The following is a 65,511-nucleotide window of genomic DNA, read 5'->3' as shown; positions in this document are numbered from 1 at the left end:
TCTCTCTACCCCTCAGAGACCCAGACTTTCCCCCAGATAATCAGCAATCCGGAGGCAGCAGAAGACAGGAGCTGGGACTTGAGTATTGGTCCCTCTGGCAGCCTAAAGATAACATCTTGTTTCCGGAGCCTTAAGGTGGAACAACCCCCTGGCTACTTTCTCATGAGACCAGACAGAGGGACCCTGGAAAGGTCCTCAGTGATGTCCTCAAGACCCGAAGAAATGATTCATCACCCCTCCTTCACCTCCCACCAATCATCTCCTAACATGACCCCAAATCCCTAGCTCACAGTGTCTTGTGATTTCGCCCTACAGCCCTCAAGAGTGGCTTTGAGCATTAGCTTCCCGCCTCCGTATGGGTCAATTCAATATTAAACTGTATTTTCTTTTTATACTGCAAACTCCTGCTCGTGCATTTCTTTGGGCCAGTGTGTGCAGGCAGGCAGGCTCAAAGAAAAAACCACTGAAGTTCTGGTAACAAAGACACTAATTCCACAAGCAAGTCCACGTCTGGGGATATGGACCGGAATCTGCGTCTGTTTCCCAGAGGGCCCTGGAGCCCACCGCTGGGGGCAGAATTGGAAAATTCGCCGGAGAAAGTAGAAAGTAGGAGACGGAAGGGAACGTCTTCCGGTCCCAGATGAGTCCGATGGTCCAGGAGTCCCGGGTCAGGGATGACCCGGATGTCGGAGTACACGGGGCGGGGCGAGCCAGGGGGGCGGGGCGCCGGGCGGACCGGAAGTTGCCTCTGCCCGGCCCAAAGATGGCGGCCGCAGCCACGCTTGCCCTTGTCGCCTAACCTCTTGTAACCAATGGCGCCGCGATGCTCGGGTGACTCATTGGGGCGACCTAGGCACGACGTTATATGATGCAACGTTGGAGTCGAGGAAGCCGCCGGTGCACGTTGCGGTGACAAGGCGGCGGCGGGTTGGGAGCTGATGTCCTTGGAGGTGACCCGGGCGACCGCAGGGATGGTGCTAGGTGAGTGCGGCTCTGGGACCCCCGGGTGTGTAAGGTGGCGCGTTGCCTCTGCCCGGGGCAGGAGCCTCGCTCAGACCGGTTACCAGCCCTTGCCGGTGGCCTGGCGCTGAGGGGGCGTGCCCCCACTCTTCAGACGTGAACGATGGCAGGGAGGGTGTGCAGGCCCTGGGCCCGCCGGGCCGGGCTGCTGGGCTCGCCCCGGCCTCCCTCCAGCCCTCTAGGCCCCGGGCCTGGTGTGGCGGCCGCTCCCGCCCTGCCCCCCGAAAATCCCGGGATGCGGCTGAGGTAGGCACTGTCGGACCTCAGGGTACCCTTCATCGACGTCACTCTTCCAAGTGATCGTCAGGAAAGGCCTTTAGAATTGGAACCCTCTTTCTCAGTCCTCACTGGTGCTGAGGTTCCCCGGCCCTCCATACGGAGCAATGGAAACGGGAAAAGCAGACCTGGTTCCCTAGCAGACTTCCTAGTCGCGAGGCCTTCTGCAACGTGTTTCACCTCCGAGCTTCGGTGTCCTGTAGAGACCAGAAGGAACCGGTATTTATTTGACATCTGGGCACTGACACCGGGGTACCTGATTTGTATGTGTGACTTTATTTCGTCCTCAGTGCAGCCTACAAGGTGGGCGTTGTTTCCCCTATTTTATAGTCAAGGAAATACCCTTGGGAAGTTAAGTGAATTCCCCAGGACCACCCTTGCTGTGAAGGCGCAACATCCCAGGATTCCAGGCTGGTCTAGCCAACCTCAAAGCCCGTCTTTATTCCTGGGAACTCGAGGAGATGGAAGCAGGGTCACAGATTATTCAAGTGACCAAAGTTCATGAGATGGATGTCATTGAAATAGGGGCCTGGGAAAATCATTGCGGTACATTTTCTTTTGGGCTGTGGCAGTTTTTTACTATCGTAAATCAGCTGCTTGTTCTGTTCACAGAAATAAAGAATGGATGAAGTAGTTGCAGTATGAGATGACGGATGATTATTGTCCAAATATGTAACTTATTCTCACTTTGTAAAACAGCAGAGCTCTACGTCTCGGATCGAGAGGGAAATGATGCGACAGGTGATGGAACCAAGGAGAAACCTTTTAAAACCGGTCTAAAGGTAGTGTCTCCTCTCACAGCAGAACAGCTCTGCATTTATGAATGACTTACGTCAATTATTACGTGTCTTGTCAATAATTTATTTCAAGCACTAGGTTTTGAAGAGAGTTTTCAGAAAAAGGAAAAAGATTGTGTATAGAAATGTAGCTTTAACAGTATTAGATCTAAGTCTAAACTTATTTGAACATTTTAAAAATGTCTTCTTTTTTCCTTATGTGGTATTGCATCTTGGAATGTGTCTCTCCAATGAGTCAGATGGCCAGTTTTTTTAGTTCTTGTTGAAATAATATTCAGCTTCAGGTTAAGGTGTGGGTCAAGACATCCCTCCTTAAGTAGCCGTGGGTTTGCCTGTTGAACTGAAATGTTTGCACCTGACAGGTAATGAAATGTTAAAGCTCCCTCCTTGGACGTGCTAGGAAAAAAGCTCTGCCCTGACACTTTTTCTGTGTCCATACCTGGCCAATCCCCCTTTGTGTTACCTATGTTAGTTACAACACTTGTTTAGGTTATTATCAAGTGTTCCTCTCCTGGGAGCATTCTCTCGAGTATGCTTTGGTGTGTCGTACATAGTTCTTACTTTTTAACTCTTAGGGGGAAATATTTCTCTCATTTCTGGGCTGTTGGGGTGACTTGAGTTCCCCAAACTAACAACACTGTTTAGGTGAATGTTTGCAGAATGTCGCTGTTAGCAAAAGCATGCCATTCTGATTTGGGGAATTACAGTTTGGCTCCTTCAATTTCAGTGATACAAAAGGAGTGATGAGTAGAGAGTGTCAGGTATTAAGTGAATTCCTAATGATTTGCAAACATCCCTACGAAGTCTGATGGTTAAAAACATGAGTTCTTGGGTGTTTTTTAAAAGGGCCAGGTTTCCCCCTCCTCTGTACCAGTCATTGAGTTGGAACTGCTGTTAAAACCAGAGGAAAGGTGTTTTTTAGGTTTGGAAACTGGAAAAGTAACCACAGGGAGACTGAAAGATGGCGACTGGCAGGAAGGTAGGGAGAGAGAGAGTGTGAGTGAGGAACCCATAGAGGAGAGTGTAGACGTGTGTGTGTGTGTGTGTGTGTGTATGAGCTAGGGTCAGTTAGATTCTGCAGGTCTTCCAAGGTTTGGAAACTATACTTTTAGAAAGCTTTTTGTAAGATTTAGATCTTATGATTGGAGAGAGTAATTCCTTACAATTATTTCTTGATTGACTTAACAACTTGGGAGAAAATTTGAAGTAGTTAATAAAACATTTATCTTTTACATACTTTAAACTACTTTTTAAAAAAAGAATATATGAATTATAAAATCCTATATAATAAAAGGCTAATATGCAAATTGTCAACCCAGAGTTTGACCAGGGAGCTAAGCCGGCTGGCCAACTGCCCACGGCCCCTCCACCTGGCCGGCCCCCACCCATGCATGAATTCGTGCACTGGGCCTCTAATATTCAATAACAGCAAAGCTGATGTGTTCTAGTATTAGTGAAAGAGGTATTCTACATAAGAGTAATTTTTAAAATTAAATGAAACTTAGCCCTTTGTGTTCTTAGCCATTATTTTGTTGCTAGAGTTTCAGAATTGTCTTATCTGTTCCTTAGCCAGGATTAATCACTTAGTTGTGAGTTGTAACTGGCTTTTGCTATCATCTGTCTCCTCTGTTGTCAGCGTGACTCCCTCTGGCCTCTATGCCACTTAAAATCTGTTGCTTCTAGTCTACTTGTGGCTGGGAAACTATACTATGTAACTGAACTTGCTAGAATTTTGCAAAAGGACCCAAAAGGTAAAAAAAAAAAAAAAAAAAAATGTACTTAGTACTTCAACCAGTCAATATATATCAATATTGACTTTCAACTCTTGGGATCTCTTCTTGGCTCTTGATTATGTCCTAGACGGTTGAAGTTGCCTCATAATTAAGGTGTTATTTTGATCTTAAATATTGTACAATGTTAAGCTATTTTCTTTTTCTCTCTCTCCATCCAAGGCTTTGATGACAGTGGGAAAAGAACCATTTCCTACCATTTACGTAGATTCACAAAAAGAAAATGAGGTAGGGTGAACGAAAACCTGTACAGAATTTTATTTTCTGAATATTCATCAGAACATAGAGGTCTTAAAAAACTAAATGTCTGTTCTTCTCTCTAGCGGTGGGATGTTATTTCTAAATCACAGATGAAGAACATTAGGAAAATGTGGCATAGGGAACAAATGAAGAGTGAATCCCGGGAAAAGAAAGAGGTGAGCAATGAATTCTCGACGGAGAACATTTGAAAAGTTAGAACACTAGGAACCGTGTTAACAAACTGCTTTATCATTAAAATTAGGCAGAAGACAATTTGAGAAGAGAAAAGAACCTGGAAGAAGCAAAGAAGATTACCATTGAAAACGATCCAAGTCTTCCAGAGCCGAAATGTGTAAGTGTGACATATATTGTCACAAACACGGCAAACTGTTATTTCTGTGTCTGAGGGCCTGCCGCGAGGTTTGTTCCTTTGCATTGTCGGTCTTTCCTTTCCTTTATTTAGAAGAAGGGATAGAGAGAAGTAATGTTTTAGAGTTTTGTGGCTGGTGGTTCTTTTGGGGTTCATTTTCTTTTTATTTTTAAATATTTTTATTGATTTCAGAGAGGAAAGGAGAGGGAGAGAGAGAGAAAACTTCAATGATGAGAGAGAATTATTGATCGGCTGACTCCTGCAAGCCCCACACTAGGAATCGAGCCCACAACCTGGGCATGTGCCCTGACCAGGAATGGAACTGTGACCTGGTTCATAGGTTGATGCTCAACGATTAAGCCATGCCAGTCGGACAGGATTTTTTAAATACAAAGTTTTGTGATTTTATGAAATTGGATTCCTTCTCTATTCTTTCTAGAACAGAATGCTGGCCTGTGAGTGGGCATGTGTAGATTTCAGATAGTTCCGATTGCTGATGAACTGCCGTATTTTCCTTGTTTTTTTAGTGAGGAAGCTGTTTTCTTGGTTGTATTCACCATCCCCTTTACTCATCTTCTCTATTCTCCTTCATCCCCCAAACAAAAAGCTAGCTAGCCTTTGTTAACTTCTACCTCCCAGAATGTCTGGAGGGACCGTGAGGTCAGGAAAAGGGCTCTGTGTGAATTTGGGTTTTTGCTATTGTGAGTTCATTTACTCACTGATTTTCTGTAGCCATAGCTGAAATTCTGGATGTTTCTTACAGTTGGTTTTGCACTAAGAGAAAGAAGACTCGGATTTTTTTTAGCCACTCAGTATGGTGAAATTTTCTGGTTCTAACCTTGCAGTAGAGTTACTAATCTGTAGTTTTGCACCATTTTTGAAATTTTAACGCTTTACTGTCATCCATCTAATATTAGTGAAAAATTGATATGTGATAAATGACACAGTTAGTGAAATGTTATTTATTTTAATTTGACAGGTGAAGATTCATGCATTAGAAGGATATAGAGGCCAAAGAGTTAAAGTGTTTGGCTGGGTCCATCGGCTGCGAAGGCAAGGTAAATGGCATAGCTTTCCTTTTCTCTCTTTTATTTTTAATTATACCTGGTCTTAGATGAAGATTAATGTAAAAACATTACTTGGAAATATTTTGATTTTTGGATGCTAGCTTTTTAAAGGAGATAGTTACTTATATCCTAAATTTGTTCTTATTCAATATGACTATTAAAAGTTAAAAAAAAATTTTAAATGCTATTTAACTGTAAGCAATCACAGTGGTCAGAAGATGTCCAATAAATATTTGTGTAGTTGAACTTAGTTTTTAATAAAAAGCAGGAAGTAGCCAAATCTGACACTTACTGATGGTAGTACTCATGACACTTATAATTAGTATATTTGCATTCTGCTTCTCCTGATATTTTGCTTTCTCTTTCTCTCTTTTTTTAAAATATATTTTATTTTTTCCCCCCAATATATTTTATTGATTTTTTTTTTACAGAGAGGAAGGGAGAGGGAGAGAGAGCCAGAAACATCAATGAGAGAGAAACATCAATCAGCTGCCTCCTGCACGCCCCCTACTGGGGATGTGCCTGCAACCAAGGTACATGCCCTTGACTGGAATCGAACCTGGGACCATGAGTCCGCAGACCGACGCTCCATCCACTGAGCCAAACTGGCCAGGGCTCTCTTTCTCTTTTTATTACTTTATTACATGTGTTTTATTGTAAGTGGTTATCAAATCCTTCGTAAAAAGAAATGGGACATTTGCCCTGGCCGGGTGGCTCAATTGGTTGAGCGTCTCCTGAAAACCAAAAGGTTGCGGGTCGATTCCTGATCGGCACATACCTGGGTTGCAAGTTCAATCCCTAGTCCGAGCACATAGGGGAGGCAACTGATCAAAGTTCTCACATCGATGCTTTTCTCTCTTTTTCTCTCTCTAAAAACATATCCTCGGGTGAAGATTCATTTAAAAAGGGAGAGACATAAATAAGAAAAAATGATTCTCTACCACAGTCTTTCTGCACCTCGCACCGAGTGCAGAGTCCGTTAGGCATTGGTGGGGCGTCAGCGGCTAATAGGACTAATCCCTCATCTCATGCTGCTTACTGTCTGCTTTCCCATGGTCGCGTGGGTCATGAGGATCACATCGGATTTGAAAGTACAATTAAGAAGATAACGTGCTTTACAAACACTGAGTAGTGATAGAACCAGTGACACTTCAGAGGAAGGGCAGCCCCTGGGAGGTCTGAACTTTCAATACATTTCTCTTTCTCACTTTCAGGAAAGAACTTAATGTTTCTGGTGTTGCGGGATGGTACAGGGTATCTTCAGTGTGTCTTGTCAGATGATTTGGTAAATATTTTCTCTTGTGGCTAAAATTTCAATTTTTTCAGTAGCTTCCTTTATTGTTAGTTTTTGGAATTTTAACTATTATTATGGAAAACATTTATTTGTTGGGGAAAAACTGGTTGGTTGTCCTGTGGAATTTCTCTGAATTTGGTCAATTGTATAAGCTGGATGTTAAGTCTACTCATATATCTACATATATAATTTATATATATGTTGTGTATATAGATATATAGATATTTGGCACCACTATTTCATGGGCAGAGCTCTTCCAATTGCATATTGTGAAACACATAATGTCTGGTTGGTGTGTTGTGTGTGTGTGTGTGTGTGTGTGTGTGTGGTTTTTTTTTTTTTTTTTTTTGAATTGTGGACTCAGGTGTTGATAGCCTGGTCCCTCCCTCCATTATAAAGTTCCCTATCACTTTTCTTCTAATGATTTTAACAAGTATTGGTGATCATAGCTCATATTGACTCTGTATTATTTTAACAGTCTGAATTCAAATAAAAAGGAATTTTTCAATTATTTTTAAGAGATGTGGGTTAGTGTCATTTATGCCTATGTATGTATATAAAGTATCTATTTACATAAATGTGTATATTTATATAGAGATAAATATTTTATAAAAATAGCTATTCTTTATTAATATTAAAAATTGATGGCCATCTTATTTTACTAGTTTTGGACCAGATAATTTGTTTGTAAATAATCCCCTTTGCTTTCTATACGTTAGAATATTTTAATGTAAATGTGAATAACTAAGTTTGAACTTGATCTTTTTATAGTGTCAATGTTACAATGGAGTAGTCTTGTCCACTGAGAGTAGTGTTGCAGTGTACGGAATGCTAAATCTTACCCCAAAGGGCAAGCAGGTGAGTGGATTGACTTTCTCACTGGGTGAATAGCTGTTTGCTTGTTTTCCAATTTGTACTTTTGGTACTTGGCATATAAATACACAAATATGATGCAGTTGCTAAATTTAGTATCTTTTCCTTTTCCAGTGAAATCCTACTGTACAGCTCATAAGATGTGACAAACTCAGGGATTTCCAACCTTATAGAATTCCTGAATAATCTTCATAGACCATAATGTGGCCACTTTGCTGTGGGTGTGTGAATAACTTTTCAGCTAGGTGGAAAAAAACTTAATCCAAGAAATTTCAGGAAAGAACAGTAATCTAAATCTGAAATTTTCTGAATAGAATTTGAAAACCTCTTAAAAAAGTTAAATATAACTGATATGCAAAAAGATGTTTGTTTCCTAGCCAACAGGCACATAACCTGTACCAGTTACAGTTATTTGTTAGTAATTGTTGCTCAAATAACTACCACTGCAGTTATATTCCTTGGCTGGGAAAGAAAACAAAGGTGACATACTAACCACCAGAGTCTACCTAATGGACTAGAAATGCTGATAAAAAAGAGTCAGAGCACATGTAAAAGAAGAACCTGTATTGAGAGTGAATATCTGATCCAAGTTCCCTGGATTTTCCTTGGAATTAATGTGATTGGGAAATGGAGTGATTGTTGTGATGTTACTTGCTGTCCAGTGTTTGGCATGAAGAAAGTTATGTATTCCATAATTGGTGGCTTCTAAAATGAATTGTTTTTAATGGAATTGTCAGGGAGAATTTGAACTTTTACTATATATATGTTCCAAGGAGAAACAGCTTGTTGTAAAATCTTTGCATTTAAGGAGTTTTTCAATGTGAGTATTGTGTTACTTTCAATTATTGGTAAAGGCTAGAAAGATATACCAAAATATTAATAGTAGTTAGTAGTTACTCCAAGTTGTGGGATTGTAGTTTTATTTTTTACTTTGTGCTTTCTAATTTTTTAAAAACTTGTATGTGAATTAACTCTGAAAGGAATATTAAATATATCAATATAAAATTGAATTATTGGATCTGATAGAAGGGTAGGCTAATAATGATGAGATTTTTAGAAATATCAGCTTACCAAAAATTTTTGTAATCAAGTAAAAACTCAAAGTGTTCGCTGCACAACAGCCAGTAAGTTGAGTGAGAAGGAATTGGGGTAAGGAAAGCAACTTTATTCAGAAGCCAGCAAGCAGAGGAGAAGGCAGACTAGCGTCCTAAAGAACCATCTTGAGAAAGTACAGAATTCAGTTGTCTTTTATGTCAGGGGACAGGGGAAAACAGGAGGGGTTTAAAGTCAAGAGGTTATTAATGACCACAGACGTCTGGTCCAAGGGGGTGGTGAAAATTCTTTGCTTTTGTTCAACAAACTCCAGTTGTCTTGGTCCCAGTTACAAGATTCCTATAAAATTTTTAAAAATATTTTTGTGTGGGTTTTTTAAAAATATATTTTTATTGATTTCAGAGAGGAAGTAAGAGGGAGAGAGAGACAGAAACATCCTTGTTGAGAGAGAATCATTGATCAGCTGCCTCCTGCAAGTCCCCCACTGTGATCGAGCCCACAACCTGGGCATGTGCCTTTGACCGCAATCAAACCTGGGACCTTTCAGTTCGCAGGCCAACACTCTATCCACTAAGCCAAACCGGCTAGGGCACCTATAAATTTTTTTTTTTTTTTACATATCTTCCTTATCTCTTTGGGGAAGTCGTGGTGAGCGGGGAGGTTGTTTCAGTAATTTCTAGACTACAGGTTAGATCCTTGAATGACTAGCATATCTGTGTGCAGGACTAAGCAGAAGATTCTAATCTACATGTCATAGGACCTGGCAGGTTGGAGCAATGTGGAGTCAGAAAGATTATTTGAATCTATTACATTTTGACATAAAATCTTTACTACTACTGTAAATTTTTTGTTTCATTCTCCTTCCCTTTCATCCCTCCCCTCCTTTTTTAAAAATGTAGGCTCCTGGGGGCCATGAGCTGAGTTGTGACTTCTGGGAACTGATCGGCTTGGCCCCTGCTGGAGGAGCCGATAACTTGATCAACGAAGAGTCTGACGTTGATGTCCAGCTCAACAACAGACACATGATGATCCGAGGAGAAAACATGTCCAAAATCTTGAAAGCGCGCTCCATGGTCACCAGGTGCTTTAGAGATCACTTCTTTGATAGGGGGTACTGTGAAGTAAGTGTGCACTCATCTCTTGCAAATGATACCTTTGGCCATTCTTCAGCTTGAATAGAGGTGCTCACAGTAGGCTTTCTTTACTCCTTTCCATTTGAACAGGTTACTCCTCCAACATTAGTGCAAACTCAAGTAGAAGGTGGTGCTACACTCTTCAAACTTGACTATTTTGGAGAAGAGGCATTTTTGACTCAGTCCTCTCAGTTGTACCTGGAGACCTGCATTCCAGCTCTGGGAGATGTTTTTTGTATTGCACAGTCATACAGGGCAGAACAATCCAGAACAAGAAGGCACCTGGCTGAGTATGAATTGTCTTTTTATTTTTATTTTAAAAAATGTAAAAATAATTGTTTAGAAAAGCAATTTTTATGTAGTCAAACGATGCCTATGTAAATGTGTTGGTATATTAAGAGTATATATGAAGAGCAGTTGAATAAATTAATTGAAACCATGTAAGAAGTTTTGCCTCTTAGACCATAGCTAGCTAAGGCCTTCCTTTTACTTAGCCTTGATCCTTTATGTGTTAAGGAATAAACAAAAATTCATTATTTAAAGGAGCAAGGTAGGTGTGTGCTAAGACTAATTTGCAGAGTTAGCAAGGTTGGAATTTTATTTTTCTGGACAATTTCCCAGTGTTAAAATCCTTGTATGAGAGAAACTTAGTAGAAACGAAGAGCAGCTCTGAGCTAGTGTCTCGTTCTTCAGATACACTCACGTGGAGGCAGAGTGTCCTTTCCTGACCTTTGAGGAGCTCCTGAACCGGTTGGAGGACTTGGTTTGTGACGTGGTAGATAGAGTCTTGAAATCACCCGCAGCAAGCATAGTGTATGACCTCAATCCGGTAGGTCTAGTGTTCTATGGAAATACAAAATTATGATTTCTGGAAGGCAATGTTGTTTTCACCCTCAGTATTTATAGATTAAATGGGTTGGCAAGCTTTGAAATAAGTGACTAATAGTTGCCATTTCTCCATGCTACTTCAAAAGGCAACTAACCAAGAATGTGCAAACAGCTTCAAACATACATGTACATACACAAAGAAGAGATAAGATCATCTGTGGCTTTGTTTTTGTTAGGGACACATTAACTGGACTATGTAATAAGCAAGATAGTTGGTGCTCAGTGACTGCTGCATTTCAGTAAAAGTGGAATCGCCTTTGGAAATAACAACAATATATAATTTCACATCAATGGTTCAGGGAATAATGAGTTTGCTGGAGTTAGTTTATACTCTCACATGTATTACCACAAAGATTCCAGTTATGTAATCACCAGTAGTCAGTTCCACTCACCTCCCCCTCAATCAGAGCCCTGCAGAACGTTTGAAACCTCTTTTATCTAATGCTTTTTTGACATCCCTTTCAGGGGAGTACTTTAAAAGTGGAAGCATTTAAAATTAAAGTATTTTTATATTCATGCATTAAAAAAATAATTGTCAGTAATTTCATAACATTTTAACTTAGGAGGAAGTTCATATGTTTTTGTTTTTAGGAATATCCACATTGATTTTTAGTCTGAAATAATATTTTACAATGGTACTAAGTAGTTTTTCTTAAAATGGAAATTTTAGTGTTAATGGTTTCTTTATATACACTGTATTTTTCCTTCTGTAGAATTTCAAGCCCCCCAAACGGCCTTTCAAACGGATGAACTATTCAGATGCTATTGTGTGGCTCAAAGAACACAATATAAAGAAAGAAGATGGAACTTTCTATGAATTTGGAGAGGTATGTATTCCTTTCTAATCATTGTTTCAAAGGCGGGCATTGTGCTTAAGTGGATTGCTACTTCTGCTTAATTAACCAGAGATGCAGGAGGCATCTGCTTGCCATCAAATCAATGGTAACTGAACCTTCTAGGATGGCTGAGGGTTCATTGACTTAAGAGATGTAGAGTAAAAAAAAAAAAGAGAGAGAGAGAGATGTAGAGTAAGCCTTAGAACAGTGCCTTACTGTAGCGTTCAACAAATATTAGCAAGTTTTTCGCTTTCACACCTCATCCGTTGCCTCTTTTCTCTTCTTCCATGGTCAGTCATAAGCTTGGTTGTAATTATCTAGGCTGCCAGGATGCCTCAGAAAGCTGAAAACTGTAAAATTAGGTGCAGAATGTTAGCATGTGTATATATTTGTTTTGTTTGTCTGGAGAAAGTATCTGGCTTTGCAAAAAGGATCCCTCCCCTCAAAACAGTAAATCAAAACTCCTTCGTGTGGAGGAGATTCAAAGAAGAAAATAGCTGCTGGTTAAAATGCAAAACCAAGAGAAGCCTTGATAAGGAAGGTGGCCTGGGGCCCCAGGTAAACTGAGTGGGTATCTGTTTGGGGTGTAGATTATTTGCTAAATTTTTTATTTATTGATTTGAGAGAGAGAGAGAGACATCAATTTGTTGTTCCATTTGTTTATGAATTCATTGTTTGATTCTTGTATGTGCCCTGATTGGGATTGAACCCACAACTTTGGCATATCAGGATAGCGCTCTAACCAACTGAGCTGCCAGGATGGGGGTATAAATTGTTAACACAATTCTCAGCCCTCTTCCCTGTGCATTTAACCATTCCTTGCATAATATTTGCAAATCCAACTATTCTACAGACGAAATGTAATTACTGCTAGCTAGAGGTTTATTTTATTTTTAGAAGGAATTTACAGAGAGGACAAACAGTAGACTTGACCTATGTAAGTTACTCTTAATGTTTCATGAATTCAATTGATGATGTATAATAGAATTTTGTACTGAAGATGAGTGGAAAGAATACAAGTTTTGGAATAAGAAGCCTTCCCAGGTGGGCTTAGCTCCCACCTCTGTCCTCACTGCTGTATAACTGAAGGCCAGTGACCCTGCTCTCTGGTTCTTTATCTCTGATGTCGAGGTAACATCCACTTTGCAAAGTCGTGAGGACTCAGTGAGCAAAATGCCTATAGGGTCCCTGGCACAGGAAGTGATAAGGGCGTGTCAGTCCTTATTCTACACCCATACACAAGAGTATGCTACAGTAGGTAAACAGTCTTCAGACTTTTGGAAAAGACCCCTTTTCCTTCAATTCAATCTTATTCAACCTCAGGATAACTCTAGGGTGCAAAATAGATAAAAGCTGAGAGACCAGAGCTCTCCCACTCACCTCCCATCTCTCTGTACTTTAGAGGGCACAGGGCTCCAGGGACTAGAGCTTGGAAACAGGTGGGCCAGGTGATTGCTAAGCTCCATTTCAGTTCCTACACTAAACAAATCAGTGAGTCTTGTCCAGTTCTTTCTTCAATTTTTACTGGGACAGGAGTTTTCACTGGAATTTATCTGTGGTTTACTGAAGGATGTTTGAGAGAAAACGGACTCATCATCATCTAACAAATCTTGGCTAACTATTCCAGGTGTGGTTACACTTAAAATTTGACATTGGCTATTTGTCTTATGACAGTGTCATACTATCATTGAAGGTACACAGATTTATTATTATAGGAAAGAAGTGCAGATACTAGGAGATTTTAAAGATTATTGTTTTTTGTTTGTTTGTTTTTATTGACTTCAGAGAGGAAGGGAGAGGGAGAAAGAGGATAAGAATATCAATGATGAGAGAGAATCATTGATTGGCTGCCTCCTGCACACCCCACACTGGGGATCAAGCCCACAATCTGGGCAGGTGCCCTGACCAGGAATCAAATGTGACCTCCGATTCATATGTTGACGCTTAACCACTGGGTTCCTCCAGCCAGGCAAAAGATTGTTGTTATTAGTAACATACACTGTGTGTATATCTGTGATGCTCTGGAGCATTCACTGATTATTATATGTCTTATGATATGAAATGGACCATGTCTGCTTCAGAGCTAGATAAAACTAGCCATTGACAAAAATGACTGAGCAATATCTAGTCACAGTGATAATGACTTGGGTGGGGCTTTTTTGTTTGTTTGGGGGGTTTCATTCCTCAAGCAGCATGGCATGTGAGATATATTGTAGAAGGATGCAGATCATTTTATAGTTTATTTAATAACTGGGTTTTTAAAATATATATATATTTTTTTAAAGAAATTGTCCCTTACCCTATGTGTCTGGGTGATAGTGGGTATGTTGCATTAAGAAGAGGAAGGGTAGCTACTGGGTGAAAGAGCTGCTTCTGTCTTGTTGCATTTAGAGCTGTAAATGTTAATAAAGTCTTGTTGAACCTCAGGATATCCCTGAAGCTCCTGAGAGACTGATGACGGACACCATTAATGAGCCCATCTTGCTGTGTCGATTTCCTGTGGAGATCAAGTCCTTCTATATGCAGCGCTGTCCTGAGGATTCCCGCCTCACCGAATCTGTCAGTTGTGATTCTAATAGTATTAATGATTTTGCTTTTTAAGGGGGTGGAGACTGTTATTGGGATAATATACAGCTCATGGCAAATACTTCATTATAAATCTAGAATGACATTATTTTAAGAATTTTTTTTGTTCTCTAATTTACTTTGTTAACTTACAGAATTTGAATATTTGCATTTTGCATGATCATAGTACTCCTTTAGCTATAGGAGCTTAATTGTGATTTTCTTTTTTTATAATATATTTTATTGATTTTAGAGAGGAATGGAGAGGAAGAGAGAGATAGAAACATCAATGATGAGAGAGAATCATTGATCGGCTGCCTCCTGCATGCCCCCTACTGGGGATCGAGCCCACAACCCGGGCATGTGCCCTTGACCAGAATTGAACCCAGGACCCTTCAGTCCACAGGCCAACACTCTATTCACTGAGCCAAACCGGCTAGGGCTTAATTGTGATTTTCATTTCAACTATAGAGCAATGTCATGACTGGTAGCCTGTCGTAACTTCATTTGATTTACTTGTTGTTAAAGGTCGACGTGTTGATGCCCAATGTTGGCGAGATTGTGGGAGGCTCAATGCGTATCTGGGATAGTGAAGAAATGCTGGCAGGTTATAAAAGGGAAGGAATTGACCCCACACCCTATTACTGGTACACAGATCAGGTAGGAACAATTTTTTAAATACTCTTTACATTTTTTTATTGTAATAGTTTTGTATAAATTGAAATTTAAAAGGTGATGATTCAGGATGGGACTTTGGTATTTAAAGAGCTGTATTCAGTTTCATGATTATAATAATGTGTCATGTGAATATTGCTAGTTTTGGCTTTGGCTAATAATATGTTAACTTCATTTAAAACCCTATTGAACTGCTGGCCTTGCTCATCGCTGCTGAATTTTTAAACATTTGTCATTGGATCCAACCAAATATCTAGTGCTATCTTTCATTTTCCTCTTATAACCAATGACATTGACTTGGTTTTAAAGTTTGAAATCTCTTCTTTCCAAGGTAGCACTTAATTCCTGGTTGTTGTTTTTTCATACCAAATTATTTCTTCACATTTGTTCCATGAAGGTATTTAGATTAAGGGTTGAATTCTTAACCACAATAAGCTAACTCATTTCACAGTAGAAAATTTTAAGTATGTTAGGAAAAACTGTAAACTAAGCATATTCCTCTCTCTTTTTTTTAAACAGAGAAAATATGGCACCTGTCCTCATGGAGGCTATGGCTTGGGCTTGGAACGATTCTTGACCTGGATTCTGAATAGGTATCACATCCGAGATGTATGCTTATACCCTCGCTTTGTCCAGCGCTGCAAGCCATAACCGGTGCCTCCTGAAGCACGAAGGCCAGCACACGGTTCCTGAGAGCAACAGACTGCCTCGTCCAAAAGAACAAAAAGCCAAGATCTTCCCTTTTGTATTCTATGGGGATGTGTCTGGTTCTGTTTTCTCCTTTTGTTTTTTGTTTTCTATTCTTGCTACCACAGAAACCAATCCCAAACACTGGAACATAAAGTGACATTGATGTTGCCATTTTAAGAAAAAATATCCATTACAAAATTTGGGAGAAATACGTGGCATGTAACTGCTATTATGAATATATTTCAGCAGTTTATGTAATTATAGGTTATAATCTTTGCACATATATACCATATATATAATTAAATAGGTTTTAATTGTGGTCTAAGACATTCCAATTACTTAAACTTTCTGTCCTTTTAATTATAACTGAAATTCTTAATTTGTATCATTTTATTGTATCAATGGGTTAAACATCTTGGGAAGATTGACACTATGATGTAAAAATTTGCTAGTATTACAACAGAGTACAATTTAACATTAGATGCTGGGATCAAATGAATAGTCTCTTGTATCATTATTAATCTTTTCTAAATCCGTGTAGTTGCTTGTAATTCTGAGGTATACGGATGGATATGGAAGAACTTGTAAAAATGGAACTGTCTTAATTTGAAGAGCAAAAATTTTTTTTCAATGCTTCAGTGCACGGCATCCTTCCTAGCATTGATTTAAATTAAAGGCAGACTGGTCTTCCCTCTTTCCTGGTAGTTCCTACATAACTAAGAAGTTCCCAAAGAATTTGCACATAGAATCTTACTAACAGCTGTTAAGTGACTGAGTCATCCCCAGATCTCATCTGTACTCCCTTACTAACTCTCAGCAGGCTTTTTGAATGGCTTTGTTTCAGATTTGGTTAATTTCTCCCCCAAAATGCATGTCATGTATTCTCAGGTTGTATTCTCAGCAATCAATAAATGGACACATATAAAAACTCTTTGCTGGCTTCATTTTTTTTTAAGCTGAACATTTCTGTCTCACATTAGTTAATATGTTTGCATTTTTTATCTTTTAGTTTTCGTGTGTGTATAATTTTATGATATCAAGTTAGATATTACTAAATTTAGTAGGTATTACTAACATTTGCAGTAATGAAAAGGAATGATTTTTAAAAATTAGATGTAGATCCTAGCTACATCTTTTTGTAATTTTTTTGTGCATTATTTTTGAACACATTAAATTATAACCAATTCTGCAATAAGTGAAATGACAAGGAAATGGGGCATTTGTAGTGTATTTGGCCTATATTGTTAAATAAAAGATACTTGTAAGAATGTGAATGATTGGATTCAAGTAGGCAATTCATTTGATCACAATTTAGGTGGAGGGGTTAGATTCAATTGTCCTAAATTTTAATTGTGTAAATTAATTGATAATTATAAATACTGAGGGAGAGGTGTGGGGTTAGATAGGGTAGGAAGTCAAGGTCATGGTGACATCAGATCCAGTGAGCAGCAAATCTCACAGAGGTGGGCTTTCTTTTTTTTTATATATATATATTTTATTGATTTTTCACAGAGAGGAAGGGAGAGGGATAGAGAGCTAGAAACATCGATGAGAGAGAGACATCGACCAGCTGCCTCCTGCACACCCCCCACCGGGAGATGTGCCCGCAACCAAGGTACATGCCCTTGACCGGAATTGATCCTGGGACCCTCCAGTCCGCAGACCGACGCTCTATCCACTGAGCCAAACCGGTTTCGGCGAGGTGGGCTTTCTTTACCTTCACTGTGTAGTTGTGGTCCAAGTGTCACGACTCCCACATCCCTGCTGAGTGTCCAGCAAACAAGACACCCTGGTTCTGAGCCCCTGCTCTCGTGGCACTCTCCTCTCATTGGGCTTTTATTTCTCCACTAGAGGCCTGGTGCATGAAATTCGTGCATGGGGGGGGGGGGGGGGAGGGAGGGTGTCCCTCAGCCCAGCCTGCACCCTCTCCAATCTGGGACATCCCACTCACAATCCAGGACTGCTGGCTCCCAACTGCTCACCTGCCTGCCTTCCTGATTATCCCTAACCACTTCTGCCTGCCAGCCTGATCACCCCCTAACCACTCCCCTGCCAGCCTGATTGATGTCTAACTGCTCCCCTACCAGCCTGTTTGCCCCCAACTTCCCTCCTCTGCCGGCCTGGTCACCCCTAACTGCCCTCTCCTGCAGGCTTGATCGCCCCCAACTGCCCTCCCTTGCAGGCGTGGTCCCTCCCAACTGCCCTCCCCTGCTGGCCATCTTGTGGTGGCCATCTTGTGTCCGTCCACATGGGGGCAGCCATCTTGTGTATTGGAGTGATGGTCAATCTGCATATTACTCTTTTATTAGATAAGATAGAGGCCTGGTGCATGGGTGGGGGCCAGCTGGTTTGCCCTGAAGGGTGTCCCGGATCAGGGTGGGGGTTCCCTTGGGGCATAGGGCGGCCTGGGCGAGGGGCCTGTGGTGGTTTGCAGGCCAGCCACGCCCCCTGGTGACCCAAGCGGAGGCCCTGGTATCTGGGAAATATTTACCTTCTACAATTGAAACTTTGTAGCCTGAAGCGGAGCCAAGCCTTCTGCTCACTCCGTGGCGGCAGCCATTTCTGTTGGGGTTTATTCACCTTCTGTAATTGAAACTTTGTAGCCTGGAGTGGAGGCCTAGGCTGGCCAGGGCAGGTGGAAAGCTTGGCTTTCTCCGTCACCAGGGACAACCCTAGCCTGCTCTCTCCAGCTCCGTGGCTACCACCATTTTTCTTGGGATTTATCTTCTATAACTGAAACTTTGTAGCCTTAAGCGGAGGCCTGGGCCAGCCAGGGTGTGCGGAAAGCTTGGCTTCCTCCATCACCAGGGAAACCCAAGCCTCCCTCTTACTCTCTCCATGGCCGCAGCTATCTTGGTTGGGTTAATTTGCATAATTGTTCCTGATTGGCTGGTGGGAGTAGCTGGTGGGCGTGGCTTGTGGGTGTAGTGGAGTGATGGTTAATTTGCTTATTGCTCTTTTATTAGATAGTATTAGAGGCCTGGTGCACGAATTCATGCAGGGGTGAGGCCCTCAGCCTGGCCAGCCTGGCCAGGTTTGGGGTCGATTGGGGCCGACAGAGAGGGGGAGAGGGGAGGAGGGACTGCAGGAGGTTGGCTGTGGAGTGCACTGACCACCAGGGGGCAGCTTCTGCATTGACCATCCCTGGTAGTCAGTGCATGACATAGCGACCGGTCATTCAGTCGGCTTTTATATATACTAGTATAAATTCTGCTCCCTGAAGCCTGATATGGCCCTTTAAGTTGTCACACAAAACCCTCTCCACCTTCGGTGCTTATGTAGCAGACTTGCTCCAAGTTTCAGAGACAGACAGGAGGCTAATACTGTAGCAATTCAAGTGACAAGTATTCACTTTCCCTCTGCAGTGTCCTGCAGCCATGGCCACATCCCAGTTTTCTCCATGTTGGTTTTTTCTGTTTGTTTGGGTCTCTGTTCTTGTTAGAGGATTTCTTCTGGTGTCAGGTGGTGCTTGGTTATTTGCTGAGAATTCCAAATAGGAGATTAAAGTGCTCAAAATGTGTGGGTAAGAGATGTGTACCTCTTTCCAGCGAGCTGCCTGGGCCATTTAGTCAGGGAGGCCCCACCCAATATCAAAGTCCTTAGGTCTCCTTGGGCTGGTCGGGTTCCAGACTCATCCCAGTTTCTGTGGGGAAAAGGAGAAGAGGGCTGGGTCCCTGCACCTTCGGGAAGTCTAGTTCTTTTCAGTGGTTCTCTGCTGTAAACTGTGCCTGGTATCTTCAGTCCAGAGCCCTCTGTTTCCTCTCCAGGAAGCAAACCTCCAGGCTGCTGCTGGATAGGTCGGCAAACTGCGGCTCGCGAGCCACATGCGGCTCTTTGGCCCCTTGAGTGTGGTTCTTCCACAAAATACCACGGCCTGGGCGAGTCTACTTTGAAGAAGTGGCGTTAGAAGAAGTTTAAGTTTAAAAAATGTTGGCTCTCAAAAGAAATTTCAATCGTTGTACTGTTGAATTTGGCTCTGTTGACTAATGAGTTTGCCGACCACTGAGTGAGGGCAGTCGCCCACTGCAGTGGGGAAACCTAGGCAATCTGACTACTTCTTTAACAGGTTTTCTATTCATCTCATTCTAGCATCTCCTCTTTCATCCCCACTTCCAGAGGTGCCTGGTGCTGCCAACCATGAACCACGTATCGATTCTATCATGTAAATCTGGATGGTTCTTGTCTTAGGATGGCCAGCTTAGCACTCAGTTTTCTTGTGTCTGCTAAATCATGAACTATTTAACCATCTCCCAGCTTCCAAAATTATGTTGCTATGGTTCCCTTTTCTCTCCCCCTGCCCCAATCCTTTTAAGTTTGAGGTTGAAAACACCAATAACAACAACAAACCTCTGTTTACATTTATGTCGGGTCTGGGGGAGGGAGTGAAGTTATATCCATGTTTTGGAATCCCTGTCTTTACCCAAAGGTCTTTACTCTGTATTTGAAGAAAAATCAAAAGGGAGTGGACATAAGCAAAAAGGGGGGAAAAGGCAATTATTAGCAAGTGGGAAGGACAAATTAGTGAGGGGAGTGATAACGTCTCTGGAAATTGTTTTGTAAAAGAATGAATGCATGCTCCGTTTTCTATAGATGACCCCTCAGACTTCCTGTTGGATAGCTTACCTGTTCTTCCTACAACATAAAACACTTGGGTAAAGCTCTAGCTGGGTTGGCTCAGTGGATAGAGCATTGGCCTGTGGACTGAAGGGTCTCAGGTTAAATTCAGGTGCACATGCCCGGGTTGCAGGCTTGATTCTGGGTTGGGGGCTTGCAGGGGACAGCTAATCGATTATTCTCTCTCATTAATTCTATCTCTCCCTCTCTGAAATCAATAAAAATATATTTATAAATAAATTAAAAAAAATAATACAGGTAAAAACAAAACAGTATAAAAACAACAGACTTTAGAGGGGCATGGCCCTGTTGATACCTTGATTTCGGACTTCAAAACTAGAAGACAATAATTTCTGTTGTTTTAAGCCCCCTGGTTGTTTGCGGTACGTTATTCCAGCAGCTTTAGGAAACTAATTCAAGTCACAAATGCGTACCCACACTTGGTTCCTTCGCTTACAGAGCCCTTCCACAGAGAGTGCACCTCACTCCCCACAGGTCCTGCTCAAATCCCACCTTTGCAGAGGCCACATCCTGCTATGCCACTGAAACTAGTAGTTCCTGCCTCTCTCCACTCCTTGGCCTGTTTTATTTTTATTTGTGGTTCCTTAGCCATACCTGATATTATATTGTACTAGAGGCCCAGCACGCGAAATTGTGCGAGACCTAGACCCGCTGCGCCGGTGGGACCCCAGACCCGCCCTGCACGAGCCGCGGGCCCTGCCTCCACCACACAAGCCGCGGACCCCACGTGAGCCCCACTGGCCCTGCGCAAGGGCTGCCAGCCCTGCCTCACTGCACGAGCCGCAAGCCCCGGCCCCCGAGAGGTGCTCCATGCATCTCTTGGTGACTGGTTGTTTGGTCGTTCCACCATTTCGGAGTTCTGCCACAGGCCTTTTATGATACAGATAGCTTTTGTTTATTGTCTGCCTGGCCTTCTAGAATGTAAGTGTCATGAAAGGCTAATTCAGCCCAGCCAGTGTGGTTCAGTGGTTGATTGTTGACCTATAAACTAGGAGGTCACAGTTCAATTCCTGGTCAAAGGCACATGCCCGGGTTTCAGGCTAGATCTCCAGTGTAGGGTGTGCAAGAGGCAGCCGATCAATGATTCTCTCTCATCATTGATGTTTCTATCTCTCTCCCTCTCCTTACTCTCTGAAATGAATAAAAATAAAAAAAGAAAGAAAGTCTAATTCATGGCTGTAGGCTCAGTGCCTACCATGTGCCTGATATAGGTAGGCTCTCCACACACATTATATTTGTTTCATAAATGAATGAAATACTTGACAGTCTGGTTTACTTTTTGCTTTTTTTAATAGCCTTTACATTGCTCTGCTCATAGTAGACTCTCAGTAGAAGTGTGCAGATGCACCAAAAAGCCCATCACCATGAGTGGGCATAAGGCTCTGTAGGGTTAAGGGAGGAGTAAAAATGTGTAACACATTGGCCTGGTCAGGTGGCCTCTTTGCTATAAAACAACTGTGGGGACAATCGATCAGAATTCCCCGGGTAATCATTTGTTTGCCGCACACAGCCACTGCTTCTCTTGCATTGAACATCACCCCCACTTGCTCTATTTTTCTGATTAAGGAAACAGAATTGAGTAATCTAAATTTAGTTTGTGTAGCTCAGAGGTGCCAATCATGGCACATAATGAATTAGGTGATTCCTCTCACCCCCCTTCCCTGAAGCATTGAGCTGAAACCAACAAATTCATTTCATTTAGGCCCACGGGCTGAACTGGGAGTGCTGTCTGTGACAGGACAGTGCTTTCTTCACTGATTAAGTCACCAGCTCAGACAGCCTCCACAAGGCGGGGTGCCGCTTATCTGAGTTTTCCCAGTGACTGCTTTGGGCCCTCTGTTTGCGAAGGGAAGTGGTGTATAATTTTGTTACAAATACGTAAGCCAGAAAAAAAAATGCACTTATGTAACATAAATATGTAAATAAAATGTACACACACACACACACACACACACACATAAATCTCATATAATTTTGTAAATGTCTTTAGTCTTTCAAGGGCCTTCCTTTCTAGTTTTCTTAGTAAACCCATATTTAGAATTCACAATTTCTGGGTAAAGGGCTGTTTTCTAATCAGTTTTGAAAAGAGCTGATATAAAGCACATTCTATGTGCTTTCATTTCATAAAAACATAAAAAAGTATTCGTTGGAAAGCTGTTATATTTGGTATTTGTAAGAAATAAGTCATAGGTTAGAAATACCAATTGTTATGATACTTTCAATAGGGGAAAAATAATGAAGTTCTGTTTCCATTTATAACCTCTGAGTCTTTATATGCACACCAGGTTTTATTTACTTATTTGGAATTTCTCAATGTGTACTCTTTGTGTAGAACTTCTCTCTCTGCATAATGATTTCGCTTGTATCAGTACTTTCTTAAAACATTTATTTCCAATTACAGTTTACATTCAATATGATTTTGTATTGGTTTCAGGTGTACAGCATAGTGGTCAGGTCAGACAATCATATACTTTACAAAGTGTTCCCACCAATATTTCCACTACCCACTTGGTACCCTACATAGTTATTACAATATTATTATTTATATATTTTTTAATATATTTTTATTGACTTCAGAGAGGAAGGGAGAGGGAGAGAGAGAGATAGAAACATCAATGATGAGAGGGAATCATTGATTGGCTGCCTCATGCATGCCCTGCACTGGGGATCGAGCCCACAACCTGGCATGTGCCCTGACCAGGAATCAAACTGTGACCTCCCAATTCATAGGTCGACTCTCAACCACTGGGCCACACTGTCAGGAACCAAGAGTTGGTCAAAGGATTAACTCTGACCTTCAGTAAGTTACTGTAACTAGGCCCACTTCCTCTTGCCTGAGGACAAAGCATTTCTTCTGTAGCCGCCCTTCAACTGCCACACCCTTTATCTATAGTTACGACTTTAGCCGATTATCTAGGTCAGCCCCCACCCCTCGTAGGCATCCACCCTTCTAGAAATCACATATAAAGAACGCTGTAAAAAGTAAAATTTTGAGGCTTGATCAGAAGCCCCTTTGTCTTGCCTCCATTCTTTTCGTCCCTTGTCTGTCTCTCATTCTCTTAGGTGCGCTGCCTCGGTACCCCCGTTAGAAGACCCCACAGGTCGGGGAAATAATGGCGCCCAGACGTGGGGCACGAGAGTCGGCTCTCCGGGGAACATCTGCACATCGGTCCGGCCGGACACCCTTGAGTCGCCGCGGAATGCCCGTGAGTGAAGACTCGCCTCTTGAGTCGCCGCGGAACTCCCGTGAGTGAAGACTCGCCTCTTGAGTCACCGCGGAACGCCGCGAGTGAAGACTCACCTCTTGAGTCGCCGCGGAACGCCGTGAGTGAAGACTCTGTCCCTTGATCGCCGCGGAGCTGCCCGTCCGTGAGTATGATCGCAGTTGAGTTTTGCAGATGATTTTTTCAGACAAGATTTAAGAGTGAATTCCTTGTGAGAATGAGTTTTTGTGCCCTTTGATGGATTTCCTACACTTTGAGCTTCTCGATTCAACCTCCAGTCCGCTAATAATCACTCGTCTCGCCGATCCGGGAAGGGTTAAAGGTACCGAGATCTGGCCGAGCGAGAACTCTGAATCACCCTGAGGAGTAATTTGTCTCTGGTCGGTTCCTAGTCACGTCTCTCGCAAACCCTGAGCTCATTTTGTCTTAGTGGTCGCTAACCTGGCATGGGGCTTATACATCCCGACCTATGATACGTGAGCAGGGGCCTTTGGGCAAACAGAGATTGTTGACGAGACAACTGTCCTAGGCAACGGAAACTCAGGGCTGACCTGGCACGGGGTTTATACGTCCCAGAGGCTTACGCGGAGGAGGCAAAAAATTGAGGAGCTCCCACATCAACATGGGCACCTCTCTGTTCTCACAAGGTATTCCTCGGTGGGCTCAAGGAGTCCCTCAGGACGCAAGGAGTAAGGGTAAAAAGAAAGGCATGTCCCTGGTTTCCACTAGTGGGCACCATCGATTCAAAGTGATGGAAAAGAGTAGACTTTTGATAAACTCTCCCCGGAAGATCAGCAACTGCCAATCTTTTTCTTTCCTTAATAATAAATAAAGAAATAAAAATTGAAAAATAAATAAAATAAAAAAAGATGCCAGACCATTACTGAATCTTCCCCCTAAGAAGGAGGTGGGGGAAGGGAGACACGTGGCGATCCAATATGGACGCCACTCCCCAAGAAAGCCACTTTGAAAGGCCTCATCTTCGCCATCTTTATTTTCCAGCTAATGACTTAAAGCTTTTACGAATTCATAAATGCATCCAGGATTTCTGTGCACATGTAAGGGGAAAAGGCCAGTTTAAAAACGAGTGCGCATAGTTTTGAGCTGAACTTAACTCTTTGCTGTGTACAGAATAAAAACCCGAGACTGTTTTGGCCTTAAAAATGGCGGAGATGAACCGGGGAAAGAGATGAACCTGGGAAAGAGATATAGGCAGGCTTCCCAAGGCTCTCTTGAAATTTCCCGCCCAGAGGCAGGTAACCACCAGGAAGTAGAAAGCAAGTTTACATGTGAATAGCTATGGGTTTGTTTCTTGACTTCCTCAGCAGGAAAAATTCTTTAAAAAATTTAGTGGCTGTGCCAAGCCTATTGGCTGGAAATTTAAAACTTTTAAGTTCAAATGATCTAAATGTATTGAAATTTAAAATAATGAAATGTTGATCTGAGTATGCCTAGTATGAAGTCTAGATGATATAAGTTAATTAATTGAATATGCCTTATATTTTATTTGAAATGTATCCTTAAAAATGTAAAAGTATTACTGATTTGAGAAATGCTAAGTATTTGATTTGCTACCTGAAAAATTGAAGCTCTGAAAGTTTAAGTCTTTCTAACCATGAAAAGGCTACAAAAATGAAAAACCCAGAACCTTTTTTCCTAAGAAAAATGGCTGATTTGACCAAAAGGAAAAAACAGGCTAGTTCCAGCAGCAGATTGGCATTTCCATAAAAATTTAACCTTAAGGTCTTCAAGACGAAATTTATTCAAAGTAAATGCCTTAAAACAATTGTAATTGGATTTGAAACTCAAAATTGTTGAAAAATATAAAAATAAAGTAGCCCAGATAAAGACTGGCTATGCCCTTGTTAATGCAGGAAGGTGTAGTCGCCCTTCCCCCAGCATTCTGGGAGGCAAGTTCCCGCCAATAGCCATTTTTAAGAATGTAAAGTACTCGTAGCCGCCTGCATTCTTAATTAAGCTAGAGGAGGAGCAACATTTGCAGCTTGTGAGACAGCCGCCATCTTGCCTGCCCCTCTGGCCACGTGGTTACTGCCCGCCATCTTGAAATAACAAAGGCCAACCTCTTTCTTTAAATAAGCCAATGTCTTTGTAAGCAATTTAAATAAATCTTCTAAGAAAGTTACTGAAGCCTTCCCATGATCCCTCTGTATATGCAAATAAGCTTAAGAGGATACCTTAAAATATATAAATTATAAATTTATAAAAAGGAGAAATTTTAAAATTTTAAATTCTCTTTCACTAGTATTTACAGTGTAAACTAAGATTATTGTTAAAATGTTAAATCTGAAAGTAAATTAGTAGTCAGCCTTACTGTAAGAGTACTTGTAATGTAGCTAGCTAGTCGCCTGAGGCTTGTCTTTCAAACTGTAACCATACTGATTGCTTGTTATAAAAAGAAAGACAAAGAATCTTAAATGAAACTCTGTAACCTGAAAATTATTTTGGAAGAAAATAAAGAGAGGCTTCCTTCAAATATCTTACAGATTGTAATTGATAACCAATGCATTAGGCCTCAGAAGGTGTAGATAAGAAAAGATTAAATGGCTTTTAGAAATTATTAGGAGACTTTAACTGGTTAAAACCTTTTTTATACAAAAAGAAATTGATAGCCAGTTTGAGATTGAATTGCCATGGCCTAGAACAAAGAATATTCTTACATGGTATTTTACAATTTCATTATAATTTTTGATATTTTACAACAGCATATTGTACAGTTATCCCAAACTTACAAATTAATTCTTTGAATGTTTGGCAGCAATTTATAAGTACATGAAAGGATTTAATCCCTTCCACTGTGTGGAAGGCCCCCAAGGAAAGCATTTGAGGGTTAGATTTGCTCACGGCAGAACAGGGAGGGATATGTTTGGCTCTACAGGAACGATGCTGCTTCTACGCCAACAAGTCTGGCATCGTCCGAGACAAGATCAAGAAGCTACAAGAACCTGCTCTGGAGTGGACTTAATGGACTCCTCCCCTACCTCCTTCCCATTCTTGGTCCCCTTGTTGGTTTTCTCCTTATTCTTACATTTGACCCTTGGGCATTTAGAAAAATAACCGACCTCGTAAAACAGCAAATAGATTCAGCTTTAGCAAAACCCATTCAGATTCATTATCAACGCCTGGAAGTGGCCGATAGGTGGCACTCGGTTTACCAAGAGCACGAGCACCTCTGGACCCAGACTCGCTCCTTCCCTACGGGGACAGCATCTTAACCAGAGGGATGCTTACCTACGCTCTAGCCAGAGCCAGAGGTATGGGTATCGAACCGGGTGCAGAGCAAAGCATTGCAAGGGAAGGTTGGGATATTTTCCCAACCTCCTCTGGATTTCCCTGAGAGTATACCTGGTTTGCATAGAGGTTGACATCGATAAAAATAATGGCTCTGCCTCTCCTCCCCAAAAGATGTCAAGAGCCACACATGGTGGGTATGCAAAGCCCACGGGAGGAACCAGGTCAATGTCTCCTCGGTCGATTAATGCCCACTCCCGTTTCTTAAACAGAGAGGGAGGAGATGTCAGGAACCAAGAGTCGGTCAAAGGATTAACTCTGACCTTCAGTAAGTTACTGAAACTAGGCCCACTTCCTCTTGCCTGAGGACAAAGCATTTCTTCTGTAGCCGCCCTTCAACTGCCACACCCTTTATCTATAGTTACGACTTTAGCCGATTATCTAGGTCAGCCCCCACCCCTCGTAGGCATCCACCCTTCTAGAAATCACATATATAGAACGCTGTAAAAAATAAAATTTTGAGGCTTGATCAGAAACCCCTTTGTCTTGCCTCCATTCTTTGCGTCCCTTGTCTGTCTCTCATTCTCTTAGGTGCGCCGCCTCGGTACCCCCGTTAGAAGACCCCGCAGGTCGGGGAAACCACACCGGCTGGGTTATTACAATATTATTGATTATATTTCCTATGTTGTACTTTACATGGCCATCAACCAGGAGGTTTTACACATGAGGAATTTTGACTGGGCTTTTTAAGTCAGTAAAAATGAAAATGCAAGATGTGAATAAAATGTATGAAATGGTACAAATTCATTTTTTTAAAATGTTATTATGTTGATATATTTAATAAAGTATGTTTTGCGAGCTTCTTTCTCCTTTCTGGTCAGATACAAAGTTAGCCCCTCCCAACTGTTGATGTTGTGAGATGTGGCACCTTCATGCCTTGTCACTAATCACCAGCCTGGGTGGGGCCAGAAGACCCTGGTTATCTGCACTTGGCAGGAGGGGTGCAGCATTCGGATGGAGGGGTGGCTTATCCAGACTCCCAGAGGTGGTTTGAGAAGAGCCCATGTAGCTCAGACATCTGAAACCCGTGGCCTTTTCTAGTTCTCTGGTGTTGTCTACAGTTTTTTTTTCCAGAACAGCAAGTCAAAATGTAGAGTCTTTATGTGTAGTTTGTTTAAAAGAAATAGATTTAGGGTTTAGGTAGAGAAGTATATTACCTATAAATATCACCTCTGTAAAGGGCAAATTAAACTAATGTTTGTTATGAGAGTAGAGCTAGCAAAATGTATATATAGGAAAGCAGTTGATACTTGGAGCAAGTTTTACTGTCTGCTTTTCAAGAAACATCTCTTGCTTGGATTTGAAGATCATGTAGGTAATAGGAAAGGCAATATCTGTAATGAGATGTTTTACACTGGTCTCATACCATAAGGAAGGTTAACTTCAATAATAAACTAAACCAATCAAGAGCACTTGTTTTAACTACAGGGAATTAGTTTCAACCCAATCTAAACTTCATCTTGTGGAGTGTTCCACGTGGCTTGCCCCCTTTGCCCACATGTTATCGAGGACTTCTCTGACCTATTTCAGATTACATCAGCCTTCCCTCCCCCATCTCTCTATGCCGCTTACTTTTTCTTTCTAATGCTCATCATCACCCAAAATAGTACATATTATTATTATTATTATTATTATTATTATTATTATTTTGTCTCTCCCCTAAATCCCATATAAATCCCTTGTCTGTTCTGTTCACTGCTGTTTACTCAGTGTACATAGTAAGTGCTCAATAATTGTTCAGTGAATGAATGAATGAATGAATGATGCCTGAGACCTTTCTGTCATAAGGGTTGGTTTCGTTCTACACGATGCGCTGAACATCTGGGCATGGTTGGGGGTCGGAGGTGTGGGAATGTAGGAATGGCTGGAAATGAGGGAGGTTCCTGTGCTCCCTGCGCAAACCATTCCTCTAAGAACTGCGTTTGCCTTACTGGCTTTCACTTTTCCTAATGTTCCCATGTTAGCAGCGTGATCTTGAAATTGAATAATTATGTCATGAGTCTCAAGTATAAAATAATTCCTTTTTCCTATTCTGAAAACAAAGCAAAACAAAACCTTGTCGGCACAGTCGTGCTGTAACTGGGCAAGCAAACTGGAGAACTGAGACAAAGCATCGTAATACCTAAGTAACAGTGATGGAAATACCTAGGAAGTCCTTGGCTGTGGCTATGGTTCCTGCCTTAGTCAGGTTGGCACGTGCAACCAGGGCATTGGTCCAGGACCCCCGGGAATCTAGGGGACTGTAGTGCACGGACCTGTGGTGGAGGCGGGGGTGGGGTCGGGGGGGCCACGAGCGCAGCCCGGAACCTGGGGGCGGGGCTGGCCCGGGGCGGGCTCCCTGCGAGGGGCGTGGCTTCGTTTTGCCCCGCCCCCAATGCCGGGTAGCGAAGGTGGCGGCGCGCCACGGGGGCGCGGGGAGACGCGAGCGAGATCAGGTGCGGGCGGCGGAGGGGCGCCCTGGGCTCGGTGCTGTGGCCCCACTGAGCGCGCCGCCGCGGCAGGAACCCAGGGCCGGCAGAGGCCGCCCCGGGAATGCTCTCACTCCGCCTAAACATGGCTGCGGCCTTGCGAACCGCGGGCGCTCTGCTCCGCGATCGAAGTAAGTGGGGCTGTCTTGGCAGCAGCCGACGCCGGGGTCCCTGCGACGGTGGGGACAGCGGGCAGCTCCCCGTCTCCCGTCCCCCTGCCTGGGGGCTTCCGGGAGCCGCGCGCTCTGCACAGGAAGCTGCGCGGGTGGGGTCAGGGGCGGAGAAGGGGCTGGAAGGGACCCTCCCCTGGCAGGGTCCAGAAGGGTCCCGGGGTCACCTAGGGACCCTGGGAGGCTGTGGGGAGGGAGCATATGGTCCCACCGGACAGCTGGGTGACTGTCAGTAATGGCAGACCCTTGTAACATTCAACAGTTATTTATTTATTTAATTTATTTTCTTTTAAAAAATCCTCACCATTGATCTTAGAGAGAGTGGAGAGAAACATGACATGATCTTAGAGAGAAACATGACAGATTGCCTCCTGATATGCACCCCCTGGTATTGAACCTGCAACCAGGGCATGTGCCCTGACCCAGAATCCAACTGGTGACCTTTTGGTGATCGGAGGGTTCTCAACGAACTGAGTCACACTGGCCAGGCCCATAGTCCTAGCTCTTATCTGTAGAGTCAGAATATCCACAGTGACAGTATGGTTGTGAGGATTACTGTGGGACATATGTTAAGGGCCTGCCATAGGGAGGACTGTACTGAGGGCATTGTCCATCCAGCTCAAAAGACTAGGGAGTCTAGAAATAGATGACACAGTTTAACTTAAGGATCTTAGGGTTTGCAAAGAGGAAACACAGTTAGGCAATACCAAGAGTGTTCCAAAGGAGAAAGAAAAGTTTGAGAATTTTATAGCAGGAAGTACATGTTTGAAAAAAGTTCAGCCCTAGCTGGTTTGGCTCAGTATATAGAGCATCAGCCTGCGGACTGAAGGATCCCGGGTTCGATTCCAGTCAAGGGCACATGCCAGGATTGCAGGCTTGATCCCCAGTAGAGGGTGTGCAGGAGGTAGATAATCCATGATCCTCGCTCATCATTGATGTTTCTATCTCTCCCTTTCCCTTCCCCTTTGAAATAAATAAAAAAATATTTTTTAAAAAATTCAGTCCTGCATTCTTAGCCATTAGGTTGGCTCAAGATGGTAATCTTCCAGATGCCCAGTGCTGTGAATAATGGAACATTTTCTTCTTGAGGTCATTAAGGTGGTTCATTGAAGGTTTGATGTATGTCCAGACATTGATGCATAAAGGACTAATGTGCATCCAGGTACTGGCGAAGGATTGGAAAGGTCAGAAATTTAAGTTCCCAGGCTAGTTAAGGCAAGAATAGAATTGTTTCCTTATGCCTCAGCTTACTTTCTTTCAATAATTTAGCAGCTTGACCATAGTGACTCCATTTTATTTCTTCATTCTATTCTTTAACATCATCATCATCATGGGCGTCTACTCTTGGCTTCTCTCCCTGGTGATGGAAGGAAAATGTGCCCACTGCTTCTCTGCACTAGCCCCTGGCATCATCCGGTGCTCACTTGTCCTTGGCAGCAGGACCCACTAGCCTGGGCTAGTGTTTTCTAGAGATATTTGGGAAACAAAGATGACCCATTGACAACGCCACACATTTCTGATGCAAACCCTTTGAATGTAGGTTGTGTCTACAGGATGAACTCTGGGTCAGACACACTTGGTTGGGACACAAGCTCTGCACCATTCTTAACTGTGACCCCTTGAGCAAGACACTGAGCCTGGCATGAGCTTTAGTAAACGTGAAAGGAGTAAGGTAGTACCTCACGGCTTGCCATGAAGATTAGCTGGATACACACTATCCTAGCACGCAGTACATACATGGAGACCCTCAAAATGTTCATTATGTAAAAGTCCGCCACATACTAAGATGCTTAATTAATGCATTTGAACTGTGACTGGACACAACTGACTTATTTTTCTAAGAAATTTCTTATTTGGTCAGTCTGGCATCTACTGAGAGGGAATGGAGAGAATCCACTCTGAACCTCCATATCTTATTACAGGTGCCTTTGTTAGGAAAATAATAAGAACCCAGAAGTACAATGAGGATCAGGTCACTAAGGGCACTGGGTGACAAAAGGCATGATCATTTAAGAAGAGGAAGCACAGTGGCAGTAATGGGGCTGAAAGAAGTATTAGGGCGGAAAGATTTGACATCTAGTTGTATTACAGACTCTGATGTTAAGATGTAGTTATAATACTGTCATTAACTTGTTTGATATGAAGGGTTAACATTATCTGGATTAGAAAAAGTTGAGTAGTATTTCTGAAAATGAATTCTGAAAGTAAGAGTGGAAAAGCAAAGTTTTACATTCTGTTTTTAGCATGTGGCTCCCTGGTTTCATTGTATGTTGCTTCGCTTAAAGTCGTAGAACCTATTGATGTTAAGTGAGGACTTACTGCATTCTTACCTCTTGCTTAACCACACGCAGCGTGCCTGGTACTGTTCTCGGGGCTGGACGGAGAATGCTTTGTTCCCCTAATCTTATTAGCAGCTCTGCACGATTGACCTTATCACCGTTTTACAGACAAGAAAAGTGAGACGTGGGGTAACTCACTGAGTTGCCCAAGCACTGCCCTGCAGCTTGTTGGTCCTCTCAGGGGTTTCTGCTCAGATCTCTCTGGCTCCAGAACACATCCTCTCTACACACAGCGCTGTCTGTGCCTTTGGCTTGCTCTTCAGCTGTGAGCTGAGTATATTCAGGGGCCTCAGTTGGCCCTTCGAATGATCACTTGAAACTCCTTTAGCTAGATGCACACTACCCTTTTAGTAGGAGACACTCTTTGTTCCTCTAGAACCTTCAGATCATTAGGGGAGAGGTGTGTTTTAGAGAAGTCTTTGAGAGGTGGGTATATGAACTCTTAAGTCCTGAGCAGACAGGATCCATGATTAGTAACACCCCCTTTCTCTGGGACTTTGTTCAACCATAGAGAAGAGAATTTTGTAAGGAGAGGGCATTACAATAGCCTGGCAGCTCCATTAGCTCCCAGCTCCTAAGTTGTTCTAGGTGCTAGTGGGAGGCTCTTGTCTCACCCTACCCCTTTTTAAGGTTCACAGGAGGAAATTTCATTTTATTACCAGCAGGCATATTATGGGATGCCAAAGTTCTGTTCTCATACTCCATGGAATCTGATAAAATCTCATTCATATGAGGAATTGCAGACATTGTGGCATGATTGAGAATCCGGTTAAATCTCATCATGCAGTTCAGAATTTAGCGTGTCTAAAATAAGGAGATGTGGGTTGATTTGAGACTTCATTTGAGCAGAATTGAACTGCTTTGTGTCAATTGTTGCACTTCCACTTTGAGTTAGTAAGGATTATTGAGCACAACTCATGTAATTGGCTCTGCTGGGAATGGTCACAATCTGGATAGCTGGTTCGCTCAGTAGCCTGGAGATACCATTCTCCTGTATTTTATAGACATTCTAGGTGATAAAAATCAGCAGGTGTAGCCCCTATGCTCTAGACACTTACAGATGAAACTAACGCCAGCATTAATCATACGTAGCAGACCCCTTGCGGAATGCTTCACTGAACTTATTTGCTATAATCCTCACAAGGATCCCCATAGCAATGTCATCCTTTTACACCCAGGGAAAGTAAGGCTTGGAAATGCAACCCAGCCCTAGTCACATTACTAAAAAGAGGCAGAACTGGATTCAGAGTCAGATCTGCTGGTCTCCAGCCCAAGTTCCTTACCAGGACACCTATGACTCATAAGTAGGAGGAGGAAGGAGACTGGTCTCAAGCTGGTTTCAAATTTGTTGGTTTAAGAATATGAAAGGGAGGTCATGTGTCCCGTGTGGGACTACAGTCGAGTATGGCCCAGGGACTCCTCAATTCAGGTGGGTTCTCCAAGCCCACCACTAACTCTTGTGGGACCCAGGGCAGGAGTACAAATGGATTGCCATATATGTGGGACAGCAAGCTAACAAATGTGCCATATATTCTATTTTTCTACACTGATAAATAGACCTTCATAACAACCTGGAAGGGTGAACTCCCGAACTCTTCTGAGTTCCTGCAGAAATGTGGAGGCTTTGGGAGACACGCCACTGGCCTGCAGGCCTCCCTGCTCCTCCCACTGCTGGCTCTGTGCGTACACATGTGTGGACTTTCCAGTTTGTATGTTCAAGCTCCCTTCTTGCCCCTGCAAACAGCCACCCCTTGGGTACCCGACATCATGCTTACATTGATTGCATGATCAGCTCTCCGGAGGATGGACCTAGAAAAGGGACCTGGGCAGAGCCTGGAAGTGGGTGTGGGACTTTGGGGGTATGGAATTCCGGGGTTGTGGGAATGTGGGGTTTGGACTCTGGGGGTCAATTAATCATTGGCCCTGCAGACTACACACCCCATGGAGTGGGGTGCAGCAGGGAGAGTGCCAGAATGGGGCCTCTAAGATGAGGTCCCCCTTGTCAGGGCCCAAGGGCAATGTGGGGCCCTCAGCACTGGTGCTTTATTGGAGAAGGCTTGTGGGCAGATAGGAGATCTGTGCAACGGGTGGGAAACTGGCCCAGCTTCCACTTCTTAAGTCAGTGGCTCTTACCCTCTTCTGCAGGCTTCTCAGCTTTCATATGAGCAGCATGTTGCCATCAGTAACTTGTAGGAGGTGCAGTGGTTCTCACGAGGGATCCTATCAAATCTGCGGCCAAGGCAGGGAGGGGAGGTGTGTGGTTTCTAAAAAGGCTCCCTACAAGTCCTGATAAGCCATCCTAGGGGGCACCACCATGTCCCCTTGGAGACGCCTTAAGTGTCTTCACCCTCCTGCAGAGAAATAGGAAGGGGAGGGGGGGTATGGGGGGGGTCACCTCTGCTATTACATCTCTTCAAATTTTAAATCTAGGAATTATGCCCTGAGGACCACTTCAAAAGAAATTACTTTCCAGCTAGATTTCATGCTTCCACTTTAATTTTGTCACAGTGGTGCCTGGCAGCTCAAGGGCCCGACAGCCATGGAGGTGCCAATCAGATGCAGCAGCCGCAGCAGTAGCCACCACAGAAACGGCCCAAAGTGCCAGAAGCCCAAAACCTCAAGTTCAACCGGGGAAGAGGTATGAGTCTAATTTTAGGTACTAATAAGGATTCCTCTTTACTGATGCAAACACCAGTAGATACAAGCAAGCTCCCCAGGAAAAAAGGTGCTGAGAAAACCCAGTATATAAGGAGCGGGATGTTATATTCTTGACTTCCTTTCAATAGCTGTCAAATTATTAAACAGATTTCACACACCCCCTTAGGTCTTTAAAATAAAAAACAATTTTTTTTATGGATTTTTAAATCATTAATTTATTAATTTATTTATTTTTCAGCTTTGTTGAGGTACCGTTCCCACAGGGCTTTTGTTAAAGAACACAGAGTTGAGTACAGGCAGTCTACAAATCATGTAGGAATTTTGTTCTGGAATATGTCACATAACACAAATTATATGTATGCTGGAAATGTATTTATGAACCTAACATAATTATACCTATGAAATGTATGTCCTGTTCAGGATAAAGAATAACTAATCTACCAAGAATTTCTGTAGTGAGCGCTACCATTGTTTTTCTTTGGTTAACACAGTGAACATAATTGTAAGTGATGTAATATGGTTTATAATTTATTAAGGAAATAAAGTACATGTTTCATACCTCACCTCTGCTGTTTGCGGGCGGACGTCAGTAGGCATAGCATTGTTGCTGGGTATCCTCTTTCATAACAGAAACCACAGCTGTTCTCAAGTTTTATTTTGGTACAGACTATAAAGACAATTATTTAAATGAGTACATAGATAGAATACTGCACTTGAACACTAAGCACAGTGAAAGCAAGTAGTGTGAACTATTTAACCCCTTGATCTTTCTGTTAGACCTGATACTCTATGAAAGTTATACAGCTGTGAAAATATAATAGTCTTTTTTGTGTGTTTTTGTTATTTATTTATTTATTTTTAGACTTTTAAAATTGATTTTTTAAGGAGAGAGAGAGAGCAAGAAGCATCAAAGTGAGAGAGCTAAATATCAATAGACTGCCTCCTGTATGCCCCTTACTGGGGATCGAGCACGCAACCCAGGTATGGGCCCTGAGCAGGAATTGAACCAGCAACCTTTTGGTGCACAGGATGATGCCCAACCAATTGAACCACACCAGGCAGGGCGTGTTTGTTAATTTTCTTTGTGTGACCAGGGATACATTGAGTAAACTGAGATTTGTAGAGGATAGAGCATTAGGCGTGGGGCCCCAAATCATCTCCTTTCAACTCTCTGGTTTCCTAAAAGTTTGAGTCTGGTGAGGAAGCACAGCTACTCTCTGTTCTGGCGTGCTGAGCAGGGTCCCATTCTGCCTGGCCACCCATGGTCCTTCTTCTCACCTCAGCCATAGTACAAAGTACTTTAAGTCCTTAGGGTACTTGGGGTAACCTGAAAAACTGATTCGATGTGGAGCCCTGGAAAGAAATTATTTCATTTTTGTGTTATTTCAGTGGCAAAGTCAATAATATAACTGGCCTTCATATGAATTTATTAACGTTTAACAAAAATATAAAAAAATAGAAATTCTATTAAATAACTTTACATCTCATTTATGCAAAAGAAATGGGTTCATTTTAGGAACTACAGACAGGTAAAAAAAAAAAGATACAAAATTAGCAGTAATTTCACCATCAGTATTTTGTCTCTATATCTGTGTCTATTAATATTCACTCAGTATGTATTTACAAAAATGTGACAATACTGTACATATTATTTTTATAACTTCCTCTTTTTATTTATTTATTTAATTAAAAATATATTTCCCTATTGATCTCAGAGAGGAAGGGAGAAGGAGAGAGAGATAGAAACATCAATAATGAGAGAGAACCATCGATCGGCTCCCTCCTGCATGCCCCCTACTGGGGATCAAGCCCGCAACTCAGGCATATGCCCTTGGCCAGAATCAAACCTGAGACCCTTCAGTTGCAGGCTGACACTTTATCCACTGAGCCAAGCTGGCTAAGGCTCCTCTTTTTATTTAATAACTAGAGGCCCAGTGCACGAAATTTGTGCACAGGGGTCTGGGGGGTGGTCCCTCAGCCCAATCTGCACCCTCTCCAATCCAGGAGCCCTCAGGGAATGCCCTGCTGCCGGCTTAGGCCTGCTCCCCATGGTTCTCTGCAGGGCCTGCCTGCTCCACACCACGGCGATGGCCAAGCAGGCCCTGCGGTCTGCTGTCTGCTGTCAAGCTGCGCAGCTGCCCTCGCCTCCCAGGGTCAGCGATGGTCCCATGAGCCTGCGGGCGTGGCGCCCGTCCCCGAGACCCAGGCGCTTGGTGCCACCCCGCCCCCGGCTACTTGGTGCCTGTGTATGCAAATTAACCTTCCATCTTTGTTGGATTAATTTGCATACTCACTCCTGATTGGCTGGTGGGTGTTGCAGAGGTATGGTCAATTTGCATCTTACTCTTTTATTAGTGTAGATATGTCACCATGTAAATATAAACATTCTACATTATTTTAATAATATAGGGTTTTAAATAATTTATATATCCAGTCCCATATTATGGGGCATGTAGATTATTTCTAGTTTTCAGATATTGGAAATGATGAAGTAATGAGTGTCTTTCTGATGCCAGACATTGTGAAGGCATTGTGCTGCTTAGTGCTTAGACTAGACTAGGCTAGACAATCCTAGACTAACACTCTACTAGACCAAGAGTCAGCAACCTTACCTGTAAGGGGCTAGATAGTAAATGTTTTAGGCTTTGTGGGCCATTTGGTCTCTTTTGCTGCTATTCACCTCTGTTGTTGTCATGTGAGAGTAGTCATAGATAATCCTACCTAATAATAGACAAATATGCAAATTGACCGCACCTTCGCTATGCCCAAGCCACGCCCACCAGCCAAGCCATGCCCACCAACCGATCAGGACGAGCATGCAAATTATCCCAACAAAGATGGCGGCAAATTTGCATATCAAGACAGCGTAGAAAGAAGCCAAGAGCTGCAGAAGGGAGCAAAGCTGTGGAGAAGCAAGCAAGCCAGGGGGAGGAGAAGGGAGGAGCGGAGGCGGGGCCGGGGGAGAAGGGAAAAGCAGGCGGGCTGGCGGAGAAGGCGGGGCGGGGGAGAAGGGAGGAGCGCAGGCGGGGCCGGGGGAGAAGGAAGAAGAGCGGTGGGCTGGCGTAGAAGGGAGAAAAGCAGGGAGGCTGGCGGAGAAGGTGGAGCGGGGGACAAGGGAGGAGAGCAGGCGGGGCGGGGTAGAATGCAGCAGGAAACCCTATTGCAGGATTTTTCCTGCAATGGGAACGCTAGTATGTAAATAAATGAGCTGCATTCCAATAAAACTTTATTTAAAAAACAAGCGGGGGGGGGGCAGGTTGCAGATTTGGTGCATGGATTTTATTTTGCCACACCCTGTCCTAGAGGCAGCATGGACCTTCAGGCCAGTTACATCTTGTGGGTTGACTACATATAGTAGAGTAGAATTCTATTTATTAATTGATGAGCTAAGTTTCTGTCATGTACCATTAATAGTTCAAAGGAAAACCCTCATATTTTGAGAGTCTCAGAATATGAAAATGGCAAAATGTTGATACCTTTTCAAGTGAGAAGTTTTAAATATATTTTGCTCCATACATTTTTACATTCAAACAAAGGGAACTTGGCTATTCAGATCTTGGTCTCAAATATGCTCTGTCTCGAGGGGCGAAGAGACAGAGACCCTTGACTAAAGCTTTGTACTTCACATTCTGGAAAAGGGGTGTGGAGCCAGGGTTTACTAATGCACCATTCGTTATGCACAACACAGTTTTGAATTAAGTGCATGTGTATTAGGTATTTTCAAATCATGTGCATCTCTTTCATGTGTTAAGATCAACATGCTTTACAAAACATGGGTTTGCAGGGCAGGGTAACGTCCCATTTAAAGCCACTCTCGTTCTGAGCTCAGGTGTAGATGAAAAACAGTTCTAAATCCCATTTGTACATTGATACCCTCCATGGCTTAGGTAAGTCGCTTAGCCTGGGGTTTCTTAACCACTAATCTGTTAACTGGCAGCAATCCATGGAAAAATGCACTTAATTTATTGTGAGTCACAGATTTTGAAAGTGAAAGACAGAATCCCAGGAGAACACTGGTGGTCTAAGTAGAAAGATTAGGGGAATATTACAATTGCACAATATAATGAAGCTGGAATTTTCAGGTATCAAGAAATGAAAACTAAGCACGTTTGTTAATTCGTTGAGAGGACTTCTGGTCAGAGGGGGTGGAAAAGTTATCGAATAATGATGTCTTCAGTGTAGTTGTGTGGTTTAATAAGAAGGAAATTAAACACCCTTGCTCTAATACAGTGGTCCCAACCAAGGGTTGAGGTATACTTGGTTGTTACAGCTGGGATGGGGGAGTGCTGTTGCCATCTACTAAGTAGAGGCCAGGGATGCACAAAACAGCCCTCCACAACCAAGTGTTATCCAGCCCCAAATGTCAGTAGTGCCACGGCTGAGAGAAGACAAGGAGGTGAAAAGTGAATTTAGAGAATCTTTATAATGGGGTCTAAACAGGAAAATCCCTGACTCCATTATGATGCAACCTTTTCCTTTTCCCAGGAATTGGTTCTGATTTTGAAAATTCAGGCTGTGAATTTAGATTTCTACCTCATTCACCTACAGTATGCTTGATCAAGAAAACAGTTTCCACCTGTGTGTAAATGTGACACACTCCGCTGTCCACCATTGCCAGATGGTGTTAACAGTTGTTTAGCAGTTGCCAATGAAATGTCACCATGATGTCATTAGCTTCAGAGCACATCAAGGCCGGGCTTCCAAACGAGAGCCCTCTCAGCAGGACGGGCTTAGTCACTGTGGGCGCCAGCAGTGGTCCTGATGTAGGAGATGGAGGCGGTGCACTCGTAATAATGGTGTTTTAGGTAAACCTAGGACTAGTTATTTCTCAGCTGCTTTATCAAAAGTGACTGGAGGGTGCATCTCTACAATGGAATATTAGTCAGCCACGAAAAGGAAAGAAGTACTGGTGGATGCTACAACATAGATGAATCTTGAAAATTTTATGCAAAGTGAAAGAAGTCGGGCACAAAAGGCCACATATTATATGATTCTGTTCCTATGAAATATCCTAAATAGACAACCTATAGACCCAGAAAGTAGATTAGTGGGAGTGGCTCTACTGGGTCCAAGGCTTTTGAGGGGGGGGGTGATGAAATGTTCAGGAATTAGGTACTTGTGATAGTCACATAACTTTGTGAATATATTAAAAGCCACTGAATTGTACCAGTTTAAAATGGTAAACTTTGTAGAATGTGAATTATATCTAAGTTTTTAAAATGAGAAATCAGGAATAGAAGATACACTCCCGTGTTTCCTTTAGTTTACCCACTTGCAGACTCTCTTACTGTCATCACATAGCTCCCCGTTCCTGGGGACACACAGGCCCTGACCTCATACTTCCCAGTCTCTGTCATGGTCTCTGGGGGCTTCCAGAAGCCTTCGGGAAGCACGGCGCCCTGTTCTGGCTCCACCTTGCCCCTGGCAGGTTTCTGGCCTGGCTCGCTTCAGACTGTGTAGGCTCCAGGCTTGCTCTGGATTTTAGAAGTTTGCATGTTGCATAGGTCTTTTGTGGTTTTGATTTCTCAGATGCTGCTTGACTTAAAAAACTTTTTTTATGTATGTTCTTATTGATTTCAGAGAGAGGAAGGGAGAGGGTGAAGGCTGGAAACATCAATGATGAGAGAGAATCATCGATCAGCTGCCTCTTGCGCACCCCCTTCTGGGGATCGAGCCCACAACCCGGGCATGTGCTCTGACAGGGAATCGAATCTTGACCTCCTGGTTCATGGGTTGACGCTCAACTACTGAGTAACATCGGCTGGATTTGACTTAAAACTTTCATTACAGAGTTTTGCTTTCTTTTTGCTCCTCCTTGCTCATTCAGTGCTTAATTCTTTAGGCTGGAACTGATTTGAATAAATTAGACAGTTTTTTACAGGAATTACCTAAAGCAGTAAAGGTAGGTGCTGGAGAAGGAAGCAGGGTAGCAAGAAATAATTTACGTCAGTAATCATTTCATTTAATAACGGATAAAGAGAAGGTATCAGAGTGAGACATGGGCTGGTATACAATTGTAGGGGAACCCAAGGCTTCTCTGTGTCTAATAGAACTTTCTGTGTGCACCAGTCATGCTAAGTGACTAAGCACATTCTCCATTTAATTCTCAAAATATCCGTTTGAGGCAGGTGGTAGTCTCTCTATTTACAGACGAGGAACCTGAAGTTAGGAGAGATCAGGTAACCTGTGTGTTCATAAGGCATTCACTTGAACAGGTGCTTCTGCCCAGGACAATTTTACATCACAGCTTGACTCAGTCCCCAAAGCATGGGATCTTTGTTCAGGGCTGACAGTTTAACAGAGAAACATTTTGAGCCTGGTGAGGACCAGTGCCATGGATGGAGCTCCGAGATGAAGGTCAGAGTCTGAGCTGGGACCGCACGGACCTGGAGGCCCCGTGCGCTCCGGGACAGGTAGCCGTGGGATGGCAGCGCACAGGTCTGCAGCTTTTTACCTCGGCATCGGACAGATTCGATGAGAGTTTGCTAGCTGAGTCAAGAGTCCTCCGTGGAGGGAATAGGTGTACACATCAACCACTGCATTTTCTCTTACGCAGGAAGCCGAAGACTGGAATACTGATGCTAAACATGGGGGGCCCTGAAACCCTCGCAGACGTTCACGACTTCCTCCTGAGGCTCTTCTTGGACCGAGACCTAATGACACTTCCTATTCAAAAGTAAGCTCCCCGTGAACACCTGTCCTTATTCATAACGTGTCCCGTGCATTTTACCTTAGGCGCATCTCAGCTCTATAGTCTCAAAAAGTAAACGTTTTTAATGCATGTCTGGTAGTGGCTAGAGCAGCAGCACGATCTTCTATTATATTTGAGAAGGCTGTGATATTGCAGGAGAGAGACAGCAGGTCCGTGAGTGTTCTTGAGCCTGTCCCGCCCAGAGCTCTAGAGAGCAGGGGTCTGACACAGCCGAGGCCCCGTTAGAGATCTGCAGAGATGGGTTTGTTCCTGGTAGCGAGCAGCTGGTTATTCATTGGTGCTGCGGGTGTAAAATTTATACATGTGTACAATAAAAATGCCAGTAGTATAAAGGTGTTTACAGTAAAAAGCAGGTGTCCCTTTTACCTTGGACTCCAGCCTCCCAGTGAGCCACCCTGGAGGTGAGCACTGTTACATCCAGAAATAGTCCAGGCATATCCAAGCAGATGTGTGTATACACATATATATCCCCCCTTTTCTTTACACAGATGTGAATATAATTATGTATATTATTAGGTATGTGACTATTTTTTTCCCTTCAAATTTAATGTGTCTTGGAGATTGTTCCCTAACAGATTATATAGATCTGGCTCATTTTTTTCATGAATGTAAAGAATTGGTTGGGCCTTAATTTAGCCAGTGCCTCACGGATAGACATTTAGATTGTTTACACTGTTATAATGAACATTCTTACGCATACACCTTTGCTCACATATGCAAGTATATCTATAGGGTTAATATGCATTTTCTTACATTGAGAGGGATATGTAAGAAAATGCATATTAATTCTGTCTTACACATTGCAGTTCCTGCTAGGTTCAGGACCAGGAGGTGTTAAGATCGTAGCTAGCACACGTTCAGGTTTTCTGCCCACTTGTTTGGGGCCTGAATCTTCAGGATGCCAGGACAACTGTGGGGCAGAGGTGGCTGTTCCTCCGAGAGTGTCCAGTTTTCTCCGTAATCTAGGCCGAGAGAGCTGGCCCTTGTCAGTGACTTCCAGCTCCCGTTTTCAAAGGCTTGACCTTCTTAGACTCCTTTTAAAATTCTGCTCATCTTTTTCTTATTGAGTAGAAAATGTTTCTGAGTTGCTAAAGTCGACTAGAATTCACTCACCTTCATGTTAAATGATTTAGTAGGCTGGCACCAATCATCGCCAAACGTCGAACCCCCAAAATCCAGGAGCAGTACCGCAGGATTGGCGGTGGATCCCCCATCAAGATGTGGACTTCCAAGCAAGGAGAAGGCATGGTGAAGCTGCTGGACAAGATGTCCCCACACACAGGTAGCGTGTTTCTTAATGAACATCTCACTAGCAGTTATGAAATTCAAAACACTACTGCATGCCACGTGCAGTCTGCGTCCCGGCACCTCTCGCTTTGTGGGGGTTCCTGTGTGATGCACGGTCACTTAGTTCTCCAGGGCTTTTCCCTTGTCCTCGGCTGTATGCTCTTTCCTGTTACTTCCTTACGTGACAAATTTAAAAGCTAAGGATTTGGAACATTAGTTGCAAAAGGTAGTTTGAGGTGCACATTAAGTTGAGCTAGATTATAAGGAAGAGCCGATTCACACTGACTCAGCCAAGGTCCCGTTAAAGGTCTATAGAGATGGGTTTGAATAAAAGACGCACATGTCATTGCTCTGGGAAGAAAGCTTTGGGGAATGGCTTGAGGCTGCTGTGATTGCCTTTTCTTCCTGTGTGGATAGCTAATTATCAGATCAACATGTAGAGCCAAGTTAGCTCACTGTCGCTGCAGCCATGAGACGAAGCAGCTCTCAGCAGCTGCTTTCAGCTCTCGGCAGTACCACCATCGTGAGGCATGTGTGCGCCTCGTCAGACATGGCACTGACAAGAGGATCGTGCCTGGCTGGGTGGCTCAGTTGGTTGGAGCATCGTCCCGATGCACTGAAAGGTGGCAGGGACAATTTCGGGTCAGTGCACATATCCAGGTTGTAGGTTCCATCCTCGGTTGGGGCATGTACAGGAGGCAACTGATCAATGTTTCTCTCTCACATCAATGTTTCTCTCTCTTCCCCTTCCTCCCTTCCTCTCTCTAAAATCAATTAAAAATAAATAAATAAAAATAAAAGGAGGACCACACACCTCTGGCAACTGTCCTCTGAAAACCTCTAACGGAATAATAATGCACAGAATGAAATACTACTCAGATGAACTATAAGTACCATATTTAATCCCACTTAAGATGCCATTGACTGTAGGATAGACCATTGTTTTTATGTAATACTGAGACACACTAAACAACTCTGCCAGCTATCCAGGAGCAGGGAGTGGGAGGAGCCTTATCTGTTCTTTCCAGGGTATTTCACTCTCTCTCACTTCAAAATGCGGCCACCACCCTGCCTCTATCTGTGAGGGCAGCCTCTCCCCGCTCCTAGTCTGCAGTATTGCGGAACTCCACACCCTAGGCATTTAGGCTGCAACGTTTCACCGGTGGAGAGGAAACGTGAGAAGCTGGTGGACCTGCAGCATCGGGGATCCTACTGTGCCAATCTGATGGTAGTGTGTCTCAACATAGGTTAGAAAGCCAGTGCCACTTCCACTGCACCTCAGGTCGCCAGGCGCGCCTTAAACATGGACTTGACGACACCGTGGAGGTTGGCACTTTTAGGATGAGCCACATAACCTTTGAGCAATCAGTCATCTGGCGTTTGCTTACAGGGTCATGTCCTCTGGTGTGTTTTTAGTCCCAGTTCACCATATTTTATGCAAGAGGACATAAGATGGGTGGCTTAGAAGGACAGATAACTGAACATGGTTTCGTTTATACCCTTTCCTTCCTCTTTCTGTGGTCCCCAACGAGCGAATCTCGAGTCAGACCCTCCTTCCCACGCACAGACATGCTTCTCTGTTTTTTTGCTCTTCTGCACCTATCCTTGGTAACATGCTCCATTGATCCATGGTTTCTTGGGTCACATTATTGAGGAGTATTTATAATGTGTTTATCTTTTCCTCAAGGTAACCTAAATGTTTCTTATGTGGCAATTTAGTGTCATTCTTTTTTTAAATCCTCACCCAAGGATATCTTTCCATTGATTTTTAGAGAGAGTGGAAGGGAGAGGGAGAGACAGAGAGAGAGAGAAATATTGATATCAATGTGAGAGAAATACATTGATTGGTTGCCTCCCCTCGTGCCCCAACCAGGTCTTGGAGCCTCCAACTAAGGTACGTGCTCTTGACCGGAATCGAACTCAGGACCTTCCATCTGCAAGCCGACGGATGCTCTATCCACTGAGCCAAATGGGTTAGGGCTAGTGTCATATTCTTAGTTTTAGCCCCTACTATTGGTTGGATAGTAACATTATCTTGGGTTTATTTATTACTACTTAATGTTTATGTGGTGTATTCTCATATTATCCCTGAGCACAAGTTAGGTGTAATACTATGAAAACACAGGGAAATAAGTCTGGGTAACTTTAGGAAATTCTGAATTACATGATTTATAAATGCCTAAGAATTGTGTGGTTGTCGATGCTTTTAAAATGCAGGAAAAAATATTTAGGAGGACAAGGGAAGATTTAGAAGAGGGAACTGGTAAAGCTGTGGAGGAAGGAACACAAAGATATGGCTGATGTGGGCCCTTAGGTGCTTAGGTGCCAAGAACAATGATTTGAAATCTCATTTGGTACCTCCAATTTAAGCATAGTTGTTGGGTGTTTTTCCTATATTAATACAGAAGAATCATTTCAGTCATTTGTTATCAGTGAACTTGTATTGAGTATCCCAAAGCTTTTATACAAACTAGGTGACCTTGGGCCTGAAGGGTGGCGGCAGAGAAGGAAGGAACATGGGCTCTGGGATGGGCAGAGATGGTAAAATTTCAGCTTGAGCATCTGCTGGGTGTGACTTGGGGCAGGTTCATTGACCTTGGAGAGTTTCCGTTTCCCTATCTGAAAGGTGGGGTTCAAACAAGAGGGAAGAAAAAGCAAAGTGTCTGGTACTTGAGAGGAGGTTCCTAGTTCTTTCCTCTCTTCTCTTTAGTCTCTCATCTCAGTAAAGAGAAGAGAACGAGGCACATGTTTTTCGTAATCCTCACCAGAGGTGAGAGAGAGAGAGAGGGAGAGAGAGGAGAGAGAGAAACATTGATTGATTGCCTTCCCATGACTGGGAGTTGAACTGGCACCTTTCGATACTCAACCAACTGAGCCATGCCAGTGGGCAAGGCTTGAGTTTTAAAAACCTTTGTGCTAAGAAAAGATGTGTGTATATGAGGGGAGAGGTTGGTCCCAGACAAGAATGATTAAAAGTCCATGTTCTAGCTGAAGACTGGATAAGATCCAAGGAATATTCTAAACTTCCCCCCGTTTATCAGCACCATAGGAAATTAGCTCAACTATTCTTTGTTCTGGACATTGCATTACGTTTGGCGACTCGGAGGAATCTATATAAAGATTAATACTTTCTCCTTTCCACACATGCTTCCTAATAGCCCCTCACAAATACTATATTGGATTCCGGTACGTCCACCCTTTAACAGAAGAAGCAATTGAAGAGATGGAGAGAGATGGGCTTGAAAGGGCTATTGCTTTCACACAGTACCCACAGTACAGCTGCTCTACCACAGGTAAGGGCTTCTTACAGTGGGAGGGTGGACAGGCCCTGGCAGAAAGAGCCAGGAAACTGAGTGCGGAAGGAAAGGATAAATCCTTTGTGATTTGAATGGCAAATCCAGCCTGTCTGCTTTAAACTCGAGAGTTCAGGTCAGTCCATTTGAAATCTCATGGTTCATCTGTCCCTTGAGTTATTGGCCAATCGGCTCAGAATTACAAATGGTGGTGGAAGGCGGTGGCTGCTAGTGTTCAATGCTTTAATGCAGCGATTTCAACCAGGCTGCCTCAAGAATTTTTAAAACACGCAGTATCTGACTAGTCAAGGGCACTGACCTCTTTTCCCTTAGACTGTAAAAAAAAAAGACAACAGCCAACACAACAATAGCAGCAGTAGCAGTCTTGTATGAATGAATCAAAATTATACCTTTTTCTTGTCAGATTGTCAAAATATATATTTTTTAGTGTGCTGCAGAATTTTAGTAATTAGTTTATATGTGCCATGAGGTGAAAAAGGTTGAAAATCACTGGTATAATGGATCAGGATTAAGCACTTTCTATATTTGTATAATAAACTGATAGTTGTGGATACCCTAATATTCTTATAAATGTAGCAAAGGTGATGACTGTTTACATTTTAAAAGCCCGTAGAATATTGGGAACAGTGTTATTTTTTGTTGTTGTTGTTATGCTTCAGTTATGGCGTGGTTACTGGTTAAATCAAAGCCCAATTTGAGGTTTCCTCTGCAAACTTAGAATTCTAGATTCATGTCATTTCCTATATTTAACAGGAGCAGGAAAGTAATCTGCATCTGCCAATCCCTGTCTCATCAGTTGTGGGTGAAGCTTCTGCTGTCACCGACACATACCTTTGTTTGTATTCTGTTTCAAGGGTTGGGGTCAGCACACTTTTACTCCCAAATTGCTTTTGGATATCAGTGTCTATTATTTTATTACTCTAAGGAGAAGCCAAAGGCCGCTGGAAGACCTGCTGTGTTTAGGCGCCTATGAAAACGCCTGAGCTCTCAGACATCCTCAACAGTTGGCACTGATTTCCTTTGGAAATCTACCTCTCCAGCTTCAGAATGTCTGGTGATATGTTATTGGGGAAGGAATCGGATTTTATAAATACCTAAGCCATACTTTTTTTTTTTTTGGCCTTATTTTAAAAATATATCTCAACATGGAAATGCTCTCAAAATTAGACAACTTAAGAAGATCGTTACTTATATGATGAAGGATTGACTGTGGGTGTCATTACACGGCTGGCTCTGTTCGTGTGTTTAAAACACCCAGGTCTGTGCAGTTTTTCTCCAGTGTACCTCATGTGTAAGGGCACGCACCTCTTCACTTCAGAGATGTGAAAGCCTTCGGGAAGCACATTCATTCTTTGAAGTCACTAGAGTGTCGTTTTTCTATTGCATCTTGTAGACACACGTTGTGGAAGAGCCAGTATATTCTGTATATCAATCACAAGTGATTTTTTTAGTTATACTTTCCTCTTAATTACTACTTCTGGTAGTTCATGGAATGGTTCTGAGTGACCTAGGGCAACTTATGTGGCTTCCAGAACCTGGAATAGACTCAGCTTGGATTCTCCTGGTTCATTGTATTCTACTCAACAAAGTGAACTCATTTGTTTTTTTAAAGTTGAGTCTTAGCCTAAGAATATTCCTTTGATTTAAATATGGCTCTGTCCTGACTAGCATTATAAGTTGGGAACCTAACTGATGAATAGTTCTCATAGTTAGAGAAACCAGTGGATTGGTGTTGGGAAGCATGAAATGTTTTGGAGCTTTTGCTCTACATTAAGATTGAGGAAGAGTCCTTGTGTTAGGATCAGTTTCATAGGATTAAGGCTTGGCCCCAGTTTCAGCTCCCCTAGGCCAGGATAAAATTGTGTTGGGGTGGTACCATTTACCTCCTGTTAGACTTTAAATTTTCATGATTTCCATCTCTTCCTTAGAAGAATACGTTTTGTTAGATTCACAAGATAAGGTTTTGATACCCATTTAACTTATTCTAGGGGATGATGATAATGTTGTAAAAGCAGATAAAAAATAGAGTGCTCATAGAAACCTCAATAAGCTGCTGTTTTTATCAACAAGCCATTAAAAAGGATAGTTATAAAGCTTTTATTATAATGTGGGAAATACTCTTCTCATAGTATTAACTAAAAATGCCCCAAATACTCAGGATGCAAAATTGCATACATATTAAAATTACAACTTTGTAAAACAAGATAGCTAAAAAGAAATATAACTGGAAAGAACTATGATAGCATAAAACAATGATATGTTAGTAAAATGGGAATAATGGCTGGCTTCTTTCCTTCTCTCCCACCCCCTACATTTGCTGTAATGGGGTTGATTACCTTCATGGTGGGAAAATAATCTCAATAAGCTTTTAATTGTAAAACTTGGTCGCTGCAAATAACGACCACTAATATTTCATAAATCCACTGCCCATCGTGTTTCTCACTAGAAATGACGTCCATAATCTTTGAAAGGCGGTTGAAATGGATTGCTTTTTAGTGATCTTCATTTGCAGGGCAGTGAAGTCTGTATGCATTTTAGAGCATTGGAATGATTGTGATTAGACTGACTCAGTGTAGAAGCAGTTGCCAATTTTGAACTTATAATTGCTGCCTTTACTAGTCTTGTTATTTTATTTTCACTGCAGTCAATAGGCATCTACTAAGTGGCCCCTGCCTATTTCAGGTAGCAGCTTAAATGCCATTTACAGATACTATAATGAAGTGGGAAAGAAGCCCATGATGAAGTGGAGCACAATTGACAGGTGGCCCACGCATCCCCTCCTCATTCAGGTAAGCCGGAACGTACCAGCACCCCGTCACCCCAGCTTCTGTGTGGCCAGTTTTTTTACAGGTGTCCCTCTGAGCCTCACGGTTCTCTTGCTTAAATTGTATGTTGGGGATTAAAAAAAAGGATTATTGTGACAAGAGAAAATACTTTCAAAGATTAAAGGTTAGACTCTTTTCTTTCTTTGGGTTAATACTGTTAGTCACAAACCATAGCAGAATTACATTTTGAGTTTTGCGTTTCCCAATGACCAGAAGAACATTAAAGATTACGCAAGGTGTTTCTGCTAATGTACATTCATAGACTGAATGGCGGACAAATAAACCCTCTTGTGTTTAGAACCCTCTGTGTTCTAAATCCTTTAAAATATCAAAAATTTTAAAACTTAAAGGTAGTATATCTACATGTTCTCAGACATGAAAAGAAATTTAACATTTCAATCAAGAAAGTTTTATATATTAGAAATTTCAAAATTCTTCTATGTAATTTGTATTTATAATATTTATATTAATGGATGACATCAGGAGAACAGTGAAAAGTACAATTCTAAAGCCAGTGGCTTTTAAAATTTATTTTATTTTTCAGTTACAATTTACATTCAATATTATTTTATTTTAGTTTCAGGTGTGCAGCATAGAGATTAGATAATCATATACTTTACACAGTGGTCCCCCAATATTTCCAGTACCCACCTGGCACCGTACATAATTATTATATTAGCATTGACTGTATTCCCTATACCAGTGGTCGCCAACCTTTCGGACCTCACGGATCACCAGTGGTCCATAAACTACCGATGGTGACCGCTGCTCCAAAGGTTTCCTTAAACCAGCAGTCGCCAACCTTTCGGACTTCACGGACCACCAGTTGGCTACCGCTGCCCTATACTGCACTTTATACCCCTCAGATTATTTTGTGACTAACAATTTGTACTTCTTAATCCCTTCACCTTTTTCAGCCAGATCCCCAACCCTTCTCTTCTCTGGCAACCATCAGTCTGTTCTCTGTATCTATGAGTCTGTATCTGTTTTGTTTGTTTATTTTGTTCTTTAGATTCCACATATAAGTGAAATCATACAGTATTTCTTTTTCTCTGTCTGACTTATTTCACTTAACATAGTACTAAGTCCATCCATGCTGTCGCAAATGATAAAATAGCTTTAACTAGCTTTTATTCATTCCTTTTAATATCCTTTTTTGTCCTCTGAATACAAGAGCGTTGCTATAAATGCCCTATAGCATACAGATATAGTTTTGTTCTGCCAGTGGAACTTTCTGCCTTTCAGTTAGTTGAGATAGGAGAAATACTAAGTGATTCAGATTTCACCCAGTTTATGTTTCATTCCTTGGACATTCTCTGACTGGCAAAATACCAACTTAACATCTTTTTTAAAAGCCTGGAAGCATTTAAAATCTGTAACCGCTAGATGGTGCTAGACATCATTAAAAGCAGGCCAGCTTGTTTCCTTAGGTTTGTAGAAGTCAAGGGTTAACCCTTAGGTTGAAATTCGGTTTTAAGTAAAAAGTGAAAAGAAGGCACCTTCCTAGAGATGGGTGTGGTTTTGCTTCTGAGCCCCCACTCGTCTGCTGGTCCAGTCAGCACCACCGGAGCCCCAGCGAGCTGTGACTCTTGCTCTTGGAGGCCTGGACTGGAAACGAGGGGTGTTTCAGGTCAGCACTGACATGTGGTAGGGAACTGCGGGGTCTGCACAGCATCTGCCTGCCCTGATCCAGTGAGTAATTAGATTTGCATTAAAATTCAGCCATTTGAAAAGGGGGGAAGCAGAAAGATGGAAAGGTCTCTTAACTGAGGAAGTCTCCGTTCACAAAATGAAAGGGGATCTCAGAGGCATTTATCTGCCCCCTGGATGCTGTGATTGAAGGCTCTGAGAGCCGCCTGCCTCTTTCATTCTGCTGAGGGATTGCGTGGAGAAAATACCACAGATGGATTCTAGATGATTTAAGTAGCACTTGGACTTGCCCACGGCTCCTCAGTTTTGACGGCGGCTTAGGGTTTGTTGTAAGCCAGAACAAATTGTGTTTGTACTTGCAGGTTTGCAAGATGAGAAAAGGAAAAATATTAAATTTCTTTGGAAACAAAAAAATTGATACATAGATTTTATTCTTAATATTATGTAGATTACATGAGAAGGAGACTGGCTATCTAGCAGAAATAGGAAAAACACACAAACCAAAACCTAGACCCTAAACTAAAACTATAGTTCAAAACTAAAACTAAAAAGTTTAAATCAACATTCCCACTTACTACAGGCAGTAATGACGTAAAATGGTCATTTTAGTACTGTCACCCAGCTGTTGGGATAATTGGAGTGGATGTTCCGGGCTCCCACGTGAACTTCGCAGTGGGCCTCCTCATCTAGGCTTTTGTCCAGAAATAATCCTTTGTGAGCATCCTTAGTTTCCAAACACTGAAAGACTACCAGAAAATCCTGTTTTTGTTTGCATCTACTCCTGTCACATCCTATAAGTCAATTATAAATTTTGAAAAGGGAACTCACTCTCTAGGTGCCATTTTGTGCCTTGGGGCATTTATTTACCAATTTTCGAGGGTTCTGTAAAGATTAATCATATCTCAGTATTTATTGAGGAATAATTTGCTCATCCTAAATTGGCATATATCCACATACCAACAAGTATAAATTTACTTGGTTCTGGTAAATTGTCCTTTATAATGTTGTAAAATCTTTTTATTTGGTGGGTCAATGGGAGAAAAAAGGGGGCATATGTAATACTTTCAACAATAAAGATTTAAAACAACAATAAAAAAACCCCTTTTTTATTTGGAAATAATTTCAAACGTGCAGAAAAGTCTACTGTTTACCTAGATTCACGTATTATTAATATAAACATTTATCTCTGTGTATGTATATATCTATACATAATTCTTTTCCTGAACCTTTTGAGAATAAATTTTACACATATACATTCATATATAAAATCACTCTATAGCTAAATAGCAGGAAGATTTTCTTCTATAACCATGATACAATATTCAATTTCAGTAAATTTAACATTGATTCATTTATCTAATCCATGTTTATAATAGAATTTTGTCAATTGGCCCGTTAATGTCCTTTGTAGCATTTGCTTTATAAGTGAAATGACAAAGAATGATTAAAGTGTAAGATGAAAGAAAGCCTCCTCAGATCTGGTATTTCAGCACCTATTGATGTGAGTCGGAAAGTGCCAACTAGACGAAGGGAATTAACTGGTCTGGTCGACAGAGGTTTGGGGGAGGAGGCGGGCCTGCGTTCTAGCCCAAGTTCCGCAGATGTGACTGAATGGGCCCCCAAGTCGGCGCATCTTTCCGCCCTCTGTGAATTTAATGGGAGTTTTACAACCTCTCATCTGTTGTTGTGAAGGTTGTTATGAAGATTGACTCAGTGAGGATATTGGGCTCAGAAGGAAAAGGTCATAAAAATAGATGATATTTTCTTATTCCTCTCCTATTTCTGTCTAATGCATTTTAATGCAATATGCCTGAAAGCCAAACTAAGGAGATTTAGAAAGACCCTGTAAGCTGTTTTCCTGCTAACCGAGCAAATGAGAGGTCTTAAAACAACTTCTCCTTCCCATCTGTGTTTCCTTTCCATCTGGAAGTGTGCCCCGCTCCTCCCGAGGGACAGCAGATCCAGAGCGTTCATTTTCAGTGAGCCATTAGCGCGCGTTAGAAGTTTCCCATCAAATTCCCCAGGCCCCTGAAACCGTTAGGAGCCATTTTGATGATGAACCAAAGCAAGAGAGACCGTACTGTTTGCAATTTTTACAAAAGAGAGTTCCGAGTTTTGAGAGTTGCTCCGACATTTTTGGTGTGGCTCTCATTTTAAAAATACTGTCTTTCCCTTCCACCGCGTTCTTCCCACTTGCTCCTGACCCTCCTTTCTCGGCATTCCTGCAGTGCTTCGCAGACCACATTCGGAAAGAGCTGGACTGTTTTCCACCGGAGAAGAGAAGCGAGGTGGTCATTCTTTTTTCTGCCCACTCACTGCCAATGTCTGTAAGTAAGAACGTTTTGTCGGATGACCTCGTGGCAGAGGATTTCTCAGTGTGTAACATGGACCCAAGTTTCTACCATGTCCTGAATTCTAAAATCTCAGACTTCACGTGGTGCTCATTTAACTTGATTCACTTCTTGAGACCTAATGATGATTCATTCCGATTATAATATTTATAATTTATAATACTGTGTAAAAATCATAACAACCTGAAGATATAGTCACATATAAGGATTTTTAGTACGTGGCACAGTAGACTGCTCTGACCTGCCTGATGTTTTGGCGGCTTGACCGTAGGCCCTCCATTCAGTGGGGGGCTCTCAATCTCTCTCGTTTGTCCTCAAGACTTGACAGGGGTTTTCTGAATTCCAGGAAATGAGTACATGTTGTTGTTGTTTTATAGTCCTCACCTGAGGATATGTTTTTGTTTTTAAAATTGATTTTGAGAGAGAGAGAGAGAGAGAGAGAGAGAGAGAGAGAGAGAGAGAGATCCATCCATCCATTGGTTGCCTCCCATATGTGCCCCCACTGGGAACTGAAGTGGAAACTTTTTGGTGTAAGGGATGACACTCAAACCAAATGAGCCACCCTTCTGGGCACAATTACAGTTTTTAAGTTGCTAAGACTGAGGACCATGCTTGGGCAAGCTAATACAGAGTGTATAGGAACAAGGATGATCCAGCAGGTGTGCCGTCGTCATACATGGAAGTGTTTGGAAGAAGCAGCCAGTTTCATCAGCTCAGAACTAGCATCCTGCCCTACAGACATTGCTTTCAAAGCTGGAGAGGTGGAGAATTTCATCTTCCTGGGTGTTACCAAGGTTTTAATTCCAGGGCTAATGGAGTTAATGAGAGGCTGGGCCACTCTTCTAATTGGTCTTTACTGCCACCTTGTGGTCACCAGGGTCTAGCCCTTCGCCCTTCGCAGCTTTTTCCACTCCTACATCTCAGCTAAGCAGTTGCCCTTTCAGCAGTATGTGGCCCTGGAGATCAATTTCTCTCCTCTGGAAGCCTGCCTGTTTCATTTGAACAGGTTCCTAGTCTCTTTTTCTGGCATTATGCAGATCCTCTTCACATGCCCATCTTCTTTCTCCACCCTCATCCTATTTATAACTGTCCCGGTGTGTGGAGGCCACGTCTGAAGTGCCAGAGGGAGGCACTTGAACTGGGGAAGGAAGAAACACATTTTTACACATGAATGTTTCCAGGTGCTGCCTTCTGTTCTCTCACCCTCGGCCCCACTCCTCTTCCCCCGCCAGGTCTGGGCGTGCTGCTCCCAGGTTTTTGTGCTTCCCAGGGTTCTGTGTGGGACTGAGGGATGCCATGAAGTTATGAGGATAAGAAAAGGGTCGGGGGAGCGTGGGCTTGCCGAGGAAGAAAATGGATGTAGCAGGCTATTCTTACCCTACACTCCCCTCACCCCCCCATGGCTTTTTTAAAAACTTAGTATTTGAAAACATTTTAGACTTACAGAAAATTCGCAAAAATAGTGCCATATCCCCTTCACGTGGCTGCGCCTGAGGTTGATGCCTCACGTCACCATAGTGCAGTGGTCAGAACGGGAACTGAACCATGGGCAGTACTGCTTGCCCAAGGCCAGGCTTCCCTGGGGGTTCACCACTTCTTCCACCAGGTCCTTTCTCTGGTCCCCACGAAACCCGGGACCTCTCCTCACATTCAGTTGTCCTGTCTCCTCGTGTCCTCCCACCTGTCTTTGTCTTTCATGACCTTGATAGTTGTGAAGAGTGATTGTGTAGAACGTCAGCCGTTACGTAGCATGCTCTCCTGTTTGGACGTGTCTGGTCTTTCCTCATGATTACCCTGAGGTTGTGCCTTGGAGGGAAGGATACCCCAGGGGTGACCTGTCCTCCTCAGAGCATCATCTCAGGGGTACGTGATGACAGGTGTGCCTTACAGCTGGTGTTATGATCGTTGGTCCTTCGTCAAAGGTGGTGTCTGCTGGATTGTCCATGGTGTAGTTATTCTTTTCCTTTTTGTAATTAAAAATATCCTAGGGGAGAGTCTTTGAGACTGCCCAAGTGTCTTATTTCTCATATTTTTGCCCTGTAATTTAACATCCATCGCTGGATCTTGCCTGTAGCAATTATTTCTGTGCTGTTCTGATGGTGACTTTATATTTCCCTCATTCCTTCTACATTTATCTTTCTAATGGCTTTTTAACTAGTTTTTAGTAAATCATAAAATAGTTCATCAGTATTTCATGTCAACAGTATTTATTGAGCACATACTATATTTCAGGCACTGTTCTATCCACTGTCACAGGATCTGGGATTGAACAAAATAGACATAAATCTTTGCCCCCAGAGAGTGGGGAAAACAGATAATAAATATGATACGTAAGAAAATATTGTGGTATATTAGGAGGTAATAAGTATTACACTGAGGAGAGATACAGCAGGGTAAGAGTGTTAGGGAATCAGCATGAAACTAAATAATAAAGCAGTAAAAATACAATTTTATTAGACACTTTCAAGGTATTAAGCTGTTCTGACTATCAGAAGCGTTTATCAGACATTCGCCATACACAAAGCATTCGTCTGTAGTCCATTGTTGTAGGAAGAGGAATTGGAAGGCATAGGTCAAAGAAGAAGGAGAAGGAGGAGGAGGAGGGGGAGGGGGAAGGGGAAAAGGAAGGGAAGGGAGAAGAGAAAAAGGGAAGGGGAAAGGGAAGGGGAAGGTAGAAGAAGGCACCGGTCATTTCCTTCAGGACCTTGGAATCTGAGCCCATGTGCTGCTGCTTTCGTCTCTCTTATTCCACTGGCCTTTACCACTGTTCTTTCCCTGAACCCCATAAACCCAGTTCTGTACACTGTCCATACAGTCCTCTTTCGATTCCTTTCCCAAGTCAGCCACTCCAGTGACTACCAAGGTAGAAGTCTCATCCCATATTGACTCCTCCTGCCCAGCTCTGTGCCATTCATTCCCCTGTTTCAGATGGGGGCACAGAGAGACCCACCCTCCATCGTTACCCATTGTCAGTTTCCCACGGATAACGTGGGACATAGAATTTGACATTTTCTTAGGGTCCTTAGAGATGATTGACCCTTGGCCAGTGAAGAAGTGGATCCAAGGAAGTTTGGTGATTGAGCTCAGATTGCGTTGTGTTTAGTGCAGAAGACAGAAGGGAGGACTCTGGTCCAGGGCTTACCTCCTTCAACTGCACAGTCCCAGGCTCTTGGAACCCTTCACAAGGTTGTGACTGAACACCCATGTGTCTCTGCTGCAGGTGGTCAACAGAGGGGACCCCTATCCTCAGGAGGTGGGCGCCACTGTCCAGAAAGTCATGGAGAAGCTGGGTTACTCCAACCCCTTCCGGCTGGTTTGGCAATCCAAGGTGGGTGGCTTCCACACGTTGCAGGCAGTCGGCTCTCTTGAGGACACCTATTTTAGGACTTAGTTATGAAACGGTTAGATTTGGCTCTTTCATACGCACAGGCTGTGTGTAACCTGATCGCTTACCATGGGCAGAAAGAACTCTGCCTGCCAGTCTGATGGGAGGGGAAATCGAGTGACTAGCTGAGTTCCATTGACTTACTGTATTATTCCTAGTTATAGTGACAGAACTGGTATTTATAGCCTGCCAATTTCTAGAAGGATTCAAGCTTCAATGTGGAAATACCAAAACCCATTAAAGCAGGTGTAAAGCATGGCCCTAGCTCTCAAGGAAGGTGTGCCTGGGGCATTGCTGGGCCCGACAGTGGGAGAAGTGGGGCCATTGGGCACGCATCCTCCTTTCTCCTAGGTTGGTCCGATGCCCTGGCTGGGTCCTCAGACAGACGAGACCATCAGAGGGCTTTGCGAGCGGGGGTGGAAGAATATCCTCCTGGTCCCCATAGCGTTTACCAGCGATCACATTGAAACACTATATGAACTGGACATCGAGTACTCTCAAGTTCTAGCTAACGAGGTAATGCTGCTGTCTGCCTTACTAATCCCACTGCGATTGGTTTTAAAGGGAAACTGTCTCTGTCGGGATCTAATTGTGTCTTTCAAAAATATTGCGTGGTATATGTGTTTGCTGGTACTCTGTCCTCCTTGTTCTGAATAATACTTAATCTGAGTAAGAAATCTGACCACATCAAGTCAGTCCCACTTCCGCGGTGGGGAAGCACTTTTGTGCCGTTCTGAAATTGGGCCCATTGTGGGCAGTGTCACGGTGTTTAATTTGGGTATTGTACCACTTGAAAGTAATAAACACTACGTTTCCTTAAGAAAAAATAATTGTACTTCTCACCAATCTGGAGGAAAAAGATTTTATTGTTATATAATTCCTTTTCTTCACTTAATAGTGTCCCTCGGGTTTCTGAGGCCTAGAGGAGTCATTGTCATTTAGGAAAAGAGCATGTAATTTTCTCCACCACTTTTTTTTTTTATGCACTTAATTAGCTGTTTACTCCTGTGTTGTTATCAATCTGATTATTGAAATGAGAAATACCATGCTTAGTGTCTTGTAATGTAAGATGGATGTGAATTGTTGTTCAGAGTGGAGAAAAACTATGGCTCACCATCTCACGGCTCCTGAGGGTCGGCCTGAAACCTGAGTCCAATTTACAGCATTGTTTCTGTGGGAATTGTGGAGGCGCTAGGACCAAGAAGCCCTCCCCCATCTTCTGCCAGAACTCCTGTCCCTGGTCATCTGGTGTGATTGATGGAGGCCTGGCCTCGAAGGATCCTTCACCCTCTCTGGGACAGGGTGGCAGGTGCAGGGCCGGGTGGAGAGTGGGTTGGAGGCGAGCTTCAGCCAGTACCCAACCCCACAGGTTTTTGTGTACATGCAGGCCATCAATCAAGTGCTGATGAAGTTAGAGGGTGCCTAAATTACGTGTCAGTAGTTCTGATAAAGAATTTATGGGGAAGTTGTAATTGGCTAAAATGAGGTTTCAGGGCTGTCCATGGATTTCATTTAATGATGCCTTCTGTATCCCACCATGACCTAGGCTAACTGTGAGCTCGCTGAAAAGACTTAAGTGCAGTGTGTACTTTTTTGTTTGTATTGAATGATAATTCACATTCATTCATTTTACTAAACTGAGGTCATTCCTTAGTAAACACATCTTAGTAATCCATGGATTATTAGTGACTAATAAATTAGTCCATCTGGGGAATAAAGAAAACCATCTAGCTACAACTTATTTTATTATTTTGATGAGAGGATATACTGTTTAAAGCAAATAACTTTTCTTTAAAAAGTAGTTTGAATGTTTTCCTCAAATAGAAATAACTTTACTGCTTTTTGATAATAAAAATAATAGAGCTCAGACAGTTGAGAGAAGTAAAACATTGAGAGTAGAACTCACTCAGAATCCTACTCTTCAGGCATAATATGTTAATGCTTTGGTAAAAATAAGACCCCTTTTTCCTCTATACGTGTATGTGTATTTCACACGTTTAACAAAATGGCATTTTATTCCTAATATTTTGTAGCCTTTTTTTTCCTTAAAAATATATTATGGATCCATATCAATAAATAATTATATCTAAGTAATAATTTTTATCAAATTCTTAATTAGTATACATTAAAGATGTTTCTATTTTTTTACTGTCATATACTGCTCTGTGATAAACATTTCCTTTTTTATTTTCCCCATTATTTTCTGAGGATACATTCCTAGAAATGGAATGTAAATGTTGACATATTTTACCTCATTTCCCTACAGAAATGTGTCCTTCAGTGCTCCCATCAGCAGTGTCTAACACTTGGCCACCTCTGGTTACCCTGCTGGTGCTGACTTCTCCATGAAGTTTTAGACTACAGTCTCTTGTGGAGAACTGTGTGTTTCCTAAACCTCAGCATTTTCCCCATACCAGTCTTCTGATGTTAATGCTGACTTAAAAGATAAAGCACCTGAAAAGCCATCAGCATTTTGGAAAGGGAAAAAGAAGATCCTAACTATCTGAATAAATAATAATGAGATATTTCTCACTTATTTGGGGGATAATTAACTAGATATTTTTTGGAGAGGAGAGCAGGGATGGTACTGAAACACTACTCAGATTTTTATTTTAGATTTTTTAAATGTCAGGGTATATTTAAAATCCCATCTCTAAATTGGATCCCATCTAGGTTCAATATACATTAAATTAATTTACCTCTTTTGACACTTGGAATCAAAACAGGAATAAAAATGTACTTATATCAACATTCTGCTTAGGTAGAGTCTATAAAGGTGTGCATTAGAAAGATACAATAAAAAAAAGAGTGGTAAGCAGACTTAAATTACTTGGGAATTCTATCAAATACACCCTCAAAAATGGTTTGGAAACAAAACACCTATGGGAAGGTACTGGGTACGGGGAGGAATAGAAATTGAAGAGCCATTTTATGATAATGGTTGAAAATCAGCATATGGCTTGATCCCGTGAATGTTTCATTTCTGAGCAATGTTAGAATTCTTTTGAAGTAAGACTTTGAATTGTATGTGTGTGCACGTGCATGTGTTCCGTAGCAGTCAGTTTCTTTAAAAAAAAAAACAACACAAGGAAAATAAAACGTGTATGTGTTTTTCCTCCCTTTTCTCATTTGATGCAGTGTGGAGTTGAAAACATCAGAAGATCCGAGTCTCTTAATGGAAATCCATTGTTCTCTGAGGTATCTCTGGAGTTACAACCCTTTTAGTAGAACGTATCGGAGAGTAATCCTCTGAGAAACTCGCTCAGAATATTGGTTTTCTCACATATTAGAACATTTTGAGGTCCAATTAATTACAAAAATAAAATCGAAATCTTTATCCTCTCACTCCTTTTTCCTTTAGAGAGCCCCCATTTTCTGACTTCTATCCACCTACCACTGTCTGATTTAAAATCTGCCTTTTAGAGACGAACGAGGTTTGGCGGGCAGGGTAAGAGGATTTCACTCTCTAAAGTCTCTATTTTAAGTTTTCTCCAAGCTAAGGATGCTTGGGAGAGAAAGATATTATAGATTGTGATTCAAAGGGTTCATAATTCAGATTAAAAGAAACCCCAAGCCATAGTGATTATCAGGACAGATGGGAGAGGAAATGCATGGATGGGGGAGACAGCAGACTTTTTGTTCTGATGAATCTTTGCCTCTTGTCACCCGCCTTGCAGGCCCTGGCCGATTTGGTGCACTCACACATCCAATCAAACGAGCTGTGCTCCAAGCAGCTGGTTCTGAGCTGCCCGCTCTGCGTAAATCCTGTCTGCAGGGAGACTAAATCCTTCTTCACCAACCAGCAGCTGTGACACCCGCCAGAGGACCCCGTGGGATTAGGCAGATGCCAACCTGCAGATACCTCCGACTCAGAGGACTCTGCTGAGGACGCATTTAGAGACTGAGGGAGGAAGTCACATTAGAACACGTACAGCCTTGGGGCACACATCGTGTGATTTCTTGAGGAACGACTCTGAAATCCTTATTGAGGGTTTTCTACTTTATATGCCAATGTAGTAAACACATATTAGTAAACAAAGTTACTCATTTGGAATGGCCACTATGCTACTTAAACACTGAATTTTAAAAATTTATCTTATGAGATGCACACATATTTTAAATATAGATTTTGGTTTTATTGCCCCCAAAAAACCTGCAAGGGGATGGAGAGTCCTAGCTGTGGGCTGTCAGTGAGGTCTGCTTACAGGTCTTCTGCATATAGTTGTTTTTTTTTTTTTTTTAAGTGAACATAGTTGAGCAAATGCAATATAATTTGAAAAAGAAATGCTACCTAATCTTTTCTAGGCCCATGGGTTACAGAATGCGGGTGAGGCTGCTTTTGCCAGTGCTGTGACCTTTCATGGTCATTTGGTTCTAGTGTGTGAACCTCACTTTCTTCACCATCAGACCAAATCAAGGCAGATTCCCCAGGCACACAAGACTAATAAGCGTGTAAAAATCCAACCTTTGTCATCGGTGCCTGGGGGGAATCTGTGCCACGGGAAAGGGGGCTCCTGCTGCCTCTTGTCTCCGAGGACTCGATGCCGGGGAACGCTGATGATGCCACTCACTGTTCAAGCTCCTCCCAGGACCTGCGGACCTTTCCCTCAATCATCTTTGTCTTGGTTGACTGTCTCCTTTCTGCACAATATTTGAAGAATTATTTTTATAAAGTTAACTGTGTTTTGTAACCTTGACTTTTCTGAATTTACGATTTTAATTACATTATATTACATGCAATAGGAAATTTGAAAAGTAGAGAAAAGAAAAATAACCACTCTAATGCAACAGCTAGTACATCATATTATCTTTCATGTCATTCTTTTCCTGTGGGTGTTTTTGAGGCCATTGTAACCTTGAATTTGAGTGAAAATTTCTAAAAATGTAGAAATAATATAGGATCAGAGTCTGATCTTCTGTACTTGGATTTGAATGGATTAAAAAAGTCTCTGATAGATCCATAATGAATTTGTAATGATTATTTTGTCTTTCTTCATTGTCCTAAAACTTTGTTCTTCAAAAGAGCATTGCTTTGATTTTGTAAAAATCCTGTTCCTGAAGTGGAAGTATTAATGGAGTCATAGATCTTCTATATTCAGGATTTACTATATTAATCAATATTATGACATTATTAAGGTTTTAACCAGTTTGATTCATGCTCTCTGTTAAATCAAAACTAATCCAAATTAGTTAACAATCAAAATTATTGAATAGGGACTTACTTTGTAATGCTTGTCCACTCTTGTTCATAGTTTGCTCACACTGATAATGGCTCTGAAATTTAAGTAGCATCTATATATTTTTTCAAATTGTTTTTGCTATTCATAGATTGTGTTTCCAGAGAAAGTACAAGGTAGTTCTTTAGAATTTTTCTCATCTGTTTCCATCAGCTTTTTGGGGAGTAGGTTCAAAGCAGACTTTGAGTGACTATCCCACATGAATTGAATTCTCTGGGTTAGTGTCCTGGTACTGAAGGCAGGTTATACTTGTGGCTATTCTCCCTCCTTCAGGAAATTTCCTGAGGGCTTACCTCACTTGGACTGCTTTAGAGTAAAATATATTATTACTAGAAGCCCGATGCATGAACATTTGTGCCAGAATGGGCCTTCCTTTCCCTGGCTGCCGGCACTGCCTTTGCTCTGGCTGGAGCCGCCTTTCTACTACGGCCCAGAGCCGCTGCCTTTCTGCCTTCCTACGCTGCTCAGAGTCCAGGAACAGCCAGGGGTGGTGCGGGACACCTGTGTTGTCGCCGTGGTGATGATGCAAATGTCCCGCCTGCCCCCAGCTGCTCGCGGAGCCCACGTTTGCAAAATAACCCGCCATCTTTGTTGGGTTAATTTGCATACTCACTCCTGATTGGCTGGTGGGCGTTGCAAAGGTATGGTCAATTAGCATGTTACTCTTTTATTAGGTAGACTAGAGGCCCATTGCAGGAAGATTCCTGCAAGAACAGGGCTTCTGGCAGGCTTCCCTCCCGCCACCACCACCTCTCCCGCCCCCCCCCCCGTGCTTTCCCTGCCGCTTCTGCCCCCCACCCCCACCCCATGCTTTCCCTCCCGCAGCTGTCGCCCCCCCTGCGCTTTCCCTCCCACCGCCACTGCTGTCCCGCACTTTCCCTCTCGCCGCCCCCTGGTGCTTTCCCTTCCCTCCCACCATCTCTGCCCCCCACCCCACGCTTTCCCTCCCGCAGCCGCCGCCCGCCCCCCCGCGCTTTCCCTCCTGCCATCACTGCCCCATGCTTTCCCTTCTGCTGCCGCCCCACACTTTTCCGCCGCCCGCCCCGCCCACGCTTTCCCTCCCACAACTGCCTTGCTTTCTGCTTTCCCTCCCTCTTCCTTCTATGCTGTCTTCAGTCTTCACTCCTCCCTCCCTCAGCGTATGCAAATTAATCGCTATCTTCGTTGGGTTAATTTGCATACTCGCTCTGATTGGCTGTGGGCATAGCGAAGGTACGGTCAATTAGCATTTTCTCTTTTATTAGTGTAGATAAAGATGTTATAGAAAACTCCAATTCAAGAGCTCTTGAGAGGGTACCTGAGTCCCCTCATTTGCTAAGGAAGCTTCCAAATTATCCTTGAACTATCTGGAGTAATATCATTGATTCTGAGTTGGGACCTGACTGGCCTTTGTAGCAAGAGGCTAAGGGGGATTTATTGGGATAACTGTCCATGGCATTAGTTGTTCTAAGAAGTGTTACCTTTGACTTATTAACCAAAGGTGGGTAAGGGTCATACGTGAGAGTAGCATTTGATCAGACAAACTCAGCAATTGTTCTTTTAAAAATATATATATTTTTATTGATTTCAGAGGGGAAGGAAGGAAGAAGAGAGAGAGAGATAGAAATAGAAACATCAACGATTAGAGAGAATCATTGATTGGCTGCCTCCTGCAGGCCCCACACTGGGAATTGAGCCCAAAACTCGGGCATGTGGCCTTGACTGGAATCAAACCCAGGGACCCTTAAGTCCGCAGGCCAACACTCGATCCACTGACCCAAACCGGCTAGGGCAGCTATTGTTCTTTTTAGAGCTAATAGGCTTTGAGACTTGTTATCCTATTTGTCAACTTTGAAATAAAAATATTTGTCCTGGTAATTAGCGATGCACTGTTGGCAGTTTCTTCCAGCTGCACTTAGGTGCAGACCTGGCTTTAATTGATGAACCAACTTCTACAGAAAACTTGCAGGAGCTGCGATGATGAGGCAGTTTAGCTTGCCAGGGTTACGGAAGGCCCAGCCATGTGTACAGCACAGAAAGAAGGAATCTTCTGAAGAACATGCAGTCTGGAACTACTTACCTTTTTAAAATTAAAAGAAATTTCAACACTCAAAACTTGCTTCATATCAGGAGAAATGAAACTTGTTAAAAAAGCCCTTTAAAGGGTGTATAGTGACATGTTATGCTGACTGAATAGTCAAAATCCAGGACTTTTCCCTGGAGTACACATCCTTGCTCAAGTAATCCCATGCACAGAGTGTAACCTTCCTCTAGGATTCTGATACATCTTTCCTTATGGCTGAAATTATTCAGACAATGATGGCTACGTAGGTATGCAGAGAAAGTGGACTTTCTGCTCCATGATGCCCAAACTAAGCCTGTCAGAAGGTGCATTATATTAGTAATCCTAAATTCATGTCATTTACCTGTTTAGCTGCTCTGTAAAAATAGATGTTTTTTCCTTGGTGAAAATACACTGACTTGGTGAGATGAGTCTCAGAATGAAGTCATTGCATTCCACCACCCTCAGCTAATCTATTCTCATCAATTGGGTATTTAGTTCAAGAAACTCTAACTTAAGGTATGCAAGAGAGTGTTTGATGCCGCTGTGTTTATCCAAAACATGCTATTCCACCAGGAGGGTGAGCCCACGCCACTGAGTAGGGCAGCAGGAAGACTACACCCTCCTGAGCGTAGGTAAGCACGTGGGTCCTATTCTTAATATTCTGAAGATCTCCAGGATTCTTTATGCTGATCCCTCCGTATCCCCCCAGGGCCAGGTACCTATTTCCCAGCACACCACTGCCGGTCCATGGGGATGGATGGGGTAGAGGTAAGGGGACAACTTGTGTAGCTGTAGCTGGAGGGAAGAGTTTAGAGCTGACCTTAAGGAAAAAAATATCTGTGTGCATGTGTGTGTGTGCGTGTGTGTGTGTGTGCGCGCGCGTGCACAGGTGCGTAAGCCTAGAAACTCTGACCATGTCTTTAAGCTCTTTGCCTTGCCTGAAAGACCCCTCTGTCGGAATCCTGACAGTGGCATTAGAAACAGGTTTCCCAACATTAGGTGGAAATGGGAAATCCATTAAGGTGTCACAATCTGGAAAAGAAAATTCTGAGTCGGCCCCAAAATCAGTGCCTCACATTAAAATCATTCAGCGTCTCAGTCTAACCAGCAATGTAGGCAATCCTCAGAGGAGGGCAAAAGCTAATCATTTCTTTGATGATTTATAACAATTATAAAATTAAAACATTTTGTCAAGGTCGTGCCCTAGAAAGGCTTTGCAGATATTATTCCAAGGAATTCCATTCTTAGTGCCCACTAATTGAGATCCCTATGGTACCGAGCTGGCAGTGGGTACCAGTGGGTGCTTGAGAAATGAGTTGATGCTGCCAGTATTTGCTGAATGGCACTTAGGCAATGAGAGATACCAGGTGGGGCCGACCCTCTGTGCGGTCCCCGCCCCCTGTGTGAGATGATTGGCCGTGCTCTGGGAAGTGGGTGCCCGCTGGAGAACACAGCCATAATGTTGTAGGGCCCAGGAGAGGAAGAACTGCTGTTGCTTTCACTGTGGGAATCGGATTAAGCCTTTCTACAGGGAAAAGGAAGTGAAAAACAAATGCACCCTGTGATAATCAGTTTCTTACAATAAATATGCTTTGATAGTGCTGGCTTAGTTGTTTTTAGCTGAAATCATTAGCTTCTATTTTTAGTATAACAACTACTGGCTAAATTAGTCTACAGTAAGCCATTAAGATGGATGTTGGAATTAAAAACATTTTTGGAAAAAAGCCTGGTTTGGGCCTTTATTAGGAGCCCTTGGTCAGGAACTGGGTCCGGTGTCAGCCGCTTGAATGCTGTCTCTGACCTTCAGGCATTTGGTCTTAGCAGCCCGCCCCTGAAACGGGAGCCCACAGGCCAACTTTTCTCCTTCCAGTCCACCCGATGGGTTGAAGTTATACTTTCCTAACATGTAGAGAACAAATAGCCCTACCTGGTTTGGCTCGGAGGCAACCAATTGATGTTTTTCTCTCACATCAATGTTTTTCTCTCTGTGTCTCTCCCCCTCCCTTCCACTCTCTCTAAAAATCAATGGAAACATATCCTTGAGTGAGGATTAACAACAACAACAACAACACACAAAACACAAAAAACACACATAAAAACAAAATAAATTAATTTAAAAAAGAAATAATAGATTTTACCCTGAGAATTCATTAAGTATTCTGTATTTTTATCTTTTCCTCATGTAAAAAAATTATATATATAGGACACAATAGGCTACACAAACCTACAAGCAGGGGTGTGCTGGATCATGAGAGTCAATTGTTAAATTTTCTGGTTGTGAAACAGCATTCATTAAAAATTCTATAACTTGCAATTAAATTGTATTAAAAACAAAG

The 65,511-nt window shown here is 42.6% G+C and overlaps 2 protein-coding genes across 9 annotated transcripts; both read left to right on the top strand.

The window, feature by feature from the left end:
• Window positions 1–773: 773 nt before the first annotated feature.
• NARS1 (asparaginyl-tRNA synthetase 1) lies at window positions 774–16,498 on the top strand. Of its 5 annotated transcripts, XM_054724018.1 has the most exons (16): window positions 931–981; window positions 1,362–1,515; window positions 1,996–2,078; window positions 4,046–4,111; window positions 4,207–4,299; window positions 4,386–4,475; window positions 5,473–5,551; window positions 6,775–6,845; window positions 7,626–7,712; window positions 9,680–9,901; window positions 10,004–10,203; window positions 10,607–10,742; window positions 11,515–11,628; window positions 14,065–14,196; window positions 14,731–14,862; window positions 15,397–16,498. In XM_054724018.1, exons 4-16 carry the CDS (start codon window positions 4,052–4,054, stop codon window positions 15,526–15,528), a joined length of 1,548 nt encoding a protein of 515 aa, XP_054579993.1. In that variant the 5' UTR covers window positions 931–981; window positions 1,362–1,515; window positions 1,996–2,078; window positions 4,046–4,051; the 3' UTR covers window positions 15,529–16,498. The 5 variants fall into 5 exon arrangements, with proteins under 5 accessions (XP_028013480.1, XP_028013481.1, XP_008147828.1 ...); XM_028157679.2 differs by lacking the exon at window positions 1,362–1,515 and having other exon boundaries at window positions 774–981; window positions 1,999–2,078; XM_008149606.3 differs by lacking the exon at window positions 1,362–1,515 and having other exon boundaries at window positions 775–981.
• Window positions 16,499–29,112: 12,614 nt separating this feature from the next.
• FECH (ferrochelatase) lies at window positions 29,113–60,856 on the top strand. Of its 4 annotated transcripts, none has more exons than XM_028157681.2 (11): window positions 29,113–29,334; window positions 34,221–34,350; window positions 40,927–41,046; window positions 42,219–42,364; window positions 45,528–45,662; window positions 48,366–48,472; window positions 52,387–52,485; window positions 55,730–55,837; window positions 56,246–56,410; window positions 59,033–59,092; window positions 59,572–60,856. In XM_028157681.2, exons 1-11 carry the CDS (start codon window positions 29,268–29,270, stop codon window positions 59,704–59,706), a joined length of 1,272 nt encoding a protein of 423 aa, XP_028013482.1. In that variant the 5' UTR covers window positions 29,113–29,267; the 3' UTR covers window positions 59,707–60,856. The 4 variants fall into 4 exon arrangements, with proteins under 4 accessions (XP_028013482.1, XP_054580225.1, XP_008147830.1 ...); XM_054724250.1 differs by having other exon boundaries at window positions 42,216–42,364; window positions 52,387–52,446; XM_008149608.3 differs by having other exon boundaries at window positions 42,216–42,364.
• Window positions 60,857–65,511: the final 4,655 nt, after the last annotated feature.

The sequence above is a fragment of the Eptesicus fuscus genome, chromosome 12 (assembly GCF_027574615.1).
Source record: "Eptesicus fuscus isolate TK198812 chromosome 12, DD_ASM_mEF_20220401, whole genome shotgun sequence".
Taxonomy (NCBI): domain Eukaryota; kingdom Metazoa; phylum Chordata; class Mammalia; order Chiroptera; family Vespertilionidae; genus Eptesicus; species Eptesicus fuscus.
The sequence above is the reverse complement of the archived record's forward strand: the minus strand, read 5'-3'. Positions and strand labels throughout refer to the sequence as shown.

Excerpts from the sequence above, each read along its gene's own strand:
- NARS1 (XM_008149606.3), top strand. The coding sequence starts at position 939 with ATGTCCTTGGAGGTGACCCGGGCGACCGCAGGGATGGTGCTAG. Across the intron at positions 6,846-7,625 it reads GTGTCTTGTCAGATGATTTG|TGTCAATGTTACAATGGAGT; the intron begins GTAAATATTTTC and ends ATCTTTTTATAG. Across the intron at positions 11,629-14,064 it reads CTTTCTATGAATTTGGAGAG|GATATCCCTGAAGCTCCTGA; the intron begins GTATGTATTCCT and ends GTTGAACCTCAG.
- FECH (XM_008149608.3), top strand. The coding sequence starts at position 29,268 with ATGCTCTCACTCCGCCTAAACATGGCTGCGGCCTTGCGAACCGCGGGC. Across the intron at positions 45,663-48,365 it reads GTACAGCTGCTCTACCACAG|GTAGCAGCTTAAATGCCATT; the intron begins GTAAGGGCTTCT and ends TGCCTATTTCAG. Across the intron at positions 48,473-52,386 it reads CGCATCCCCTCCTCATTCAG|TGCTTCGCAGACCACATTCG; the intron begins GTAAGCCGGAAC and ends GCATTCCTGCAG.